Here is a 56,347-nt window from a genome sequence, read left to right as displayed (position 1 = left end):
TCGGGCGTCGGCAAGCTCGGCCCTGTCCGGACGCACTCGGCCGTCTCGTGGCCGCCCGCAGCCGGCCAGCGAGTCCCGCGGGAGGGCGTCCGGCGGCTCCCGGAAACGCTCGCGGCCCCGCACCCCGGCCCTCGCCTCGGTTCGCCCGCGCGGCCCGAGCGCGCTCGGCCGTTTCCGCCGGGGGCGGGCCCACGAGCTCGGAACCGCGGCGGGGACCCCGCGGCGGCGGCGGAGCCACGGGGCGCGCTGGGCTCGGCGTGGCTGGGGCCGCTAGCAGGTGAGTCCCGGCCGCCGCGGCCAGGGGGCTGGGGTCTCGCGCGGGACCCTTGGGGAGGCCGGGGGCTGCTGGGAGCCCCGCGGGGGTGAGGCCTGGGGCCGGCCCGGGGCCGACTGGGGCTGGAGCCTCGGCCCGGGCTGCGGGAGGCCGTGGGCGGGGGCGTCGCCGGGTGCACAAGGGCCGGGGTCGACCCCACTTCCGGGCCCCCCGGCTGTGCGGCCGGGTCCACGCAGGCCGGAGCGCGCGTCTACGTGAGCACGCTGGCCCTGCGTCCACGCCGTGCGCCCCCGGCCCGCCCGAGGGCCCCGCAAACTTGGGCGCGCGAGGTGGCCGGGGTGGGCAGGCCGCTTGTGGGCCTCAGTTTCCCCACCTGATCGGCGGGGGGGTGGCAGTCCAAGGGGGGCCCCAGAATCATGAAGCCTCTGCTGCCTGCTGGACACCGGCTCCCCCAGGCTCCCCTGGCCGGGATCCCCGTTCCCTTCTGCCACCTGAGCCGCCCTGGGTGGCGCCTTGCCCCGGCCCGGTCGGCTGCGGGGCCAGGACTGGGGCCCCTGTCCCCCCCCCCCCCCTCGCCGCCGCCTGCTGCCCCGTCCCGAGAGCCCCTGCTGGGGCAACCTGGGTTGGTGGGGCTGGCTGGCCCTGAGCAGCCTGCGGCCCGTGAGTGCTGTCAGTGTGCCCATTGCACAGATGGGGCCAGTGAGGCCCTGGCCTGGCTTGGAGGCTCTGATTGGGGCGGGAGGGGCTGGCCGAGCTGACCCTGCCGCGCTTTCTCCCCCAGGTCAGCACCGCCGGCCGGGCATGGGCCCCCACGCCTGGCGCAGCCGCACGAGCCGCCCGCCTCCCCGGCTGCCCATGGTCCCTCTCGGGAGGGAGTGATCGGCCCGCGCCTGCCCCGTCGCCCGCTGCGGAATGCGGTAGCCGAGAGCCAGCCGAGGCCAGGGCGCTGGATGGTGGAGCGATCCCCTGCAGCCCCCGGCCGGGCCCCGGCTGCGCCCACCCTTGACTTCCGCCGCGCCTAGACGTCGTCGGAGCGCCGCCCGCACGCCCACCCCGCGGACCCCCGGGCCCCAGCCCCGGCCGATGGGGCCCGCGGGGCCCCGGGCAGCCACGTGAGCGGCCCAGACCGCCCCCCCCTCCACTTGCGCAGGCGGCCATGGCGGGCGCCGAGGGCTTCCAGTACCGGGCGCTGTACCCGTTCCGCCGCGAGCGCCCCGAGGACCTGGAGCTGCTCCCCGGGGACGTGCTGGTGGTGAGCCGGGCGGCCCTGCAGGCGCTGGGCGTGGCCGAGGGCGCCGAGCGCCACCCGCAGAGCGTGGGCTGGATGCCCGGCCTCAACCAGCGCACGCGGCAGCGGGGCGACTTCCCCGGCACCTACGTGGAGTTCCTGGGGCCCGTGGCCCTGGCCCGGCCCGGCCCCCGGCCCCGAGGCCCCCGCCCGCTGCCCGCGCGGCCACGGGATGGACCCCCTGAGCCAGGTGAGTGGCGACTCCCTCCGTCCGTTCTCTCCCGCGGAAAGAGGGGTTCGGCCAGGGAGAGCTGGCCCCTCGCCTGCTTGAGCGCGGGGCTGGGTCAGCAGGAACGAGGTGACCGCTGGGGCTGGAGCCCCTGGTGCGGCTGATCTGGGGACCCACAGTGTTCAGCGGGATTCAGAGGCTCAGCCTGGCGCTACCCCACAGTTTACGGAGCCGCCCTGTGACCCCGGCTCCGCTCCTGCCCCACAGCCACAGAGCCCACGGGCAGGGGGCGTGGGAGGACCCCTCCTCACCCCCAGGGAGGTGGCCCCGCCTGGCTGGCCTGATGCGACAGCCCCAGGAGGGCCCCGCATCCACGCTGGGGGTCGGCCTGGGAGGCATGGGGCCGGCTGTGCACCCTGGGGTCGCCCCCTCCCCCCCAGGGGTCCAGCCGGCGTCTGAGGCAGGGGCCTCCCGGCCAGCGCGGGCCAACAGCGTCCCGCCTCGGCCTGGGGGAGCAGGAGGCGGCCCCAGCCGGGCTCCCGGCCAGGATCTGCCGCTCGGCCTGGTAACAGCCGCCTCCCTCCTCCGTCTGGCCCCTGGCCAGCCCCACACACAGCCCCGCGCGGGTCAGAGCAGCTGCCCGGCCGCCTGCCCCAGTCTGCCAGGGCTGTGAGCTCCGGGCCTCAGGCCCTTTGCACCGTCCAGCCCAGATGGCGGGGAACGCGGGGGGAGGGGGCGCCGGCCTCTCCACCAGGACCCCCCCCACGGGAGACTGCTCCGCCCCAGCCCCCGCTGCACAGCTGTGGACCGGCCACCCCCACTCTGCACACGGGCACCGGAGCTGCGGAGCAGAGGCGTGGAACCGCCGCCCCCTCCCCCGGCCGTCGTGCGTTTTCGTTTATTTTTGGCGTTGCGCACGCAGCCGGGCGTTGCTCCAGCTCCCGGCGGCTCCCGGCGGCGCCACCTGGCCCATCCGTCAGGGAGGCCCCCGCAGGCCCCAGCTCGCCCCTGCCGAGCGGCCGGGCGGCCCCGCAGAGCCCCGTGCACAAAGGACCTGCAGGGCGGGAAACGAGCGGGAGGGGTTGGGGTGTGTGTGTGTGTGCAAACAAATTTTTTTTTTGAAGCAAAAAAAAATAAAGCCGACATGGGAGGATGGGAGGAGGTCCTGGGTGCCGCGGGGGTCATGGCCGCCGTCGCCAGCCCAGAGCGGCCCGAGCACCGGGAGTGTGGAGCCCACCGGAGACCGGCACCCCCACTCCGCGTTTCCCGGGGAGCTCTCTGGGCCCCGCGGGCGCCGCCACCCTGTCTGCTGCTCCCCCCACCCCACCGCCGGGCACTCCGCACTCCAGGACAGGGCCGAGGGCGTGGGCACTGGGGCTCTGAATTGGGCCGCTCCCGAAGTTTTTATTTTTTTGTTACTAAGGCAGAGAGAGAGAGGTCTTCCAGCCGCTGGTCACTCCCCCCAGATGGCCTCAGCAGCCAGGGTTGGGCCTCCCAGGAGCCAGGAGCTCCATCCTGGTCTCCCACGCAGGTGCAGGGGCCGGAGGACTTGGGCCATCGTCCACTGCTTTCCCGGGCCATCAACAGGGAGCCGGACCGGAAGTGGAGCAGCCGGGGCTCGAACCGGCACCCCTGTGCAATGCGGACACTGCAGGTGGCAGCTTTACCCGCTACCCCACAGCGACGGCTCCGAACTCCTGTTTTTTTTAACCCGAAAAATTATTTCCTGTGGACTCAGCCCTCCCAGGCCCTGCAGAGGGGTCTGCTGACCTCTGCCGAGAACCCCCCCCCCCAGCAGAGTGGGGCGGAGACCCCTCCAGGGGCCTTACCCATTGCATGTCTCCTCCGCCAGGCTCGGCACTCCCGGACTTGCCCGAGCAGTTCTCACCGCCGGACGCAGCCCCGCCCCTGCTGGTCAAGCTGGTGGAGGCCCTGGAGCAGACGGGTGAGCCCAGCTCACTTGCTTACCTCTCGCCGCGGGCGACTCGGCCCCTCCGGGTTTGCGGGCTCCGTCTCTGGGGGCCAGGGGGCGGCGCGGACTCGCGGGGGCAGTCGGGAAGGTGACCAGGCGCCGGCCGGGAGCTGCCTCACCTGTCGCTGTCCCCCCTAGGGCTGGAAAGTGAATCGTACCTGAGAACTGAGCCACCAGCCCCGCGCACAGGTGAGGGGCGCCTCTGTGATGGGGTGGGGGAGGAGCCAGGCCCTGGCAGACACGCCCCCTGCACCTGCCCCTGCAGACTGGAGCCTGAGCGACCTGGACCAGTGGGACGCAGCGGCCCTGGCGGACGGTGTCAAGAGCTTCCTCGCGGCGCTGCCCGCGCCACTCGTGACCGCGGAGGCTGCGGCCGAGGCGCACCGGGCCCTGCGGGGTAAGCCCAGCGGGGAGCCCCGGGCAGGGGCTGGGTCCGGCGGCATGGGGCCCCCGGCTCACCCTGGCCCTGACCGTGTGTCCGCAGAGGCCACGGGGCCCGTGGGGCCGGTGCTGGAGCCCCCGACGCTGCCGCTGCACCGCGCGCTCACGCTGCGCTTCCTGCTCCAGCACCTGGGCCAAGCCGCCCGGCGTGCCCCCGCCCCTGGGCCCACGCTCCGCGCCCTGGGCGCCGCCTTCGGGCCGCTGCTGCTGCGCGCGCCACCGCCGCCGCCAGGGGGCGCGCCGGACGGGTGAGCGGCTGCCCCGGAGGGGGCGGCGGTGGGGACCCCAGCTGCGGGGGCTTGGAGCCAGGGCCGCTGCTGTGTTGCGGGCCGCACGCGGGGGCTCCCGTGGAGTGCCTGCTGCCTCCCCGGGACGCCTGCCTGGGTCTCCCCGCGCCGGCCTTGTGCGGGTGTGCGGGGTGGTACAGGGTGGCGCGTGCTCACAGAGCCTTCACTCGGCCCCCGGCCCCGCAGGAGCGAGCCCGGCCCTGACTTCCCCGCGCTGCTGGTGGAGAAGCTGCTTCGGGAACACCTGGAAGAGCAGGAGCTGCTGCCCCCAGGTGCCGCCCCCACACGCCCGGCGCCCGTCCGCGCGCTGCCCTGGCATGCAGGCAGCGCCTAATGTGTGCTTGCTTCTTCCGCTCCCCAGCGCTGCCCCCTAAGCCCTCCAAGGCCAAGGCGGCCGCTGCGGGGCTGGCCAACGGGGGCAGCCCCCCGTCCCTGCAGGATGCCGAGTGGTACTGGGGGGACATCTCCAGGTAGGCCGGGGGCGGGGCCTGGCGGGGGCGGGGCAAGGCCTCCACGTGGGCAGCCCCGCGACCCCCGTGTCCCCGCAGGGAGGAAGTGAACGAGAAACTGCGGGACACGCCCGACGGCACGTTCCTGGTGCGGGACGCGTCCAGCAAGATCCAGGGGGAGTACACGCTGACGCTGAGGTGGGGGCCGCAGGGGCAGGGGTGGCTCTGGCGGAGGGGGCGGGGCCGCGCCTTGGCCCCGCCCGTCACCCCGCTCCCGCCCCGCCCCACAGGAAGGGCGGCAACAACAAGCTCATCAAGGTGTTCCATCGCGACGGCCACTACGGCTTCTCGGAGCCGCTGACCTTCGGGTCGGTCGTGGAGCTCATCACGCACTACCGCCACGAGTCACTGGCGCAGTACAACGCCAAGCTGGACACGCGGCTGCTCTACCCGGTGTCCAGGTACCAGCAGGTGCGTGGGGCCGCGGGCGGGGCGGGGGCGGGGGTGGTGCGCGGCCCCCGGCCCACGCCCTCCCCGCCCGGCCCTGACCCAGCCCGCGGCCGCTCCAGGACCAGGTCGTCAAGGAGGACAGCGTGGAGGCGGTGGGCGCCCAGCTGAAGGTTTACCACCAGCAGTTCCAGGACAAGAGCCGCGAGTACGACCAGCTGTACGAGGAGTACACGCGCACCTCCCAGGTATGGGGCGGGCTGGGAGGGCGGGGCTGGTGCCCCGGGGGCGGGGCCAGGAGGGTGGTGCTGCAGCTGGGAGGTCAGGGGGTGGCACTGGGTATTCGAGAGGGCGGGGACTGGGACAGGGGGCGGGGCCAGTTCACCAGGTTGGGCGGGGCGGGGCCGAGAGGGTGGGGATGGGGGGGCCAGTACCCAGGGGGCGGGGCCAGGTACTGGGGGCAGGGCCAGTGCGGGGAGGTGGGCTAGGGTGGGCTAGGTACCAGGGGGGCGGCGCCAGGGCCGTAGAAATCAGTGGCGGCTCCTTAGCGAGCCGCAGAGCCCGGCGGGGAGGAACCAGAACCGGCCTGGGCCTGACCGTGTCCCACACGGGTCTGTGTGTCCGTGCCTCGGTTTCGCCATCTGCACACTGGAGCCCCTTCCCGCTGCTCTCAGGGGAGCTGAGCGCGGGTGTCGTGAGCCCCGCGCAGGGCCGCAGCGGCTAGGGCAGAGGGAGGCGGAGCTCCGTGCACGCCCGCAACTGCCGGGGCTGGGCCGGCCCAATGCCGGGCGCTCCTCCCGGTCTTCCTCGAGCGTGGCAGGGCAGGGCCCCCAGTCCACGGCCCTTCTCCACGTCGGGAGCCCAGGGTCGCTCAGCTCCCCCCGCCCCGTCGGGAGCCCGCGGTCGCCCAGCGTCGCCCCCCCCCCCCAGGAGCTGCAGATGAAGCGCACGGCTATCGAGGCCTTCAACGAGACCATCAAGATCTTCGAGGAGCAGGGCCAGACGCAGGAGAAGTGCAGCCGGGAGTACCTGGAGCGCTTCCGGCGGGAGGGCAACGAGAAGGAGATGCAGAGGTGGGCGGGGCCTACATGGAGGGGCGGGGCCAGGGTAATGGGCGTGACCCGAGTGAGAGGGTGGGACCAGACCCAGGTGAAGTGCAGCCGGGAGTACCTGGAGCGCTTCCCGTGGGAGGGCAACGAGGAGATGCAGAGGTGGGCGGGGTTGGGGCGGGGCTGGGAGGGAGTGGGCCGGCCGGGCCCAGGCCGGCAGGCGGACCCCCAGGCCTCCCCGCCCCGCAGGATCCTGCTGAACTCCGAGCGTCTCAAGTCCCGCATCGCCGAGATCCACGAGAGCCGCACGAAGCTGGAGCAGGACCTGCGCGCGCAGGCCTCGGACAACCGCGAGATCGACAAGCGCATGAACAGCCTCAAGCCGGACCTGATGCAACTGCGCAAGCTCCGAGACCAGTACCTGGTGTGAGTGGGGCGGGGCGGGGCCTGGGACGGAGGTGTGGCTGGGGCGGGGCAGGGGGCGGAGCCGGCCGAGGCTGCCCCTGGCTGCCCGCCCCCAGAGTTCCCCCTACCCCTGCCCACTGAGCGAATTCCCCTCCCGGGGGCCCTGGGGCAGAGGGTGGGGCTGGCCGAGGCTGCCCCTGGCGGCCCCCGCCCACCGTGCGCTGCCCCCCCAGCTGGCTCACCCAGAAGGGCGCCCGGCAGAAGAAGATCAACGAGTGGCTGGGGATCAAAAACGAGAGTGAGGAGTGAGTGCGGGCGAGGGGCGGGGTGAGGAGTGAGGGCGGGGCGAGGGGCGCGGCGGGCGGGGCTGACGGAGGCCCCGCCCCCGCAGCCAGTACGCGCTGATGGACGAGGACGAGGACCTGCCGCACCACGAGGAGCGCACGTGGTACGTGGGCAAGATCAACCGCACGCAAGCCGAGGAGATGCTGAGCGGCCGGCGGGATGGCACCTTCCTGGTGCGGGAGAGCAGCCAGCGCGGCTGCTACGCCTGCTCTGTGGTGTGAGTGCGGCGGGTGGGGTGGGGCTGCGGAAACCACGCCCCCGGGGCAGGGCAGGGATGGTGAAGCCACACCCCAGGGGCGGAGAGAGAGGTGGGGCTGGTGGAGACCACGCCCATGGGGCGGGAATGGGGCAGGGCAGGGAAGAGGATGGGTGGGTGGGGTGGTTCAGGGAGTGATGGGTGGTGCCATCTGAGGCCACGCCCCTGGGGTGGAGCCGGGTGGGCGGGGAGTGGTGGGTGGAGGCGGTTCAGGGAGTGATGGCCATATGAGGCCACGCCCCTAGGTGGGGAGTGGCGGGTGGAGAGAGGCCAGGGTGGACTTGGTGGGGAGTGGTGGGCGGGGCGGGGTGAGATCCTGGTGGGCAGGGAGTGATGGGGCAGGGACAACTGACACCACGCCCCCGGGGCATGGCAGGGAGAGGCCGGGTGGGGGGGACGGGGCAGGGCCCGGCTAGACACCCGCACAGCCGAGCCCACACGCCTCTCCCGCCCCGCAGCGTGGACGGCGACACCAAGCACTGCGTCATCTACCGCACAGCCACGGGCTTCGGCTTCGCGGAGCCCTACAATCTGTACGGCTCACTCAAGGAGCTGGTGCTGCACTACCAGCACGCGTCGCTCGTGCAGCACAACGACGCGCTCACCGTGACGCTGGCGCACCCGGTGCGCGCGCCCGGGCCCGGGCCGCCCCCGCCCCCGCCCCCGCCGCCGCCCGCCCCGCGCTGAGCCTGGCCAGGACTTCCGGGGCCGGGCGGGACCCCGCCCCGCCGCCCGCGCCCCCACTTCCCCTTCCAGCGCGAGCCGGAGCAGCCGCTCCGGACCCCTGCCCGGGCTCCCGGCGGGCCCCCCGCCCCACCTCCCTGCCCCGCCCTGCCCGGGGACTGAGCCCCGGTTTTGTATGCTGCCCACCCGGCCAGGCTGGGTGGCGGGTTTTGTACGGTACCCTCGATACTGCCGCGATCATAAAGCCTGGAACACGCACGCACGCGGGCCCTGGTCATGCGGGGATGGGGGGGTCCGCGCCGCCTCTCGGAGCCCTGGAACCCGCAGGACCCCCGGCCCCTGCCCACCGGGATGCTGGGGGGCAGAGACCCCCGCCCTGCCCCGCCCTCGCCTGCACCTAGGGTCTGAGTTCCTGGTCCAGTGGCCAGGCATGGCGGGGGTGGGATTTCCCCTGGCAAGCGGGGTCCCGGCCTCCCTGGGCCCCTCTGCTGCCGCCACGTCCACCGTGCAGGGCTGGGGGCCGCTCCCGGCTCCTCTGTTTCCAGCCGGGACCACCCCTCCCCGCCCTGGGGGGATCATGGGGGACAAAGGTCCCAGCCACGGCTCCGAGCCACGGGACCTGCGTCCCTCCACTCAGCCGGCGGCCAGGCTTCCTCGTTATCAAGGGCGCCCCAGCGGGGCCCCCGGCCCCCTGGCTAGGACGAGCGGGGACGCCCTGGGGACCGGGTGGCAGCCGCCCTGGCCTCCTGTGGGAGCCTCGTCCGACCCCTGGGGCTGAGGGGCGCTGCAGGGGCTGGGAGAGTTCCGGCGCGGAGCCAACACGGCGCCCCCAGGACGGCTTGGGGGTCTCAACCCGCTTCCTCCCCACAGCCCCGCGGGGGCCGAGCCCAGGCTCACGAAGCGAACCCGCCCACCCAGCGCCTCCCCCGGCTCCGAACACCCGACCCCGGGATCTAGGGGCAGGCAGGGACCGCGGCCCCACTCGCAGACGACCTGGGCTCCAGTCTCCTCCCCCCACACGCGCACACGGGGACTCCCCGGGGACCCGGCAGCGCACCCCCACCCCTTCCGGTCCCCAGCATTCCGGTCCCGCTGGGGAAGGGAGGCGCAAGGGGCAGGCGGCCAGGGCCGGCTATGCTCATGTCCGCGGGGGACGCGGGTGGCGTCGGCCCCCGCGCCAGGGTGCGTCCCGCGGGCAGTGGGCGGACACTGGCCCCCGACCGAGACCCGTGACCCAGCGGTGTGGAAGGGACGCGCCGCGCGAGGGGGACGCCGGCCCGAGCCGGGGGCGGGGCGGGGGCGGGGGCGGGGCCGGCCGAGGCGGGGTCCCCGCGTGGTTAAAGGCGCCTCCCCCGGCCCCGCGGCCGCTCCCGCCCCGCGCCTCTGCCTGGCCGCGATGGCCCCGTCGGCGCTCGCGCTGCTCCCGCTCGCGCTGCTGCTGCTGCTGCTGCCCGGGGGCCCCGCGGGGGCGGCCGCCTGCAAGGTAGGCGGGGGGCGAAGCGGACCCTTCCCGCGCCCGGCTGAGCATTCATTGAGCGCCTGCTGTGTACTTCTGTGCGGGGAGCCGAGGGCAACCCCGTAAACCGGGGGGATCCCAGGCGGGCGAAGCGGCTCGCAGCCTTCAGTCTTGGCGCCGACTGTATGCGGCCTGGCCGGCGTGGGGCTCGGGGACACGGGCGGCCTGGCGGCTTCCAACCAGGGCAGGAAGTCAGCACATATTAGGCGCCGCCTGTGCTCAATGGGAGGAGGTTCACGTGGGCCCCTGAAGAGCAGGGCGTCACCGTGGGCGCGGGGGCTGCAGGTCGGGACCTGAGCATGCATTAGGCTCCTGTGGTATGCAGCCTGGGGAGGGCGGGGTCGGGGAGGCGATCGAAAAGCAGTGTCCGCGTGGGATGCGGAGAGCGCTGTGCATGTGCTAGGCGCCTACTGTTTGCAAGACATAGTGCGCTTTAGGAAGGTTCCCGGGCCCGGGGTGAGGAGCGCATGGTGCGCCTGCTGTGTGCGGCAGGTGCCGGGGCTGTGCCTGCGGGCGCCCGCGCCGCCGCCCGCGCCGCCCGTGAACGTGAGCCTCTACTACGAGCCGCTGTGCCCCGGCTGCCGCCTGTTCCTGGTGCGCGGCCTCTTCCCGACCTGGCTACTGGTGCTGGAGATCCTGAACGTGTCGCTGGTGCCCTACGGGAACGCGCAGGTGCGGGAACGCGCAGGTGCGGCGGCGGGCGGGGGGCGGGGGGCGGGCGGGGATCCGGGCGCTCACCCCGCACCCGCACCCTGCAGGAACGGAGCGTGAACGGCTCGTGGGAGTTCAGCTGCCAGCACGGCCCGCGCGAGTGCAGGCTCAGCCGCGTGGAGGTGCGGGGCGCAGGGTTTGGGGCGCGGGGCCCGGGAGGGGAGGGGTCCCCTGCGCGGCCCCTTGCCCCCAGCCGTGCCCTCGCCGCCCCAGGCTTGCCTGCTGGACATGCTGCCACCCGGCGCCGCCTTTGTGACCATCGTGTGCCTGGAGGAGATGGACGACATGGAGCAGAACCTGCAGCCGGTGAGGCCCTGGCGCGGGCGGGAGCGCGTCAGGGAGGGCTGCTCGGAGGCGGCGGTCGGGAATGAGGACGGGAGAGGCCCCGCCCACGGCCCCCGGGGACTTCCAGAGGCTGTGGTCGGGTATTCACTCAGCAAACATCTGGGCCAGCCGCGGCCCCTGGGCAAGGGCGGAGGTGGTGGGCGGTGGGGGACGGGTGTTGCCCGCCGCAGGAACAGCACGCGTGGGGCACCTGCTCCTTAGCGAACCGGAACTGGCCGTTGGGGAGATAAGGGGGGGAGGAAGCCAGGCCACAGCCGCCCCCTCGCCTCCCCCCCCGCAGTGCCTGGCGCTCTACGCCCCGGGGGTCACAGCCGAGAGCGTCCTGGGCTGCGCCGACGGGCAGCGGGGCGCGCAGCTCATGCACATGAACGCGCAGCTCACGGACGCGCTGCAGCCACCGCACCAGTTCGTGCCCTGGATCCTGGTCAACGGGGTAGGGGGCGCGGCGGGGCGGGGCCGGGCGGGGGGAGGCGGGCGGGGCCGGGGGCGCGGCGCTGAGCGCCTGGGGTCTCGCCCGCTGCAGAAGCCCCTGGAGGACCCCAGCCAGCTCCTGAGCCTCGTGTGCCAGTTGTACCAGGTGAGCCGGCCGGCAGGGGGCGCCCTCGGGCGAGGCGCGGGGCCCTCTGCGGGCGGGCGCCGCGGCTCACGGTTCCCGCCCCGGGCAGGGCGACAAGCCGGAGGCCTGCCCCTTGAAGTCCACATCCACCCGGGAGGTCTGCTTCAAGTGACCGGAGAAGGTCCCTGCGTGCTGACCCAGGATTCCCCTCCACGGGTTTTCCCCCAGCCGGGAAACTCCTACACGTCCCACAACGCCCAAGCCCCCAAATCCCACAAGACCAAGCATCTTGCCTCCCCGAGAATGGTGCTAAATCGAAACGAGTTTAATAAACTTTGGATGTGCAACTCGTGCCGCGCCAGCATTTCTGCCGCCTGGGGCCCCGCACCAGGCCTGGGGGGCCCAGGGGATGCGGGGAGGGGGCGGCCATGTTGGAGGCCCCTAGGACAGGAGTGGAAGCTGGGACCTGGGGCTGGGGTTTTGAGGGGTGACTAGGAGTCCGCCGGCCAGGAATTCTGTTCCCAGCCAACATCCCGGCTGCTCTGCGCGCGCCCCAGGGTGGCAGCAGGTGTGGCAGGCGTGGGAGACCCGGATGGGGCACCCGCGCCCGGGAAGTGAAACCAGCAGATGTCATCATATTTACGATGAAAAAATAAAAGTTCTAAGAATAAAAATACAGCGAACCAGAAAAACAGGGAAGATGATTGTTCCGGAGAACTGGGGAGCCGGAGAGGGGCGGGGCGGGGCCCTCCCCCTCCCCCCAGGGCCGGGACTCTCCCACTGCCGGGGCAGGGGGGGGCGAGACCCTCCCCTCAGGGCCGGGACCCTCACCCCCACGGCCAGGACAGCGGGACTCTCCCCCCAGGACCGGGACAGGGGCGGCGGGACCCTCACTCCAGGGCCGGGGCGGGGGCGGTGGGACCCTCACCCCAGGGCCGGGGCGGGGCGGGGGCGGCGGGACCCTCACCCCAGGGCCGGGGCGGGGCGGGGGCGGCGGGACCCTCAGCCCAGGGCCGGGGCGGGGCGGGGGCGGCGGGACCCTCACTCCAGGGCCGGGGCGGGGGCGGCGGGACCCTCGCCCCAGGGCCCGGGCGGGGCGGGGGCGGCGGGACCCTCGCCCCAGGGCCGGGGCGGGGCGGGGGCGGCGGGACCCTCACTCCAGGGCCGGGGCGGGGCGGGGGCGGCGGGACCCTCACTCCAGGGCCGGGGCGGGGGCGGCGGGACCCTCACCCCAGGGCCGGGGCGGGGCGGGGGCGGCGGGACCCTCACTCCAGGGCCGGGGCGGGGCGGGGGCGGCGGGACCCTCACTCCAGGGGCGGGGCGGGGGCGGCGGGACCCTCACTCCAGGGCCGGGGCGGGGCGGGGGCGGCGGGACCCTCACCCCAGGGCCGGGGCGGGGGCGGCGGGACCCTCACTCCAGGGCCGGGACCCTCCCACCAGGGCTGCCCCGGCAGCTGCCCGCGTCCCCGCCCCGCAGGGCCGAGCGGGTCCAGGGTCTCGGCGCCGGGTCGGTCACGCCATGATTTTGTGAATTTCCTGACGCATGGCCGAGCGGCCGCGCCGTCTGCGTTGTCTGCAGATTGATTGTTATCTCTGCTCAGGAGGATCGGGAAACTGGAGCCCTCAGACCCGAGAGAGAGATGACCGCCTCGGATTGGCTACGTCACCGCGGGAGGCGGGATGACAGGCAAGGACGCGAGCTGCGATTGGCCAGGACCAGACAAGCGGGAAGAGAGAGGCGGGGTGCGTCCTCACGCACTTCATTGCGATTGGCCCAGGACACTCCGGAAGGCGGTGTCTCGGCTGCCTTTCATTGGCCCGTATGGCTTGGGGCGGGAAATGGGACCCTGAGACTGATCGCGATTGGTCGACTTGACTGGGGGCGGGCCTTCCGGAAGCGGCTGCGGCTCGCGATTGGCCGGCGAGCTGAGGGGCGGGCGGCGGGAGTATGGGTGATGGCGCCGGGCGCGGGCCGGGGGCTGCGGATGCTGTTCCAGGGCCGCGCGCTGCTCGTCACCAATACGCTGAGCTGCGGCGCGCTCATGGCGGCCGGGGACGGCGCGCGCCAAGCCTGGGAGATGCGCGCCCGGCCGGGCCAGGCGTTCGACCCGCGGCGCTCGGGTGAGCAGGCCGGCGCGCTGACCTTTCGCCCCGGGGACCTTTGACCTCGACCCGGTGACCCGAGCGGCGTCCTCGACTCCCAGGGTCTCTGCGGCTCCCCTGCCGCCCCGGATGGTCCTCCTCGCCCTGCGGCTCTGGGGTCCCCGGCACAGCCCTGGGGAGGGGGCGGCCGGGGGGGGGGCGGTGTGGAGGGGGCGGTGCCGGGGGGACTGGGGGCGTGGCTGGGAGGGCGTGGCTGGCTGGGGGCGTGGCCAGGAGGGGCGGGATGCACCTGTCGTCCCTGACACCCTCCCCCGCCCCTCGGCCCCCACGGGCCCGGACGCCTCCCGCCCCGCAGCCTGCATGCTCGCCGTGGGCTGCACCATGGGCCCGGGCCTGCACTTCTGGTACCTGTGGCTGGACCGCCTGCTCCCCGCGGCGGGGCCCCGCGGCCTGCGCCCCGCGCTCGGCAAGGTGCTGGTGGACCAAGTGGTCGCGTCACCCGTGCTGGGCGTCTGGTACTTCCTGGGTAAGCGGGGCGTGGGCCTCGGGATGCGGCAGGTGGAGTGCGGGGCCTCGGGTACAGGGCGCGGGGTGTGGGGCACTGGGCCCCGGGGTACAGGGCACAGGGTGCGGGCAGGTGCGGTGTGGGGCCGGAGGTGTCCTGTGGACTCTCAGCCTCCCCCCGGCCCCGCCCCCTCCCCCGGCTCCCCAACATCCGTTTCTGATTCCTCCCCAGGCCTCGGCTCCCTGGAGGGCCAGACCCTGAGTGAGAGCTGCGCGGAGCTGCGGGCCAAGTTCTGGGAATTCTACAAGGTGGGGGCCCCGCCCCTCGGTCCGGCCCGCCCACTGGCCCCGCCCCCTCGGTCCCAGCTCCACCCATTCAGCCCCTACCCACCTCTCACATGGCCCCGCCCACTCAGCCTGGCCCCGCCCCTCTATCCACTCGACCCCGCCCTCTGTCCCTGCCTTACCCACTTGGCTCTGAACCTCACCGAGCCCCGCCCCTCACCAAGCCCCAGCCCTTACTGTCACAGCCCCGCCCCTCGGCTCCTCGCCCCGCCCCCTCCCAGCCCGGCGCCGCCCCTCACTGCCCGCTCCGCCCCACAGGCAGACTGGTGTGTGTGGCCGGCCGCGCAGCTGGTGAACTTCCTCTTCGTGCCCGCCCAGTTCCGGGTCACCTACATCAACGGGCTGACGCTGGGCTGGGACACCTACCTGTCCTACCTCAAGTACCGGGTGAGTGCAGGGCGGCGCGGGGAGGGGAGGAGGCGTGGGGGCCGGGACCCTCCCCAGCCTGGCCCCGCCGTGGGCCCACAGTGCCAACCCCGCCAGGCCGACTAGGCACTGGCTTGGAGGTGGCCCTGAACGGCTGGTGACCAGACCCTCTTGTGCGACAGACACCGGGCCCCTGATGTCCCCAGGCGGCATGGCCGTGGACTCCCGAGTGGACTGAGCTGGACCAGACACGGGACAGGGCGAGCCAGCAGCGGGGCAGCCCCTCCACCAGAGGGCGCTCCGCCCACCGCACCACCGGGGTCCCGGGCGCCGGCCCTGCCCCAGCCTGGTCCGGTGTCCCCCTGAGAAACCCGACCTGCATGGTGGACAACCGCCCTCCCCACCCAGCGGCCGGCTCGAGGCCCCTCGTCCTGAGAGAGGCAGGGACACGACCCCTCCCCCGGGCGCTCGCGGACGCAGCGTGGTCCATTCGCTTTATTGGGCTGTGTGTAGTGTGGCCTTAACATGTCCTAGGTGACATCAGAACGGGGGCTGGGGGGGGCGAGGCGGGGTCGTCCCAAGGGCGGGGCAGGCGGGGGACCCCCTCCCCCGGTTGTCCAGGAGTGGGGGCAGGGCACTGGCCATCTCCCTTGGCCCCAGAGCCTGCTCCGCCCCGTTACGTGACCCCCTCTGCAACTGACAACTGTCAATGGAGGGTGAACATTAAAAAAAAATAAAGGTGGGGGGGGTCCCAGAGGTGAGCGGGGAGGTCACGGGGCCACGACACGCCGCGCGGAGTGGGGGCAGGGCTGTATGTACAGAGCAAGGGGCACGCGGTCAATAAATAAATAAATAGCTACGGTAATAAATACGGGAGTCGGGGTGGGGTCTCGTCGGGGCGGGGTCTCGGACAGCTGGGCTGGGGCCGGGTGGGCGGGGCGGCGCTCAGCAGGCGCAGTCCTGGTGCGGGGGTGCCTGCTGGTCCGTGAGCTGCGGGCCCTGCTTGGCGCCCGTGACCGCAGGGTCAGCCGTGTCCAGCGACTCGGACATCTTCTCGCAGATGACGTCCACCAGGCGCTCAAACGTCTGCTTCACGTTGATGTTGTCCTTGGCGCTGGCCTCAAAGAACTCAAAGCCTGGGGCGGGGCGGGGCGGGGTCAGGAGCGCCGCCCACTCCTGATGGCCACGCCCACGCCGCGCCCTGAATGCTGCTCTGGGGAGGGAGTCTGTGCAGCCCCTAGTGCCAGGCCGCCAGCTACAGGCCAGGACCAGCTGCGCAGACCGGTCACCCCGCTGGCGTTCCCCACCTTTCCTGACCGTTATACCTTACACCTGTGGCTACCGCGAGGACCCTGGCCAGCCGCCCCGCCTCTCATCCAGCCCAGCTCCAGGCACTGACCCCGCAGGCCCCCAACTCGGCTCCCGCTGTGCCCTCCCCACACAAGTATCCGTGGCTCCCTATTGCTCTCCAGAGAGCCCAGCCCCTCGCGTCCACGCTGTGTCCAGAGCACTCCGGGTCCGCTTACCTCCGCCTTGCCCGCGCTGCTCGCCACCCCCCCTCCAGGAAGCCACAGGGGTCCCAGGCTGAGCCCGGAGCCCCTACACAGATACCGCGGGCTCGGCACTGCCCCGGCGCTCACCGAGGTGGTCGGCCAGCTGCCGGCCGCGCTCCGAGGACACCACCCGCTCGTCCTCCATGTCACACTTGTTCCCAACCAGTAGCACCTGCGCGTTGTCCCACGAGTAGGTTTTAATCTGGGTGGACCTGCAGGAGGCGGTGGTGGGCGGGTTAGGGCTGGGCAGCCCCTCCTGGAAACCCGGAGGCCTGTGCCTTCCGCCCATACTTGTTCCAGAAGGTTCCCTGCCCTTTGAAGCAACCTCTTCGACACCTGAGTCATTTCCCAGGGCTGGCACTGGGGCGCAGCGGGTAAACCCCTGGCCTGCAGTACCGGCATTCCATGTGGGCGCCGGTGCGATTCCCAGCGGCTTCCACTTCCCACCCAGCTGTCTGCTGTGCCCTGGGAAAGCAGTGGAAGATGGCCCAAGCCCTTGGGCCCCTGCACCCGTGTGGTTGACCCGGATGGAGCTCCCGGCTCCTGGCTTCAGCCTGGCCCAGCCCTGGCCATTGCAGACATTTGGGAAGTGAACCAGTGGAGGAAGACCTCCCTCTCTCCCTCTCTCTCTTCCTCTCTGCATAAATCTTAAGCGAGGCGACCCTGCCCCGCGCGCTCACCAGTCCTGCACGGCGTTGAAGGACTCCTCGTTGGTGATGTCGTACATGAGGATGAAGCCCATGGCGCCGCGGTAGTAGGCGGTGGTGATGGTGCGGTACCGCTCCTGGCCCGCCGTGTCCTGGGGAAGGGGCAGGGCTCAGAGCGGGCCACTCTCAAAGCCCCGCCCCAGGGGCCGGACCACTCTCAAAGCCCCGCCCCAGGGCCCGGGGTGGAAGGCGACAAAGGCAGCTCAGGGGCGGCAGGCAGGTGCCTGGCGGCCAAAGTGAAGACGCCTCCGCCACAACTCCCCACGCCCCCTATCCGAGTGCCTGGGTCCCAGTCCCGGCTCTAGAGCTGCATCCGGGTCCCCCACGCGGATGCAGGGGCCCAGGCACTCGGCCCATCGTCCCCGGCTCTCACAGGCCATAGCAGGGAGATGGATGGGAAGTGGAGTGGCCAGGAAGCGAACCGGCGCCCACACAGGATGCGGGCGCTGCAGGTGGGCGCTTTAGGAGCGAGACCACAGCGCCAGCCCGGGATTAACGGTTCTGCTTTGGGGTCACGCGTGGACACAGCGCACCTGCCCCACAGGACCAAGGACCAGCTGAAATATACACAGCCCACATGGAAGCCCTTGTAGATGGGGAAACCGAGGCAGCACCGTGGAGCAGCAGTCGCACCGCCGCGTGGGGCCCCGCATGTGTGGGTTCCCGCCCAGCTCCCTGCGCATGCGCGCCCTGGGAGGCAGCAGGTGCTGGCCCAGGGGCCGGGGTCCCCGCCATCCCCGTGGGAGACCGGGATGGAGCCCCTCCCCGGCTCTGGCTGGCATTTGGAGGCCGAGCGTGTGGGGCTGGCACACAGTGGGCGCCTACTGCATGCAGCGCACCCAGATCTGCAGCTTGATCCTCTTGTCGTTGCGATAGATGGTCTTGACCTTGAAGTCGATGCCCACGGTGCTGACGAAGGCGGGCGTGAAGGAGTCGTCGGCGTAGCGGAACAGGAAGGAGGTCTTGCCCACGCTGCTGTTGCCGATGATGAGAATCTTGAACATGTAGTCAAAGTTCTGGTCCGAGGGCTCCTTCTGCCCGTAGCGCGAGTCCGTGGCCGACGCCATCTGCGCGGGGGACGAGAGCAGGAGCTGGCGGCGGCCGGGGCTGCCCAGGACCCAGGCCTGGGCTGCACTGGGCTGCCGGGCGCGTGAGCGGGGAGGGAGCCCCGGGCTCGGGCTGGGGGAGGAGAGGGGAGGGCGCAACGGCCTCGGCTGCCCCTGACTGCAGGGGGCTCCAGCAGGGGGCGGGCCGTGACCTTGATCGGTGCAGACCGCAGAGGACCACCCCCAGCAGCCCAGGTCCCGCCGTAACCCTAAACCTAGTAACCCTAAACCTACGGCTGCATCCTGAGTGGGGGTGACTGCGGCCGCCCCCCCCAATCTTGCCTGGTCCCCAGCACGCAGGCGCACGTGCACCTGCCAGCACCGCCCCACCCCCACCACGCGGGGACGCACGTCTGCAACCCCAAACCCCCAGGCCAGGGCAGAGAAGGGACGTGCACGCGCTCACGTCACGCAGACCCACAGGAACGCGGACCCTCGGGTGTGCACGCGGCTCTCTGCACACGCGTGCGGCCCGTACGCCGGCAACCCGGGCTCCTGCGCCAGGGTAGGCGGGCGCGCACACGCAGGTGCACACCTCGCGCACGCGCACGCAAGAGCCTCCCGCGCGCAGCGTCCCGCAAGGCGCTCGCCGCCCCTCCCCCCTCGCCGCAGCGCCCGGGGGTGGGGGAGCAAGGCTCGGGCGGCGGCGGGGGACCCCCGGGCCCGCGGCCCCGCGCCCTCCCCGCGGCCCCGCGCCCTCCCCCGCCCCCTCCCCACCGCCACCCGCCTGTCAGTCACGTGAGGGTTCAGCGGGCGCGGAGCGCCGAGGCTCAGGGCCGCCAGGGGCTCACCTCGCCCTGCACCGGCGCGGCGGAGACCCCTAGGCGGAGCGCGGGGCGGCAGCTGCGGGACCGGGGCACGGGGAGCGTGCGGGGCTGCCCGGCGGCGGCGGCGGCGGCGGCGGCTGAGGCCCCTGCAGTCCTCCGTGACGTCCTGCAAAGAGCGGGGCGGGGCCTCGCATGCAGATGCAGCCGTGACGCCACCGGGGGCGGGGCCGGGCCGGCGGCTGCGGCTCCCGGACGCAGGGAGGGGCGGGGCTGCCGCGCAGATGGACGCGAGAGGTGGGCGTGGCCCGGCGCGCGCTTCCAATCAGGGGAGCCGGTCCCGCCTCTCGCCTCCCCAGGAAGGCGGGGCTGCTTGGGGTGATCTCATTGCACTGACGGGCCAGGAAGCCAATCAGCTTCGCAGACGCCGTCCTCCTGGCCAATGGCGGGATCCCAGGCGGTTGAAGGGGTCTCTGGGGGGGCGGCTCCCTTCCCGGCCGCGCCCACCCCAGGTGGGGGGGGGGGCGCCGGGGCTGCCCCTGCTGGGTCCGCGGTGCGGCGACTTCTCGTTAGAATCCCCGTCTCCTGAATTTCAGGAAAGTGGAACCGGGGCCCGGGAGACCCCCGTGCCCCGCCCCTGAGTCTGAGGGTTCCTGAGAAGCTAAAAGGGGAAGGGGCCCGTCGGACAGCCCCTCGCGCGGTCTCCGACCTGAAGACTCCCGGGGAGGGGGGGGCCGCCGGCGGCCCTGCCCAGCCCCCTCGTCCTAGGGCTGGAATCAAACCTGGGGTCGCGCGGGCCTATCCCCGGGAAAACGGGGGCCGCCGGCGACCCCTCCCCCGCCGCGCCCCGTCGCGGGCAGGAAACAGAAGGGGCGGGGGCTCAGTGCCCGGGACCCCCAGGGCCGCGGTGGAGATCCCCCAGCCCGCGTGTGTCGGGGGCCAGGTGACTCCTCCCTGCTACCGAGAACCCAGGGCCGAGCGGGGGGCTGGGGGCGCCCTCGGCTCTGCTCTCGCTGCGGCAGGACCCCAATCCGTTCCGAGCCCGCTGGTGCCACCCTCTGACCCCCGCCCCGTCCTGGGTCCCCAGGACCCCCGGCCCCTCCCTTGCCCGGAGCTGGAGCGGAGATGGGCAGGGGCTGGGGGGCACTCGCCCTGTTCCAGACACAGCGCGGGCGCCCCCGCCCCGCGACTTGGCCTGGAAAGTCCTGGGCCTCCCCACCCCCCGCGCCCCCCGTGTGCGCGCCGGGAAATTCACTTCTCTGAGTCACGTGCGGATGCCCCCACGGGCTCTGAGCGTCACGACCCCGGCCACTCCCCGTCTGGGGCCCTGGGCTCCGCCCCCACCGGGGGCTCTGGGCGGGTGCGCGGGTGCCAGCGCGGGTGGGGGCTCTGGGCAGGGTGCGCGGGGCTCTGAGTCCCCCCGGGGGGAGCAGTCACGAGACCACAGCACCCCGTGCGCGGATGTAAAAATAGAAGCGGTGGCTGGCAAGGCCGGCAGACGGGGAGGGGGGCCCCGAGTTTGTCTCCTGCCTGGCGAGAGTGGGGGGGACAGCAGGTGGGGGAGGGGCGGTTTCCCAGGTCCAAAGCAGCCCGGCTCCCCCCCCCCCCGCCCCAGGGCTCCGGGTGCCGCAGGACCTTTGCGCCTGCCGCGCCCGCTGCTGGGGGCGCTCTGCCCGTCGCTGGTGTCTCACCCTCTTCTCTGGGGACCCGAGGTGGCCGTGACCCCGAAAACACACGGTTCTCCCCGCACAGGATGGCGCTGACTCCAGGCCAGTGGTTAGCGTGTGGCGCGGGCAGAATGAATGAATGAATGAATAACGCGGTGAATGAATGAATGAACCCTTGAAGGGAGGCTGCTTTACCCGGGGAGCTCAGGAAAGCAGGAGCCGCCTTGGGGGCGGGGGGCGGCAGGTGCAAAGGGCCTGGGGTAGGACAGCTCAGGCTAAGGGGGCAGTGGGCAGGCAGGTGCAGGGGGACACAGAACTCTGCCCTGTAATAGACGTTGGGGGCTGCCGGCGCGTCGCCCCATAGGTGAAGCCGCCGCTTGTGACCTTGGCATCCCACAGGGGCGCCAGTTCGAGTCCGGGCCCCTCCACTTCCAGGCCCGCTCCCTGCTGGTCATCTGGGAGAGCAGTGGAGGATGGGCCAGGTGCAGGGGAGACCCGGATGGAGCTCCCGGCTTCGGCCTGGCCCCGCCCTTGTCGTGGCCATTTGAGGGTGGACCAGTGGAGGTTCTCTGTCTCCCTCTCTCTCTGGGTAACTTGGTCTTTCAAATAAATAAAATAAATCTTTTTAAAAAAAAAAAAAAGTCTGCAAGAAGAGATTTGAAGTTCACGGCCCCTGATGACTTCCGGGTCCAGGGAGGGGTCTCTGATGGTTCCTGGCTACCGTGACGTCATATCGCCCAGTGCTGATGTCAGGGCGGGAGTCGTGGGCACGTGATCTGGTAGGGGGCGTGGCCGCTGAGGTTCCCAGGGACCTGACGGGGAGGCCGCGCTTCCCGCTCTCGCCGCCAGGGGGCGCAGCCTGCCCGCATTCAGTTCCCCTGGCGCTGGTGTCAGATAGCAGGGGATGTTAAGACGGTTAATTCTTTAAAATCTTGTTTTTCATTTCTTTAAAAGCCAGAGTCAGAGACACGGAGAGATCTCCCATCAGCCGGCTCAACCCCTAAATGCCCACGACAGCCAGGGCTGGGCCAGGTCAGAGCTACCAGCCCAGAACGCCATGGGGGTCTCCCAGGTGGGCGGCAGGGGCCTGAGCCGCCTCCCAGGGTGCGCACGAGCAGGGGGCCGGACTCGAACCCAGGCCCCAGCCTCAGTCACTGCCGGCCAGCGGGGAGCTGCCCAAGTGCCCGGGGCGGGCGGCCGTGACGAGCCAGGGAAGGGGCGCTGCCCAGAGAGCCAGCATACAGCAGGCCCTCAATAAATACTCGACCAGGAATGAAGGGGCCCCCGAGGGGGTGAGCCCGAGGCCTGTCAGGCAGCCCTGCTCCCACGTCGGGCTGGAAGTCGAGGGCGGGGTCTCCAGGGGCGCGGCCGCCTCCCCCCCTCGCCCCCCGCCTTGAACTCACCCAGCTCGGCCTGCGGGACCCCCGGCCAGGAGGGCAGAGCCGGGGGCTTCTCCCGGGTAGGTCAGGAGCGTTCCGCAGAGGGCAGCAGGCCCCGCCCAGGCCCCGCCTCCGTCCAGCAACCCCGCCTCCGTCCTGGCAGCCCCGCCTCTTTCCCAGAAGGCCCCGCCTCCGCCTGGCAGCCCCGCCCCGGCCTCGCCTCCATCCCATCAGGCCCGCCAGCACCGCCCCACCCGCTGATGAGCCCCCCTCCGGGGAAACTGAGGCCCGGAGCCAGCTGGGCTTCCAATCCTTGTAGGTAGCAGGTGGCCTGGGGCTTCGGTCTGACGCCACCTCCGCTCCCCCGGCCGGGCTGCTAACCGCGGTGCACACACTGAGGCTCGGAGCTCCGCTCCCACAGCCCCCACATGGCCCCCAGGTGCTCGGACGCCCCCAGGCCCCGTCCCCGGACGCCTGCCCCTTCTCCGGCCGCCTGCACTGCACAAACATCCGATCTCCACAGGGCCAAGCCTTCCACCCCTCATAGGCCTCGGCTCCGCCCCCGGGAGACTCAGCTCCGCCCCCTCGAGGCCTCATCGCCGCCGCCGGGAAGCCTCAGCCCCACCCCCAGGAGCCCCAGTTCCTCCCTGAGAAGCCTCAGCTCCGCCCCCAGGATGCTCAGCTCCGCCCCCTCGAGGCCTCATCTCCGCCGCCGGGAAGCCTCAGCCCCACCCCCAGGAGCCCCAGTTCCTCCCCGAGAAGCCTCAGCTCCGCCCCCAGGATCCTCAGCTCCACCCCCTCGAGGCCTCAGCTCCGCCCCCGGGAAGCCTCAGCCCCACCCCCAGGAGCCCCAGTTCCTCCCTGAGAAGCCTCAGCTCCGCCCCCAGGATCCTCAGCTCCACCCCCTCGAGGCCTCAGCTCCACCCCCTGGGTCTCAGCTCTGCTCCCCAGAGGCCCTAGCTCCGCCCCCAGATGCCTCAGCCCCGCCCCCGGTAGGACCCAGGGCTCGGGAAGGGTCCTGTGGCCTCTGCTGGGTTCTCAGCGCTCAGCAGGCCCCGCCCCTTCTACAGAGGTGGGGGTCCCACGAGGGGGGTCCTGGCACACCTGGGACCCAGCCAGGCCCCGCGGGGAGCTCTGGGTCCAATCGGGCCCCTTGCCCTGGGCTGACGCCCGTCCCCGCAGCTGCCCCCTGCCCCCAAGCTCACCGAGACAGAATTCCCTGGAGCCCGCGTCCGTGGGACAGCCGGAGGCAGCCACCCCAGACTGGGGACATTGTCTCCATTGCTCAGATGAGCAGATAGAGGCCCGGGAGGACCAGCCCCCTCCAACTCCGCAGCCCAACACCCGGCCTGAGACAGGGCAGCCTCGGGGGCCAGAGCTCATTAGAGTGACTCCCAGGGGACGGAGGCCCCCGCGTGGCCCTGGGGGACATCACCCAGCCCTGTGGGAGAGGCCCCATGGACCCAGGGGGCTCGGAAGGTAGACACACACATGAAGCGGAAGGGGCCCGGGCTTCCGGCCCCAAATGCCCGCGTCACACACCCGGCCCCTCAACACACCATTTGGGGGCCCTGGCCTGGGTGCGTACTTTGCCCCCTGCCACCAGGTGGCACCAGAGAGCAAAGGGCGCTCAGTTCACAGACAAGCTGAGGTCCCTCAGTCCCCTTGGAGGGAGGGGCCGGGTCACACGGGTCAGCCCAGGGCTCCTCATCGATCTGGGGTCGGATTCTGACCTCCCCAGGGGCCCCACGGGGACTATCGGCCCTCTTCCAAGAACTCACTCCCTCCGGCCTCACCTCCGCCCTTGCTGCCCCTTGAACCAGCGAGGCTCAGCCCCACCCGGTCACTGTTGCCCAGTTGTTCGCTCCCCCTCCCCAGACACCTGGAGCGCCACCCCCTCCAGGAAGTCCTCCCAGCCTGCTAAATGCTCGGGTACCACTTCACCACACCTGGGTCAGAACCGCCGGGCCCACGGAGGCTCCGACGCCCCTCCCCACGCCGCAGCACAGGGCTCTGCCGTCCCCGCCCCCCGCTCCCACCCCCGACTTCCCGGCCCCGCTCGCCGCAGCCCGCGGAGTGGTGCGGGTCCGAGTGGAAGCGCGGGGCGGCCGCCACAAGGGCTCCGGGGGGGACGTGGCTGCGCCTGGGCGGCCGCGGGGGAAGCTCCACCCGCTGGACGCCCCCTCTGCCCCGGTGCCCGCCCCCGGGGTCTCCTTGCGCGGCCGGCGGGGGGCGGGTGGTGGTGCCGGAGACAGCGAGGAGCTGTCCGTGCCCAAGGTGCTGAAGGCAGAGCATGGGGTTGGGTGCTGGGAGCGCCCCCAGACCACGGCGCCGTCCGCCCGAGGGGAGCTGGTAAGCGGCGGGGTCCCAGCCTCCGCACCCCCAGAGCCGGCGCCACGCGGGATCCTGGAAGCAGTGGGGGGATTCAGCTCATCTGGGGTCAGCCCCAGCAGGGGTCTTGTTGGATCTGGGGGAGCGGGCGGTGGAAGCGGCCTCTGTGCCTGGCGTCCATCTTCGGACGCTGCCTCTGGGGTGGGGGGCGGGAGGGGACGTGCGGACCCTCCAGTGAACGCGCCCCTAGAACCGCCCGGCCCCAAGGCTGCGGTGCGGCCGCTCTGGGCGGGGGGGGGGGGCACAGGAGAGAAACGGGAGGGGCAGCCAGGAGCATATCTGAGGGTCCGGCCCCTCGGGGCACACGGCAGGGCCCCCTCCGTTCTGGAAACCGGAGTCCCCGCCCTCCAGGCGTCCTGGTTGGACAGAGGTCCCACGCCTGCAAGGTCACTCCCCAAAGCCCTGGAGCAGCCCCGGGTGGAACAGTGGAGCCAGGGGCCGGGAGCTCCATCCGGGGCTCCCATGAGGGTGCAGGGCCCCCCCGCACTGGAGCCGTCCCTGCCGCCTCCCGGGGTGCCCGAGAGCGGGGGGCTGGGGTCCAGAGTGGGGCTGGGACTGGAACCCAGGGGCTCCAGTGGGGGAGGCGGGTGTCTCCAGGCGGCTGGGTCCCCGCGGAGCATCTCCGGGTGACACCGCCTCCGGGGGGGCTCCCGGGGGCCAAGCCGGGGCCTGCGGACTCCCGGGCCCGCTGGGGAGACAGCAGGACAACTGAGCGAGGGCCCGGCCCGCGGGGCTGCAGCCTGCTGCTCTCCGCGCTGAATGGGTCTCTCTGCGCCTCAGTTTCTCATCCATGAAATGGGGCTGTGCGCTCAGCCCGGTCCACACGAGCGGCGGCAAAGCTGTTGACTGATTAATGCCGGTTCACTCCCCAGACGGCTGCAGAGGCCGGGGCCGGGGCCGGGAACTCGGGGTCTCCCACGTGCGTGGCCGCGGCCTAAGCGCTGGCCTCCACGGACGCGCATGCGCAGGAGCTGGGGTCGGGACCGCGGCCGGGACCTGGGCGCCGGCGCTCGGGGAAGGACCGTGTGTGTCCCCGGCGGCCCCCCCCCGTAAGCTGATGTCTCACGCCGTGGCCGTCTCTGGACCTGGGGACGGGGCTGTGGGACCCCGGCCACGCCCCCGCGGGACACCCCCAGGCCGGGAGCTAACGCCCGCACCCCGCTGTCACCTGCTGGATGTGAGCAGGGGTCCCCGCTGAGACACCCCTCATGCCCACCGTGCCCCCCGAGCCCAGCCCCCTCCTGAACCCACGCAGCAGCCTGGGGGGACCTCGGGGGGCCTGGAAACTACTTCCTGGCCTCCAGGCAACCTGCCCTGCCCGAGTGGTCTTGGGGGTGTTACCGGCACCCCAGCCCCCCCGCCTGGGACCCCCACACCGCTTCCAGCTCCGGCGCGCTCTGGGAGGCCGCAGGAGGCTGGCGCTTGCTCACTGCCAAGGCCGAGTTCAGTCTGAGTCCTGTGACCGCCCAGGGAGCGGGGGGGGGGGGGGAGGCCCAGGGTCACCCCTGTCCATGCTCCCACCTCCAACCCCCAGCAGAGCCCTTCGCTGAGCCGACCCCAGGCGCCGACACCACGTGGGTATGTGCCTCGCTCGGCAGGGCAGCTGACCCGAGCGCTGGACAGAGGCTGGGCCCCAGCAGGTGCAAGGGCGGGGGAGGGGCCGCCCCTGAATCTGCAGGGGCTCCCGGGGGGGGGGCAGCGGAGGCCCTATAGGGGGGAGGGGCTCAAGGTTTGCCGAGGCCCCTCCCCCATGCCCACTCCTGCCTGGAAGTCAATGTTTCACCGGCAAACTCATCAAAGCATGGTGTAATGAGATGTGTGACCTTGACCCCTTGACCTCTGGGCATGTCCATTTCCAGGGGACGGGGTGGGGGGCAGCTCCAAGGAGACCTGTGGGCAGGGCCAAGGCACACAGCCCCGCGGGGGAAGAAGCCAGAGCTGTCCTGCAGGGGGCGCGCTAGGCCTCAGTTTTCCGTTCAGTACAATGGGAGGGGAGGGAGAAAGAGTGCTCCGCCTCAGGCCACGAGCGGCAGGGGGGAGGCGGGTTGGGGTCTCGGTCCCTGGAACTTCCCCACCCCCTCCCACTCCAAGCCTTGATCCTGACTCCTGGGAACCCAGCTCCCGAAGACCTGGAGAAACATGGGCACGTGCGGCCCCTGCTGGCGGGGAGCCCGTGCTCTCCGGGAGAAAACCCACCCCCACCCTCCCTGCGTGCCCCAGGGTGGGGACCGGCACACAGCAGGTGCACACAGCGCTGGTCCCAGGAGGCTCTGGGAGGCCTTTATTCCGCCGGCTCCGCCCCTGCCCGGGAGCCCCAGGCGGGACCGGCACACAGCAGGTGCACACAGCCGGGAGCCCCTCACTCAGGCGGGAGACGGGCAAAGGACACTGAGTCGCTGAGGTTTCCCTGGAAGAGAGACAGGGCGCGAGGTCAGGCGCCCGCGGGGACCCCGCGGCCCGGCCCCCGCCCCACCCAGGCCCCCTGCTCACCAGGGTCATCTCCTCCATCTTGTGGAATGCGGACTGCGGGCGCCGGCGCCAGTGCACGGCCGCCATCGCGGCGCCGACGACCAGAGCGGACAGCAGCACACACGCGGCCACCACGGCGCCCGGGTCCCGGTGCGGCCGCGGGGCCCCGGGGTCTCCTGCAGCGGGGAGAGGCGGCCCCGGGTGAGCCCAGCGGGGCCCACCCGGGGGAAGCCGCCTGGACTCCGCCGACACGACCTCGGTGACCTGGGGCCGCGCACAAAGGCAGAGCCCTGGGGCCAGCACCGGGAGAAGCGGGTGAAGCCGCCGCCGGTTCGAGTCCCGGCTGCTCCACTTCCCGTCCGGCCCCCGCGACGGCCTGGGAGGCAGCAGTGAGAGCCCGAGCGCGGGGAGACCGGAACGCAGCTCCTGGCCCAGCCAACCGGGGAGTGACCCAGAGGATGCAAGGTCTCCCTCTCTCCTTCTATAACCCTGACTTTCAGATAAATAAATTTTAAAAAACCCTACGCATGGAGTTCAAATTTTTCTACTTTTTAGAAGCATCTTCAGTTGTAATTTTCAACCCGTCTCCCCTCCGAAGCAGGAATCCTTGCGTAACTGTGGATTCCAGGACCTGACATACGCTAGGTACTTAATCCGCTAGGTACTCAATCTGCTAGGTGCTTAATCCGCTAGGTGCTTACCCCCCCTCCCCCGCCGTGGCGCAGCCGCCGCCGGAGAGGCTGCGCGTTCCCACGGCTCTGCCGCCCCCTGGTGGCCAGGCCTCGAACTGCACCCTGGAGGCCCCCGCGCCCGCTGCCCCCAGACCTAAGGCTCACCTGGGCCAGGGGTGGGCGGCTCTGAACTGGAGGGGGCGGAGCTGGCCGGTGACGTTGTGGAGGCGAGGCTTGTCGGCGTTAAGGGGGCGGAGCTTGTCTGTGTAGATGAGGGGGCGGGGCTTGTCTGTGTCGTTGAGGTGGGGGTTGTAGAAGTTGAGGGGGCGGAGCTTGTCTGTGGGATAGAGGTGTCAGGGCTTGTCGGTGGGGACGAGGGGGCGGAGCCAATCGGTGCCGTCGAGAGGGCGGAGCTTGTCTGTGCTGTTGAGGGGGCGGAGCTTGCCTGTGGTGTTGAGGGGGCGGAGCCTGTCTGTGTCGATGAGGGGGTGGAGTCTGTCTGTGTCGATGAGGGGGCGGAGCTTGTCTGTGATATTGAGGCGGGGGTTGTAGAGGTTGAGGGGGCGGAGCTTGTCTGTGGGATAGAGGTGTCAGGGCTTGTCGGTGGGGACGAGGGGGCGGAGCTTGTCTGTGATATTGAGGCGGGGGTTGTAGAGGTTGAGGGGGCGGAGCTTGTCTGTGGGGTAGAGGGGGCGGAGCTTGCCTGTGGTGTTGAGGGGGCGGAGTCTGCCTGTGTAGATGAGGGGGCGGGGCTTGTCTGTGATATTGAGGCGGGGGTTGTAGAGGTTGAGGGGGCGGAGCTTGTCTGTGGTGTTGAGGTGGGGGTTGTAGAGGTTGAGGGGGCGGAGCTTGTCTGGGGGGTAGAGGTGTCAGGGCTTGTCGGTGGGGACGAGGGGGCGGAGCTTGCCTGTGGTGTTGAGGCGGGGGTTGTAGAGGTTGAGGGGGCGGAGCTTGTCTGGGGGGTAGAGGTGTCAGGGCTTGTCGGTGGGGACGAGGGGGCGGAGTCGGAGGGGGGGGCGCTCAGAGTGGAGCTGGTTGTTTCCGCCGCTGTAAAGAAAACCAGGTCAGGGGTCGGGGCGCGGAGGGCGGAGACCCGGGCCCCTCCCCCACCCCCACCCCGCGATCTTCCAAACGTTCCCGACAGAGGCGCCGAGCCCAGCGGGAACATCCGGGCCTCCCACAGGGGCGCGGGTTCGAATCCCGAATCCCCGGCTGCTCCACTTCCACTCCAGCTCTCTGCTGTGGCCTGGGAAAGCAGTGGGAGATGGCCCAAGCCCTTGGGCCCCTGCACCCACGTGGGAGACCCGGATGGAGCCCCTGGCTCCTGGCTTGGGCCTGGTCCAGCCTCATTGCGGCTGGGGAGTGAACCAGCGGATGGAAGACCTCTCTCTCTCTCTCTCTCTCTCTCTCTGTCTCTAACTCTGCCTTTCAAATGAATAAATCCTAACGAACAAAGCCGGCACCGGGGCGGCCAGGGCCGAGGTCCCCGAGCCCCCCCACCCCGCGGCCCCGCCCACTCCGCGCGGTGGGGGCGGCGGGGGTCCCAGGGAGCCGCCCCCACCGTCCGCGCCCATGCAGCCTGGCGGGGGCCCCCAGGCTGACCTTGGGTCTGAGGACCCCGCCCGCCCCGCTCCTGCTGGGGTAGGGGGCCGGGGTCTGCGGGGGGCGGGACCTGGGCGGGGGGCTGGGGGCCGCCCCCCCCAGCCACGACATCCTGCCCGGCCCCAGGCGCGCCCGCCCCGCCAGCCCGCCCGCCCGCCCGGGTCGGTTTCGGCTTCCTCCTCGCACCCGCCCAGGCCGCGGAGAGGCGGAAGTAACGCCCAGGGCGGGCGGGAGGGAGGGGCGCCCCGCTGCGGCCCCCCCCTCCCCACTGCGCTCCCCGCCCTCGCCCCCCGCCCCGCCTGCTCCGTCCGGGCGCCAGGCCTGGGGGGGGGGGGGACCCTGGCCAGGGAGTGGGACCCGGGCCGACCTCATTCCTGTTTTATGGGTGCAAGCTGGGGGGCGCCCGGGACGCCCCCAGCCACCTCCCACGGCTCCGTGGACAGGGAGAGGATTCAGGGGCCGGGATGGGGCCCAGGGAGACTCAGCTCTCTGAGTATTGAAAGGGAATTGAGCAAACCCAGGTGGCCTTCAAGGAGGCGGCGGCGCTGACGCGAGGCCCCCACTGGTGCCTGGGGGCGGAGGTGGGGAGCCCAGGGCGTCCAGGCTGGGCTGAGCCTGAACTGGGGACGCACACGGGGTGCTGAGTTCAGGCTGGGGCGGGCGGCTGGACTCCCTGCACCCCGAGGTCCGTCTCCCACCCAGGACAGCAGGACGGAGTGAGGGCAGACTCCAAGAAGGACCTGGCTCCCCCGCCCCGTGGCCTGGGGGCCTCCCCTGGCTCCCCCGCCCCGTGGCCTGGGGGCCTCCCCTGGCTCCCCCGCCCCGTGGCCTGGGGGCCTCCCCCGTCTCCCTCGGGGGCGGCGCGGGGCGCGGGGCTTGGAGCCCAAGGTCGCTTTCAGTTTCCGGAACCCAGGTCTCCCTCCCACCTGCCCTTACCTAAGGTGGTGCCGTTGTCAGCCTTTAGCAGCGGTAGCAGCAGCACCAGCAGCAGCAGCAGCGGCGGCGGCGGCCGCCGGGAGCCCCCCATGCCTGCGCCGGGGCGGACCCACCTCCCGGGCTGCCCAGGTGACCGGCCAGGTGCCCGCTCCCAATGCGCTCCCGCAGACACGCGCTCGCCCCCTGCTGGCGGTGCGTGGAACTGCGAGGGGGCGTCCAGGATACGAGGCCACTAGGGGGCGCTCCCGTCCGCCGCCGGCGCCAGCCCAGCCTCCGCTCAGCAGCAGGCTTGGGCCGTGTCCGGCCGGGCCAGGTCAGCATCCTCCAAGGAGGCTGCCCCCAGCGCCCTCGGCCCCTCCCTGACCCCCGGGGTGGGGGGGCTAGGAGCGCCTGTGTCCAGCTCCGTGTCATCCAGACATGGACCCCCCCGGGCTGTGGGCCCAGCATCGAACCCCCATAAGGGTGTGACTAGAATCTTCCGGCATTCCCGTGACAAGGGACGCACTCAGCAGTGACAGCCGAAGTCCTTGGGCCCCTGCACCCACGAGAGACCCGGATGGAGCTCCTGGCTCCCAGCTTCAGCCTGGCCCAGCCCTGGCCGTCGTGCTATCTGGGGAGGAAGCCAGCAGATGGAAGACCTCTCTCTCTCTCCCTCATTCCAGGTCTCCAAGAGACGACTGAGGGGCCCCGGCATGGGCCCAGACCCCCCAGGGATGGAAGGTGGGGCCCCAAGACCGCTCTGGACCGGTCCCCCTCCCCTCCCCCCCGCCCCCCCACCGCGGACCCTGGACACACAGACCAAGATTCAGGGTGTGGAAGATTTATTGTGACACCCAGAGAGCCGCGTGGCCCTTCCCGGGAGGGGGGTCCGCCCCTGCCACAGCCAGAGTCCTAGACCCCGGGCCAGTGGGCATTCCTGGAGCCGCGGCGGGCGGTGGCGCGCGGCCGGTCCCAGGGGCCGCCGGAGCCCAGGAGCGCGTCGGTGGTGAGGCAGCTCCGCGTGTAGTGGCCCCGCCAGGTGGCCTGCAGCGTCTTGGCCGCCATCTGCTGCTGCCGGAGCTGGCGCCGGATCCGGAAGCCTCGCCAGGCGGCCTGGATGGCGATGGCCGCCTTGTTGGGGCCGCAGGGCTGCCGGGCCCTCTGGGGAGCCAGCGGGGCGCTATAGGCCCAGGGCCCCGCGCCCAGGCCCGAAACGCTGCGGCCCACGCCGTGCACCACGCGCGTGGGCAGGGTGTGGCCGCACATGTGGCAGGTGCGGGGACTGGAGCCCACGAGCATGACCACGCTGGGCGGGCTGCCCAGCCCGGCACTCAGTGACTGGCAGAAGCTGCAGACTTGCGGCTGGCAGGACTGGAAGCAGCGGTGGTCGGAGCCCATCCGGGGCCCGGCGCCCTGGAAGCAGCCTTGGTCCGTGGCGCTCCAGGCCCTGCCGTCCATCTCCGCCCACATGGCCGGCAGCAGCACCTGCTGGGCGCGGTCCCGGCGCGTGCAGTAGCCTCTCCAGGCGGCCTGGATGACCGTGGTGGCGCGGTAGAGCCGGGCCAGGTTCCGGCGCACGCAGTAGCCACGCCACGTGGCCTGGATGATGGTGGCCCACTGGTGCCACAGCCGGATGGTGCGACGCACCAGGTAGCCACGCGCGCACGCCTGGATGGTGATCACGGCGTGGGTGATGATCTTTTCCACGGTTTGCACCGACACCATCAGCTCCCCCGACTGCCTGGGGCCGGCGGCCCCCTCGCGGCCCACGGTGTCCCACGGCACGGGCGCAGTGCCACTGCTGGCATGGGCAGCCAGGGCGCTGTCCAGAGGTCTCACTGCCACGCTGGGGATGGCAGAGTTCCACGACTGGCCACCGGCCACGCCAGCGTCCACAGGACCCTGAAGGACACCGGGGGTCAGGGGGGTCTTGTTGCGGCGGAAGATGGCCGAGTTGGTGAGGTTACGCGAGGCCTGGCCGCGGCCGGCGCCGGGGGCCAGGGAGGGCTGGCGGCGGGGGGCGGCGGGGGGGCCGTAAAGGGAGGCCTGGGCCTGCAGGAGGGTGGGGATGATGGACGGCCTGCGGCGGCCGGAGGCTGTGCCCCCGGTGCCCTGGGACGCCGGGCCCTGCGCGCCCTGGGCGTTTGCCGGTGGCCTGATGGCCCTCCCGGCCGAGCCGGCGGAGCTGCGGCGACGTTGCAATATGGCGGAGACCAGGGACGACTTGGGGTATTTGGGGGTGGAACTCACGGCCTCACTCGAGTCCTGGTCCAGGATCGGCCTCCGGGAGCCGCTCGGGGAAGACTCGTAGCCCAGAGAGACCCTGCGGACCCGCGGGGACAGCCTGGGGATGGGGGCGCCGGGCGTGGCCGTGGTGCTCGTGTGGATGATGGGCACGATGCCGGCCGAGGGGGCGCCGCCCGCCGGGGCCCGGGACGCCTGCTTCTGCAGGGAGGGCAGGGCCGCGGCCGTGGCCTGGTCCATGAGCTCCGGCACGATGCTGCCGTGCACGGACCGGTAGGACTTGCGGGGGCTCAGCGGGCTGGGGTTGCCCTGCGCCGGGCTCCCAGGCACGGGTTTCGGAGCCGAGTCCAAGGGGAAGGAGCTGAGCTTCTGAGCTGGGACCCCGTATGGCGGCCCCTGGGAGACCGTGCTGGGGGCCCTGGGCCTCTGAGGAGCAAGTTGTGGGCTCCCCATCTGGGCCATGGACCCCGGCGGCAAACTGGCGGCTATGGCACTGCCGGAGCCCAGCTGGGGGGACCTGGGGACCACAGGAGAAGCCACCGTCCCCTGTGAGAGGCTCTGGGGTCCACTTGGAGCCATGGGCTCCTGTTGGAAGACGGATGGGACCTCGGTGACCCCGGGCGCTGGGGCCTGGCTCCAGGACCTGCCCATGGCTGCCGACCGTGCATGCATGCTGCGGCCACCAGGGGGCGCCCTACTGACGGCTGACTTGGACTGCAGAGTTGGGGCGATGCTGCTGGCCATGGGGTGCATGGGCAAACTGGGGGACTGGTAAGAGACTGGGGCCCCCACAGACGGGCCGGGAGCAGCCCCCCCGAACGGCACCTGGCTTTTCACGGCCTCATTCTCCAACAGGGGCCCACGGTTGTTGTCGGCGCCAGCGGCTGGGGTCCCGGGGTACATCCAGGGGGTGGCCTCAAGCACCTCGGACTTCAGGGAGTCTCCGCTGGAGCCCGAGGCCTGGGACAGGCCGTCATCGTATTCTCGGGGCCTCGCGGGGGGCTGGTCATCCAGTGTCCCGAATGAGGTCAGCCCGGGGTCCTGGCCGAACTGCGTGGCCAGTGACAGGACTGTGGGCATCCTACGGGACAAGCTCCTGCCCGCAGAGGCCCGTGCGGGAGGCGGAGGTGGAGCCTGAGCCAGGCCAGTGGCCTGCGATGCCTGGAAGGGCACTGCGGTGCCCTCGCTGGCCACGGAGCTGTGGTAAGGGCGGGGACTAAGCCCGATGAGCATGGACCCTTGGGGGAGGCTGTGGCCCCCAGAGCTGGGGGACCCGCTCACCATGGAACCTGGGGGCAGGTCTGGAGCAGCCACACTGGCCACGGGACCTGCAGACAAACTCTGCCTCCTCTTGCCAGCGCCTGATGTTGCCACTCCACTAGGGGGCGCCCTACTGGCCACGGAGCCCGGAGGTAAGCTGTAGGCCATGCTGCTGGCTGTGGGGTCCGGAGAGAAGCTACCATGGACCGAGCTGCCCATCACAGACTCCGGAGGGAGGCTCTGCCCCACGCCCCTGATCACAGAACCCCGGGGAAGACTGAGGGCCACACCACTGGCCATGGTGCCCGGGGCCACGGACGTGGTCACCCTACTGCCCACAGGACCTGACACAAGGTCACTGCCAGTCATGGCCATCATGGCGTCCTGCGGGACCACGCCGGAGTACTGGTACCTGGAGGGGACGACCGTGGCCACCGACGGGTGCTGGCGTTCCAGGGTGACGGGGATGGCCATGCTGACCTGGGAGACGCTAGGGCCAACACTGCTCAAGGACATGCTAGACCGGTTTGTGTCCAGTCTCTCAGCCATCGGGGACGGTAAGAGGCTGGGGGCCAAGGGGGGGCCTTCTCCCATCACAGGGGCCCCTGCCTCCGAGAACTGGGGCGCCACGGGGGCGCTGCCGTCGGCCACTGCGGGCTGACTCTGACTCATAGAAGTGGCCACGTTTCTCCGGGATACGCCCCCTGCCACGCTGGGCACGGCCAGGAACACGCCAGGGGCGGCGACAGGTGCCTGGGCTGGCCCGGGGACCATGCCCCTGAACGCGGCCGGGTGGGATTTCACGGCTCCCTCGGCCAGACAGCATCCGTCCTCACTGGTTATGGACACGTGGTAGAGATTGGGCGTGGACACCGTGACCATACTGGACTGTCTGCCGCAGATCACGGGGGGCTGGAAGCCGAGGGACACCTGGTCGAACTCTGCCTCCTGCAGGTGGGACAGCATCCCCCCCATTGGCAGAGGCTCCCGGCTCTCCGCTAGTTCAAATCCCAGAGGTGGCTGGCTCAGACCCTGGCCCGCGCTCCCGGGCACACATGGGTACTGCCTGCCCGGACCGACTGAGATCATGATGGACGGGTGGCCCAGGCCCGGGGCCAGCTTCGCCCTGGAGGGCTGCAGGCAGGGATCCACCCTGGAGACCCAGTTTGGGTCGCAGAGGCCACGCCCCATGCCACTGAGCACGGACGGCTGGGACAAGCTGGAAGCTAACCTCGCAGCCATGGGTGGATGGACCAGGCTGAGGGGCTCCAAGTGGGCCATGGACGGTTGGGACAAGCTGGGCACTCCGCGACTGGCCAGCGATGGGTGGACTGGCCTCGAGATGACCCGACTGGATGAGTGGGTCTGGAACAGGCCGGTCACAGACGGCTCGGCCAAGCTGGGGGTCACCCCCACGGCCATGTGTGGTTGCGCTAGGCTGGGGGGAATCCCAAGAACCAGAGACGAATGGGTTAGGCTTGGGACCACCCAACTGGACAGCGATGGCTGACCCAGGCTCGGGCCCACCCCACTGACCATGGACCGACGAGACATTCCGGGGGAGACCCCACCGGCCATAGAGGGGTGGGGGAGGCTCGGGCCCACCCCACTGACCATAGAACGGCGTGACAGGCCGGGAGACATCCCACTGGCCATGGAGGGTTGACCTAAGCTTGGGGCCACCCCACTGGCCATAGATGGATGGGCGAGGCTTGGGGCCACCCCACTGGCCATAGATGGATGGGCGAGGCTTGGGGCCACCCCACTGGCCATAGATGGATGGGCGAGGCTTGGGGCCACCCCACTGGCCATAGATGGATGGGCGAGGCTTGGGGCCACCCCACTGGCCATAGATGGATGGGCGAGGCTTGGGGCCACCCCACTGGCCATAGATGGATGGGCGAGGCTTGGGGCCACCCCACTGGCCATAGATGGATGGGCGAGGCTTGGGGCCACCCCACTGGCCATTGATGGATGGGCGAGGCTTGGGGCCACCCCACTGGCCATAGATGGATGGGCGAGACTTGGGGCCACCCCAGTGGCCAGAGATGGCTGGCCTAGGCTTGGGGCCATCCCACTGGCCATAGAGGGATGACCTAGGCTTGGGACCATACCACTGGCCATAGATCGGCGAGGTAGGTTGGGGGATACCCCACTGACCATAGAAGGCTGACCTAGGCTTGGGGCCACCCCACTGACCACAGATGGATGGGCGAGGCTTGTGGTCACCCCACTGGCCATAGACGGTTGGGCTTGGCTTGGGGCCACCCCACTGACCATAGATGGATGGGCAAGCCTTGTGGTCACCCCAATGGCCATAGATGGCTGCCCTAGGCTTGGAGCCACTCCACTGGCCATAGATCGACGAGGTACATTGGGGGATACTCTACTGACTGCAGATGGCTGCCGTGACCTTGAGGCCACCCCACTGACCATAGATGGCTGGGCTAGGCTTGGGGCCACCCCACTGGCCATAGATGGGTGGGCTAGGCTTGGGGCCACCCCACTGGCCACAGATGGCTGGCCTAGGCTTGGGGCCACCCCACTGGCCATAGATGGCGGGGCTAAGCCTTGGGATATTCTACCAGCCATTGATGGCTGGCGTGACCGTGGGGCTAACCCACTGGCCATAGAAGGTTGGGCTAGGCTTGGGGCCACTCCACTGGCCATAGATGGATGGGTGAGGCTTGGGGCCATCCCACTGGCTATAGATGGCTGGGCTAAGCCTTGGGATATTCTACCAGCCATTGATGGCTGGCGTGACCGTGGGGCTAACCCACTGGCCATAGATGGTTGGGCGAGGCTTGGGGCCACCCCACTGGCCATAGACGGCTGGGCTAGGCTTGGGGCCACCCCACTGGCCATAGATGGTTGGGCTAGGTTTGGGGCCATGCCACTGGCCATAGACGGCTGCCCTAGGCTTGGGGCCACCCCACTGGCCATAGATGGTTGGGCGAGGCTTGGGGCCACCCCACTGGCCATAGATGGCTGGGCTAGGCTTGGGGCCACCCCACTGGCCATAGATGTATGGGCGAGGCTTGGGGCTACCCCAGTGGCCATAGATGGATGGGCGAGGCTTGGGGCCACTCCACTGGCCACAGATGGCTGGGCTAGGCTTGGGGTCACCCCACTGGCCATAGATGGCTGCCCTAGGCTTGGGGCCACCCCACTGGCCATAGATGGCTGGCCTAGGCTTGGAGCCACCCCAATGGCCATAGAAGGTTGGGCTAGGCTTGGGGCCATACCACTGGCCATAGACGGCTGGCCTAGGCTTGGAGCCATACCACTGGCCATAGAAGGTTGGGCTAGGCTTGGGGCCATACCACTGGCCAAAGAGGGATGGCGTGACCTTGGGGTTGCCCCAGTAGCCATAGATACTTGAGCTAAGCCTGGGGCCACCCCACTGGCCATAGACGGCTGGGCTAGGCTTGGGGCCACACCACTGGCCATAGACGGCTGGGCTAGGCTTGGGGCCACCCCACTGGCCATAGACGGCTGGGCTAGGCTTGGGGCCACCCCACTGGCCATAGACGGCTGGGCTAGGCTTGGGGCCACCCCACTGGCCATAGACGGCTGGGTTAGGCTTGGGGCCACGCCACTGGCCATAGACGGCTGGGCTAGGCTTGGGGCCACGCCACTGGCCATAGAAGGTTGGGCTAGGCTTGGGGCCACCCCACTGGCCATAGACGGCTGGGCGAGGCTTGGGGCCACCCCACTGGCCATAGACGGCTGGGCTAGGCTTGGGGCCACCCCACTGGCCATAGACGGCTGGGCTAGGCTTGGGGCCACCCCACTGGCCATAGACGGCTGGGCTAGGCTTGGGGCCATGCCGCTGGCCATAGAAGGTTGGGCTAAGCTTGGGGCCACCCCACTGGCCATAGAAGGTTGGGCTAGGCTTGGGGCCATACCACTGGCCATAGATGGCTGGGCTAGGCTTGGGGCCACCCCACTGGCCATAGATGGTTGGGCTAGGTTTGGGGCCATGCCACTGGCCATAGAATGTTGGGCTAGGCTTGGGGCCATACCACTGGCCATAGACGGCTGGGCTAGGCTTGGGGCCACACCACTAGCCATAGACGGCTGGGCTAGGCTTGGGGCCACCCCACTGGCCATAGACGGCTGGGCTAGGCTTGGGGCCACCCCACTGGCCATAGATGGTTGGGCTAGGTTTGGGGCCATGCCACTGGCCATAGACGGCTGCCCTAGGCTTGGGGCCACCCCACCAGCCATAGAAGGGTGGGCTAGGCTTGGGGCCACCCCACCTGTCATAGATGACTGGCCTAGGCTTGGGGCCACCCCACTGGCCATAGATGGCTGGCCTAGGCTGGGGGATGCTCCAATGGCCATGGATGGGTGAGCTTGGCTGGACGCTACCCTACTGGTGGCAGATGGCTGGGTGAGGTTAGGGGCCACCCCACTGGCCATGGAGAGCTGGACTAAGCCTGGGGCCACCCCGCTGGCCAAGGTGGGTTGGGCTGGACTCGGGGCCACGCTGCTGCCCAGGAATGGTGCCTGGTACGTGGGGGGGACCACGGAGCCCAGGCTCCGGCTCCTCCTCATTGCCACCCTGTACTGCTCCTGGGGGCCCCTCCCCAGCAGGTCCAGGGAGCTGTGGCAGGAGGAGAACCGGCCCCTCTCGCTGTCGGAACCCCAGTGGACGCTCAGGGTCAGGCGGCTGCAGGCTGAATTGTGGCGCAGGATGGGCAGGAGCCCAGGGGCTGGGGGTGGCTGTGAGGACAGGTCGGCGACCACGAGCCGGTGCCCGCCCCCCTCCACGCCCTCCCTGTCCCCCAGCCTCTGGGCGTTCTGAGCGGCCTCCTTGGAAAGGAGGGCGTCCAGCGGGAGCGCCTCCTCCAGGGTGCCCTCCCAGGATGCCTCCACCAGGTCGACCGGGGTCAGGCTGGCCACGGACACGGTGGAGAGGCTGAGGGAGCTGTAGCTTTGCATGGAGCTCTGGGAATTGCTCTCCACGGGGCTGTAGGCCGCGGAGGCCTGGCGGAAGCTCTTACCCAGGCTGCGCTCCGGCCGCTGCTGCCGGCCAGCCACCAGCTCGGTGAGAATGGAGATGGGGTGGCCGGCGGCCAGCTCCCGGGGGGGGCCCTGGGTGGGAGCCCTGCCCTGTCTGGGCGCGGGAGCCTGGGGGAGGCCCGGGGCCAGCCTGCTGCCCGAGGCGGCCTGGAACAGGTCGCAGCCCAGCGGGGCCCTCTGCACCTGCACTTTGCCCGCCACGGCCGCCTTCAGCGGGCCCGGGGCCATCTTGGTGATCATGTCCCGAACGCTCAGCGGCGCCTGCTTGGGGTTTGGGAGCCTGGCCAGGGTCTCCTCCGAGGCCCGGGCTGGCTTACTGACGCCCGAGGGGTGGGGGTACAGGTTGGGGGGGATCCTGCTGGCCCCCGGGGACTGACACCAGCAGGCGGCGCCGCGACAGGCGGGGGACGACAGGAAGGCGTGGGGGGCCCTCCCCCGCCCCTCACTGCTCACGAGCTTCCCCGAGGCCACCCTGCCCTCCCCCGTCACCGTCCACGGCCGGGCGGCTCCCCTGCTGACCACGTTCGGCTTGTGGGAGCTCGGGGCGTTGCCGTAGGCCACCGATGGCTGGTTGGTGCTGGGGCCCACGCCATTGGCAATGAGGGGCTGCCAGAGACTGGGGGGCGGCTGCAGGTGCGGCGGGCTGGGCAGGTGAGGGCCCTCACCGCTCGCCAGGGGGTTAAAATCGGACATCAGACGTGCAGCCGTCTGCTTCAGGGACTGGGGGCTCCCGCGCAGGCCGGCAGAGAAGCCCCTGCCTGGCCCGGGCCCCCAGTCCAGGCCCACAGCCACGGGGCAATGGTGACGGCTGGTGACGCCCACAGAGGCCAGCGGGGAGCAGAGGAGCCCCCCAACCGCGGGCCCGTCCCCCATGGCCTCCCAGAGCCCGGCGCGCTGGCCCACGGGGACGCCCCCCCAGGCGGCGACCCGGGAGCCCCTGACCTTGCTGGGCTGCGGCCTCACGAGACCCAGGGTGGGCCCCCAGGAGGCCGTCGGGCCGCCCCGGAAGTCCGCCTCCACCGCAGCCGGCGCCCCGCTTCCCGCTGCTCTAGGGACGGCCTTGGGGAAGATGGCGCCGGTCCTCAGGGCCGCCTGGGACAGGGCCTGGCTGAGGACGGCACCCAGCTCGCCCTGGCACAGGGCCTGGCTCAGGGCCGCCCGCTCCTCGTCACTCAGGGTCTTGCCCAGGACTTCGGCCAGTTTGCCCCGCATGGCCTTGGTGTGCTCCGGCCGCAGCTCGCCCCGGGACAGTGCGCGGCTCAGCGCGATGCCCAGCTCGCCCCACGACAGCGCCTTCATCAGGGCCAGTCCCAGCATGCCCTGCGGAAGGGCCTTGGCCACCGTGGCGCCCAGCACCTCCTTGGACAGCGCCTGGCTCAAGGCGGCCCGTACTTCACCCTGGGACAGGGCTTTGGCCAGCAGGGCCCGGAGGTCCTCCTGGGAGCCCAGCACGGCGGCCAGCTCGGCGCACAGGGATGCGATCTGCGAAGCGGCCGCGTCGTCCTGGCTGGGCGCGGGCGGCTGCCCCCGGGCCGGCCCGCTGTCGCCCCAGGACTCCATGTTGCACGGGGTGTGTCCGGCGGGGGCCAGCAGAGGCACGAGCACGCCGGGAGGCTCGGGGGCTGCCTTGCCCTGCAGCAGGGTCAGTCTGTCATTGGGCCTGGCTCGGGGCAAAGCGCCCAGGGCGCTGGGGTGGTGGCAGGGCTGGGCGGACGCCTTGGACCGGGCCAGGACCGGCTGCGACTGGGTCTTGGTGCTGAGGTCGGCGGGCGGCCGGGCCACGAACATGCACTTGGACGCCTCAGTGACCAGCTGTGCCTGCGACTGTGTCTTGGTGAGGCCGACGGGCAGGTGCGCCTGGGACTGCGCCTTGGACAGGCACGATATGAGCTGGGCCAGCGAAGGAGTCTTGGCCAGCTTGGCGGGCGGGGGCGCCTGGGGAGCGGCCTTGGCCGGACACGCGGCCGGGAGCTCCTGGGAGACGGGGGTCGGCGGACGGGACGTCAGGTGTGCCTGGGGCAGGACCACGGTCAGCTCCGGAGGCGGGTGCGTCCGCGTGGAGGACTTGGCGAGGCAGGCGGCCAGCTGGGACGCGGCCTGGAGGTGTTCGGCGGACACGCGTCCCTGGGACGAGACCTTCGCCGGGCAGGCGCTGGGCGGACACGTGGCCAGGCGGGCTTGCGACGAGGCCTTGGCCAGCTTGGTGGGTGCGTATATCGGGGGGGACGGCCTGCTCAGGCAGGTGGGCAGGCGTCCCTGGGACAAGGCCTTGGTCTGCTCGGCCAGCGGGTGGGTGCGGGGGGCCGAGGCCTTGCTGGGGCAGGTGCACGGCGGCGGCACGGTGGCGGGGCAGGCGGCCAGCGGGGCCTCGGGCAGGACCTCGGACAGCTCCTGTGTCTGCGATGCCACCTGACTCAGGCAGGCGGCCAGCTGGGCCTGCGAGGACGCCTGGGTCAGGGAGGTGGCCACGTGGACTTGGGACACAGCCTTGGGCTGCCGGCAGGGCAGGTGGGCCTGGGACAGGGCCTTGGTCAGGGGCACGGCCAGCTGGGGCTGCGGCAGGGCCTCGGCCGTCTCCACGGGCATGTACATTTGGGACTGGATCTTGATGACCTCCGTGGCCGGGTGTGGCTGGGCCGGGGGCTTGCTCTGGCTCTCGGCGACTTTGGTCCATGACAGGGGCCTGGCCACATCCACGGCCACGTTGGTCTTGGACGTCGCTTCCGCCTTCACCGCCGGCTGCCTCTGCAGGGCGCACACCTTGCCCTTCTCGGCTTCCAGGAGACACCCGGCTGGCGTCTTGGCGGCGGCGGCCTCCAGGGCCAGCGGCCGGGGGACCCTGGCTTTCCCGTCAGCCAGGCAGGAGTGCGACGACAGCTTGACCACGCCCGCCGTCTGCTTCACGTTCACCGTGACCTTGGTCTTGGGGATGCTCAGGTGTATGTGGGACGAGGTGCTGGGGAGCCCGGTGGCCGCCACACCTGGGGGCGGAGCTCTGAGGTTGCCGGCCGCCGGGGGCGGGGCGAGGCACAGCGTCTTCAGCACGGCGGCCACCGAGCGGATCTGGGCCGGTGTCTTGTTGATCATGGCGGCCAGGCGTGTCTGGGGCGGCGGCTTGGCCACCACGGCCACGGGGCACGTCTGGGACGGCGTCTTGGGCACGGGAGCCACGGCGCATGACTGCAGTGGGCTTCTGGTGGCCGCCAGGCGTATGTGGGGCGAGGTCTTGGTCACCACGGGCACTGGGCACGGCTGGGGCGGGGTCTTGGCCGCGGGGGCCGCCGGGCGGGCCTGGGGCGGGGGCTTGAGCATGGACGCCAGCAGGCACACTTGGGGCGGGATCTTGGCCATGATGCCAGCAGGCCGCGCGGGCGGAGAGGCGCTGGTCAGCGAGGCTATGGGCCGGACCTGAGGCTGGGCCTTGGGGAGCGTGGCCGCCGGGCAGGTGTGCGGGAGCGACTTCACCACCGTCATGGTGGGCACGGGACAGGTCTTGGGCGGGGCCCTGGTGGCCGCGCAGGTCCCGCAGGTCCTGGCCGGGGCCTTGGCGGCTGTGGGCGTGGGGCACGGCGTGGTGGGGGGGACCTTGAAGATCTCTGTGTCTGCGTGGGCTTGGGTGCACTTGGAGCCCGGCGCCGGCTCCGGGGCCCCCGTCTTGCCGCCCCTGGCCGTCACGTGCCTGGTCTTCACCGTGTCGCCCTCAATGTGCCGGATGAGACAGGCGCTTCTGATGGTCTCGGTCAGCAGGCACGGCTGGCCTTTGGGACCCAGGCTCACCGGGCACGGGAGCCGGATGGTGACGGTCTGGTGCGGCAGGAAAGCCACGCCGGCGGCTCCGGGGGCGCGCGGGGCCGGCGCGCCCAGCGAGGAGGGCGTGGTGCGGAGGGCGGTGGCGTGCGGGGCGCAGGTGGCCAGGCTGTCTGAGGACGGGAACTGGGTCTCCTTGCTGACCATGACGGGCAGCCGCGGGCAGGGGCAGCGGTCCAGGGGCTGGAAGCGCACCTGCTGCGGCGGGTGGTAGGGGATGTCCCCGTCCTCGGCCGCCACCCTCCTCACGGCGGCCTTGCTGGAGCGCAGGATGCGCTTGGTGTTGAAGCGCCGCCAGGCCTCCTGGATGGCCTTGGCCGCCGTCATCTGCGAGATCAGCTTCTGCCGCAGCCGGTAGCCCCTCCAGTTGGCCTGGATGAGCGTGGCCGCCCGGGACAGCATCATGTCCATCTCGTCCACCAGGATGTTCTTGAAGGCCTGGCTCTCCACCACGGCCCGCAGGCGCGGGATCCGGCGCGGCGGCGCCGCCGGGTCCGGGGTCGGCCGCGGCGGGAGGCTCTCCTTGGACTTGGGGGGCTCACGCTGGAGACTCGGGGCGGGCGAGGGCGCGGGGACGCGCTGCCCATTGGGTGACAGCTGGTTCGTGAACTGGAGCTGTGTTGCTTGCTGCATTGTCTTGGTTCCTGAGCAGGTCAGCTCTGCCTGTGGGCAGACGGGTGGGTGACGGGTGGGTCGGTGGGCGGGCAGATGAAGGGCGGGGTAGGCGGAGGCAGAAGCCTGGCGGGTGGGCGGATGCACGCACAGGTGCGTGGGCAGAAGCCCGGGGGGCCTGACGGGGCAGCAGGGCGATGGGCCGGGCCGGGCCGGCAGTGGGCGCCGTGTGGGTCAGAGGCCTCCGGGCTGGAGCGGACCCTTCCCGGAAGCCCGGGTCTTGCTCCTGGAGGCCCCTCCTGCCCGTGCCCGGCGGCGCCCCCCCCCCTCGCAGCCTGCCTCGCTGGCTCCGCCCCTCGCTTTCCCTCGCTGACTCCGCCCCTCGCTGGCTCCGCCCCTCCGAGCTCGGTGCTGGCGCGCGGTGGGCGTCCAGGCCCGGATGCGACACCTGCACCTCCTACCTTCTCTGCGCGTGCCCCGGGGACCGCTGGTCATGCAGGCCGGGGACCGCGCGCGCGCGCGTGTGTGTGTGTGTCTGTGTCTGTCTGTCTGTGTGTCTCTGGATAAACGCATGGGCCCCACAGCCTGTGGGGGGGCGCCCTCCTCGGGGCCGGCCCTGCGGGACCCCCGGCACAGCCGTCGTCTTACCTTGTTAGGTCATCAGAGGTGGAGGAGCGGGAGAAGAAGGTGCAGTCTTGGAAGCCAGCCTGTAGGAGGAGGCCGGCTCCAGTCTTCATCCCACACGGCGGCAGCAACACTGCTCTGGGCTGGCTCTGCGCCCGGGGGGGCCAGGAAAGCAGGGGCATTAGATGAGCAAGGGACATTCCTCCCGCGCGCCTCGGGCACCAGAGACCGGGCCCCACGGCTCGAAACCGCTGGAGCGGGACGGAGCGGGGCTCGGCCACAGGTGAGCAGTGCCTGCCAATCACCGGGACCACGGTCGCCAGACCACAGCAGAGGACACAGCAGCCTGGGCCGCCTGGGACTCCGGGGAGCCTGGGGGCGTAGCCAGGGGGCGTGGCAGGCTGCTGTCCCTAGGAGGGTGGCCGGCAGTGCCAGGAGGGGTCTTAGAAAAGCCCCCGGGGTGGGCGGCGGCGTTGTGGTGCAGCCGGCTAAGCCTCTGCCTGCAGTGCCGGCATCCCTAGGGACGCCGGTTCGAGTCCCGGCTGCTCCACTTCCGCTCCAGCTCTCGCTGGACAGAGTCCTTACAGCAGGCAGATGTGGGCAGGACTCAGGTCTCTTTGGAGACAGAGGCTGGGGCGGCCAGGCTGGGCCGAGGGGTCCCCCCGGGGCTCGGTCCGGCTGTCGGGAGATCTGCAAAGTTTGCACCAGGTGGGCGGCGCGCACTTGCAGGGGGGCCACAGCCCTACCTGGAGCCTGGGGCGGGCGGCCCGCGGCTCGCCAGCGCCCTCTGCTGGGCACTCTCAGCATCGCGCCCACTTTACATTAAAAAATAATTCCTTTCGGGCATTTTACATTGTTTTAATTAACTGGATCTGAAAGACAGAGGGACAGAGACCTGCCGTCCACCGGCAAACTCCTCCAGTGGCCGCAACAGCCAGGGCTGGGCCAGGCCAAAGTCCAGAGCCAGGCGCCCCACCCGGGTCTCCCGTGTGGGGGGTGGGGCTCCACCAGGGTGTGGGCCAGCAGGGAGCCCGGGCTCGAGGGCCCGGGCCCCAGCAGCCACGCGGGAGACCCGGGTGGGGCGCCTGCCTCTGGACTTTGGCCTGGCCCAGCCCTGGCCGTTGCAGTCCCTTGGGGAGTGACCCAGAGGAGGGAAGGTCTCTCTCAAAGCCAAGACACGAACGGCCTGAAACCCGGACTCGTATTCCTGGCGTGTGGGGTGGGGGCGGGGGGGTTACCTGCCCGGGTCCCAGGGGACCGCAGCGGGGCCGCAATCCGGTCGCTCAGTCAGCACAGCCGGCCCCGGGTCCGAAACCCCAACTCGGGAAGGGAGGCCCTGGAAAGGGACCCCGCCCCCCAGGCCCATGTGACACCCCTGGCTTCAACACCGGGGGTCAGAAGCGGAGCCCCCTGTCTGTGTCCTCGGGGACTGCCATCCCTGAGTCTGGGGGTCTCCTGGGTCAGCGGGGAGTGGCCGGGAGACCCGCCCCTTGCGGGTGGGCGGGGCCTCGAGCAGTCACAATCACTCATTGTCATCGCCAATGAGGGTCCTGGGGGCTGGGGCGCACACCAGCCGCGGAGGGGGCGGGGTCTTCCCGCCTGGCCCAGGCCCAGATATGGGAAAAGGAATGAGACCCCGCCCCCCTGTGGAGCTCTATACAGCCCGGAAAAGGAGGCAGCGGAGCCGCCCCCGTGGACAAGATGCTGGGGGGGAAGGAAAAAAAGACAGCAAAGGCCGGACCTCGCCCGCCGCCTTCCCAGGGTGCACAGTGACTCGGTCAGCGCTGGGGCCTAGGCTCAGGTGCTGACCCGCCCCGGGCCCTCCCTGGCGGGGGCCGCACCTCTGTGCCCAGGGCCGCCTCTTGCTCACGCCCTCCTCGGCCCCCGGGGGCTGTGGGCCCTCCTCCCCACCTGGGGGAGACCCCAGCGAGCCGGGCAGAGGCAGCGGCCCCGACAGGCACAGGCCCCGGGTTCAAGTCCTCGGCCAGTCTCCCACCGGGGGTCACTGTGCAGGGCCTTTGCACATGCAAGCTCCAAGCTGAGACTGTCACCTCTCGGGGTGACAGAGAGAGGGAGGGAGGGAGGCCGTCCATCCGCTGGGTCACTCCCCAGATGGCCACAAAGCCGGGGTCCAGCCCAGGCTGCGTGTTAGGGCTATCTGGGGGTGACCCAGTGGACAGGGGCTCACTCAGATCCCCCAGCCCTGCTTTGAGGGGCGAACCCCGGCCCCTGAGCCCCTCCCACTGTCCCACGAAGGCTTTGAGTGCAAGGGACAGGGGAGGAGCCAGAGCGGGCGGACACGGCCCCCTTGCGGCCTGTCTCCCTGGGGGTCACACGGGCCAGGACTGCCAACCCCTGGCTCTCCAGGGGGCTCAGAGCCACATGGCAGCCCGACCAGGAGCAGAGCGGCCCCTGGGCTCGGCGCCGAAGCCCCCCCAGCCCCACTCACCTGCCCCTGAAGCTGAACCCACCGGCCCGACCGGCGGCCTCGGGACCTGGTGCCACGGCGCCTTTGTGACCGGTCACCGAGTTCCGGCCAATCCCAGTGGCCCTCGGGGGCAGGGGTTCTAGAGGGGGGGGTCCAGGGACGGGGTGAAAGGTCATGGCGGCTGCTTATTCCTCTGTGTCCACCCCACCCCCACGTTACATACCCAGAGGCTGCCTTTTGGACAATTTCTGAGCACCTACTGTATACCCTATGCCGGATCTGTTCTGGGTAGGGGGTGGGCGGTGCTAAGTAGGAAAAAACTGATCAGAGAGCTGAGCCAGAAGGGAGAAGGGGGGGCATGCACCCTGGAGGGCAGGACACAGCAGGAGCCAAGCCAGTAGGGCTTCAGAGGGTAGTGTAGGAGTTTGGGTTTTACCCAGGGGGCACCGGGGAGCCAGGGCAGGGTTCACAGCAAGGGAGGCCGCGCCGGCAGCCTGGGTCTCGCTTCGGGTCTGGGGGCTCCCGAGGGAGGGGCTGGCGGGCCTGGAGGCCACACAGCCAAAGCGGGCGTGGACCGTAGCCTCGGCCCTGGAGGAGGGGACGCGAGGCCAAGTCCTGGGCCACCTCCCCGGGCTGGGCCGGGGCCCAGGGTGAGTCACCGCTGGCCGGGCTGGGGCTGACACATATCTTGGCCGCGGCACAGCAGGCTCCAGCCCAAGCCACACGGCCGGGCCCGGCCTCCCCGGGGAGCCACTGAGAGGCCAGCGGGGGCCTCACTGGGGGGACCCCCAGCCTCCTCCAGGTGGTGGGTGTGGTTTCGGGAACACTCCTGGGGGAGGCTCTCAGTGGGGCCTTCAAGGAAGTGGCGGCCCCTGAGGATGGGGGGAGGACCAGGCAGGCTCTGTGCAAAGGCCCTGAGGCCACGCGAGGGGACTGACCCCAGCAAGTTTGGTCAGATCTGTGAGCCGAGAAAACCTGCGTGCTCACGCTGTCCACCCCCGCCCAGGTGGCTGTGGCCGGCTGGGCGGTGGGCAGGGGTCCTGGCGCGGGCAAGGAGCCGGGGCCTCCATCCTGGACCCTGTGTTTCCCGGAGGCCTCGTCCAGCCTCCTAGCCACAGCAGCCGGGTGTGGGCGAGGGGCCGGGGGCCGGACCCACCCCCAACCCTGCCCTCCAAGCCTCCGGCACAGGGCCCAGAGGCACTCTGGGCGGCGAGAACTTGGCTGGGGCCACAGGGCCGGAAGCCGTCCCACACCCCTGGGTGTGCTTCCTGCACGGTCTCTGGCGACACCCGGGGGCGCACGGGGCGGGGGGAGACCCCACGCTTCCCGGGGCCGAGGACTGGGGGCAGCTCGGGGAGGCCTCCCTTACTGCACCTGCCGGCCAGGCGGGGCGGGACCGGCACACCAAGACCGGGGGCGTCTCCCGGCCCCCGAGTGAGTCACAAGCCCGAGGCCCCACCCACGAAGGCTCGGTGGGCCCTCCAGCCGGCTGCGTGGCCACGCCTCCAGGCCCGGAGGCAGGCCCCCCACCCAGCCGCCTCCCCGCACCCCTTGCCCCGCGGAACCCCCAAGCCCAGCCATCAGACTCCCTACCCTCTGGGCACCGGCTCTTAACCCCGGGGCTTCCCAGGCCAGGCCAGGGTGGTCCCCCCTTCGCACAGAGAGGGAAGCAGAAGCCCACGGCGCAAAGTTTCCAAAAAATAAAACAAAATTGGTCTGTGCAGCTTCCCGGCCTCGGCCCGGGGCTGCCCCAGTCCACGGCGCCTCCCACCAGCCACCCCAACCCCGAGCCCCGCCGGCGGCCCGCCCACTCCCCCCTCCGCGGCGGGGGCGGAGCCGGAGGGGGCGGCCAGGCCCCGCCCCGCGGCGGGGGCGGGGGCAAGGAGGAGGCGCGGAGCCGAGCTGGCGAACGGAGACTTTTACTGCAAACAGAACACGGGGCGGACCCAGGGAGAGCGCAGGAATGTGGGCTCGGAGCGGAACAACACAACAAAACCAGGAAAAAAAAAAGGGCGGCGGAGGGGAGGGGAGGGGAGGAGGAGGGGAGGGGGCGGGGTCTTTTTTTTTTCTTCTTCCCATTTCTTTAAAAAAACCAACAAGGAAAACGCACGCACGCAACCGACGCTTGTTCCCGAGTAGAAACATAAATAGGGCGGAACCGCACACTCCGATCTCCTCGCTTCCAAAGGCAAAAAACTAAAAGTACAAGGAGCCGCGGGGCCGGAGCTGCGCCCCCCGCCCGCGGCGCCGCGCACAGAGCGGCGGGGGGCAGGGGGCGGCCCGAGGCGGCGCGGGCAGCGGGGGGTCTTGCGCTCGGCCCCCGGGGGCAGGGGGTCCAGCTTGTCGAGTCCGGGGTGGGGGAGGCGGGCGGGGGGCGCCCCCTCCGTGGTCTGAGTCCGGGGCGCCCCCCGGGCCTCCGCGCGCCCCCGCGCATGCGCCCGCCGCCGGCTCAGTACGCGGGCACCTGGTGCTGGGGCAGCAGCTGGCAGCCGCTGTTGACGTGGCTCAGCACCTTCTGCTTGAGCTGCGCCACCTGCTCGCGCAGCAGGCTGGCCGTGGACGCCAGCTCCGTGTTCTGGCTCTTGAGCGTCTTCACCTTCTCCTCCAGCCGCGAGATGCGCTCCAGCTTGCGCTTGCGGCACTTGGAGGCGGCGATGCGGTTGCGCAGCCGCTTGCGCTCCGCCTTGATGCGCTCCTGCGTGTCCATGTCGATGGGCGACAGCGGCGGGCTCTCGCCGAAGCTCGGCACGTCGGGCACCGTCTGCGGCTCGTCCTTGAGCGCGGCCAGGCGCGGCGGCCCCAGCGCGCCCGGGGGCGGCGGGAACGGCTCGGCGGCGAAGGCGGCCCCGGCGCCCGCCGCGCCCCCGCCGCTGCCGCTGCCGCCGCCGCCGCCCGCGTAGCTGCTCAGGTTCGCGTAGACGGGCGCCTCGGGCGCGGCGGGCGGCGGGGCCAGCTCGCCGGGGGGCGCGGCGGCCGCGGCAGTCCCCGAGGGCCCCCCGGCAGCGGCGGCGGCGGCGGCGGCCACCGCGGCGGCCGCGCCCGCGCCCAGCTGGCTCCGCTTGTGCAAGTCCTCCAGGGCCTTGACGAAGCCCTCGGCGAACTCCTGCTCCTCGCTGGCCGCCACCTTGGGGTAGAGGAACTGCGCGCTGGTCGGCGTGGTGGTCACCAGCCCGTTGGACTGGATGAGCAGGCGCTCGAGTTCCGGCGAGGCCAGCTTGAGCAGCCCCAGGTCCGGCGAGGCCAGCAGCCCGTCGGGGGGCGCCGCGCCGGGCGCCGGCGGGGCCGCGGGCGCGGGCTTCAGCGCCGCCGCCACCTGCTCGCCCAGGCTGAGCGTCAGCGCGTCCTTCTTGAGCATGCCGCCGGCCGGCGGGGGCGCGCCGGGGAACGGGCGGCCCGGGGCCGCGAAGCCGCCGCCGCCGCCGCCCAGGCCGCTCAGCGCCTCGTCGCCGTAGAAGGGCGTTTCCATGCTCCGCCGCCCCGGGGAGGGGCAGTGGCCGCGGCCTCCCGGGGGGCCCGCGCGCTCGGCCCCCCGCGTGCGCTCGGCCCCGGCCGCGGCCGCTGCGCCCGGCCTTGCGCTGGCGGCGGCTCCTGCGCCGCGCCGCCCGGGCGCCCTCTTATAGCCTCGGCCCGGCGCGATGAGCTCACCGCCCCCGCTCGCCATTGGGCGAGGGCGACGTCCTCATTTGCATGCAGGGGCGGGGCCGCGCCCCGGCCGCCGTTGCCCCGGCGACGCGCGGTACAGCGCACAACAGCGCGCAGCCTTGTGGGTTGACGTCATGGGGGCGGGGCCGCGCGCCCGGGCTGGTTCCCCTCCCCCCGCCTCCGCCCGCCTGGCCGTCCGGGGAGGGGGGGGCGAGCTGGACAGACGGCCGCTGCCCCCGGCGCCGCCTCCCTGGTGGCGTGATGGGCCAGCCCCAGGTCCCCGGCCCCGGCCCCCGGCCCCAGGCCCCGCCCCGCGGACGCGCGTGGGCCCGGGCCGGACGGGGGCGGCGCCGGCCTCCAGGGACCGCAGGGGGAGGGGGTCCGGCGCGGATAAATAAGTCCCTGGCGTCTCCCGCCCCGCTGCTCCGGCTGTGCCGCCCGCCGCTGCTGTGCTTCTGGGACCTGGTGGCCCGGGGGAGGGGGTGGCGTCGCCACCAGGGCCTGGGGGGAGCCGAGGTGGGGTCCCTCCACCCCGGCGCCGCCCACTCGTTTAACCCTGGGTCTGCCCGGGCCTGAAGCGGCTCCCAGGGCGAAGCTGATGAGCAGGAGTCCCAGCTACTAATTATTGCCTGCCTGCAGGGCCCCCGTGGTGGCCAGGGCTTCATTAAGGCCGGCTGGGTGGGCGTGGGAGGGAGGGAGGGCAGAGGACCCCAGGGACGCTCCCCACCCGCCCTGGGCCGCGCTGGCCCCGGGATGGAGCTCACTCCTCAGCCGGACCCAGGAAGCTGCCCCCGACCTCTCACCCTCGCTGAACTTTGGCCACCCCAGGGCCTTTGCACGTACTGTGTGTACTGCCCAGTGGCCCTCCGCCCCAGAGTGTGTGGGGCGTGGGGGGACTTCGGGCGAGCTGCAGGTGGGTGGAGCCAGCCCCAGCCCTGTGCGCTGGACCTTGGCCGGGGCGGGCACCCTCAGGGGCCTGTGTTTTCTCTGTGATCCTCAGTCTCCCTCTGCTGAAAGTGGACCGAGGACGGACGACCTAGCAGGGGCTCACTCGGAGCTTTCTGGGGTCAGCACGGTGCAGCCCGTGCAGGAAAGGGCTGGACACAGTGATGGGCTGGGGGAGGCCAGGTGAGGCTCGTCCCCAGGGGCTTGGGCGAGAGGGCAGGTGCCTCTCTCCACCCAGCAGCCTCATCAGCCCCCCAGGGGGGCGATGGGGACACAGGGGCCAGGCAGGAGCTACCCTGGCGGCCGGGCCCGGGACTGGCATCTCTGGTTTGGGGGCAGGCTGCTGCTGGCACAGCCGGACACCCACGCTGTCCGCTGCACGGCCCCCCCCCCCAAGAGTTTACCAGGCAGTGGGGGGGCAGGCGGAGGGGCCTGGGGGGGCGGGGCGGGCGGGCACGGACAGCCCCACCCCCACCCGCCTGGGCCCAGGTGGGGGCCCTGCTGGCCTCCGCATTCCTGCGGATCAGGTTACAGGGGCCTCAGCCCCTCCCCCTCCCCTCCTCTGGGCCCTGCTCCGCCCCGGCCCCCTGGGGGTGGGGGCTGCCACCCCAGGTGTCTTCCCAGCCTCGCCTGGCCTCATTTGGCAAATAGGGAAACTGAGGCACACGTGGACCCTCACCTCCCCCCCCCAGATTGGACCTGGCGGGCGGCATCTTAGAGACAGAGCCCCCCTCCCCCCAGCCCGGGCCGCTGTCTCCAGCTCCAGGTCGTGGGGTCCCTGGTTCAGTCCGGTGTTTGTTGACGGACTGGCAGATAGACGGCGCGGCGCGGGGATGAGAGACACTGTTCTTGTTCCTATGACTCCATCCCCCCAGGCTCAGCTGGGCACCTGCTGCGTGTTGGGCCACCCCAGGCCTCTCCCAGCCCAGCAGTACCCGGTCTGAGTGTCCGAGTCCCCAAGTCCCGGCTTTATGAGCCGGCTCCCTGCGCATGCGCGCCCTGGGAGGCAGCCGTGACCATGACCTTGACCGCTCAGGTTCCCCCTGGACCCTGCTACCCACGTGGGGGACCCGGATGGAGCCACAGGAAGGCGACGGGGCAAGGGGAGGGGGTCCCAGGGCCAGACGCGGCCATCGGCGGAGTACTACTCAGCCAGGAAAAGGGCTGAGGCCCCGACACCTGCTACGGCGCGGATGGATCCAGAGAACCTGACGCCGAGTGAGAGACCGCGTACAGGGGCCGCCAGTTCGAGTCCTGGCCGCTCCACTTCCGGTCCCGCTCCCTACTATGGCCTGGGAAAGCAGCAGCGATGGCAGAGTCCTGGGGCCCCTGCACCTGCGTGGGAGACCCGGATGGAGCTCCTGGCCGCTGCGGCCATTTGGGGAGTCACCCAGAGGATGGAGGACCTCTCCCTCCCTCCCTCCCTCTCTCAAAATAAAACTTTTTAACAAAAGGCAAGAGGGCCACCGCTGCCCCTGGCTACCCCGGGAGGGGGGGGTCTTTCACAGCAGCTGAACCCCAGCGCTGGGGGCTAATCTGCCAGGGGCGGGGCAGGAGGAGAGGAACCCCCCCTTCTTCTCTGGGGTGATTCCGGGTCCCTCCCCTGCTCCAGGCCTGGGGCTGCCGCCACCCACAGTCTCCAGGGCCCCTGCGTGGGCTGTCTAAGCCAGGGTCTCCGGACATCATTCCTGTGCCCGTTTCACAGGCGGGTACACTGAGCGCGCCAGCAGCTCGGGCCTTCAGACGGACGCGGCGGGCTGCGCGGGGGACGCGAACCCGGAGCCAGGGGGCTGGGGACTTCTCGGAGTGTGCGCCTGCGCGCGGGCGCTGGGGCCCCGCGGGACTGGGTGGGCCCGGAGCGAGGCTGGCGGCCGTCCCGGGGCGCGGGGCAGCGGGTGGGGCGGCCAGGGTCCCCGTCGGTGACGCAACGGGGGGCCGCAGGGCGGGGCAGGCGTGGCGCCCCCGCGGCGGGACCCGGGCCGAGCCCCCGGCCGGGGCCCCAGAGCGGGTCCCCCGACTCCCACGCCGGCCGCCCCTCCCCGACGCGGGCGCGAGAGGAAGTGGCAGGAATGCGGGGGAGGGGCCGCTCTCACTTCCCCCGGCGCAGGGCGGGGCGCGGGGTCTTCGCCCCTCGGCGACCCGCGGGGGCGGGGCGGGCCGGGCGGGGCGCTGGGGCGGCGAGGAGGGGGCTCCCACCCCCGCGAGCGCGCCCAGCCCCACGGGGGTCGCGGCCAGGCCGGAGGGGCCCGAGCTCGCCGCGGGGCGGGAAGCGCTGCCCACGCGCGGGCCCCACCCCCACCCCGGCCCTGGAGGCGGTGGGGGCGGCGAGGGTCCCGGGGAGCGGAGCGCAGCCCCGCGGCCGCGAAGGGGTTAACCCGCGCGCGCCGGGCCAGACCCGGGGCCTGGGTGGCGTCAGCGCCGACGTCAGGGCCAGGCGGGGCTGCGTAGACGCGGATGGCCTCGCCGTGGGGGCGGGGGGTGTCCCCTCCTCCGGGGCAGCTTCCCGGGCGCCCCGGAGGGCGTCGTGTGGGTTCGCTCGCTTGGCCCCTGGGGACGGGGTGGGGGGGGCGGGGACTCCAAGCCCCCCAGGCCGGGGCCGCATCGGGGGCCGCAGGGGCGCAGGGCGCGAACCCCAGGCTGGCTCCCCTCCCCCGCCGCGGGCCCCCCGTCCCCCGCCCCCACCCACCGGGCCCTTAATTAAATGCAGGACTGGGGGGAGGGGACGGGGCTCGGGTTAACCCCTTCCCCACCAGGGCCCGGGGAGGAGGCATCCGTTCCCGCCCCGCCCCCACCCCAGGCCAGGCCCGGCTCCCGCTGACCCCAGGTTCTGTGCCGGGCTGGGCTAAAGAAAACCCCTGGGGAGTTAGTGACCTGGCGGGAACTAGGAGGAAGGCGTGGGAGAGGGCCCAGGTGGCCTGGGGCTGGAGCAAGCTGGTGGGCAGGAACAAGGGGTCCCCAGGGAGCCGCCGCGTCGGTTCCCACGCTGGGTCCTGCGAGGTCAGACCACGCAGGATTGGGCGATCACAGCGTGGGGGGCTGCGGGGGACCATGGGAGTTCAGAGAGCACAGGAAAGGCCCGCAGCAAACTCGAGAATGGCAGTGCAAAGGCCCTGGGGCAGGAAAGGAGCTGTGCTACAGGAGCCTGGGGGAGGAGGCCTGGAGTGGGGTGAGAAGGGAGGGGTTCCCGGGGCAGCTGGGCCAGTACACGGTGCCTGGGGGCTGCCCAGGGGCCCAGGACCCCTGTCCTGCTCTGAGTGCCCCCTCCCCTTGGGCTCCCTCGCACCCTGCCTGGCTCTGCCCTGCGCCTGCCGCTCCACCGCGTTCCACCCCCTCCCATCCTAGGACGCGGAGTGGGCACTGTGGTCCCTGAGGGTGGCCCCCCCACACCACCTGGCTAAAAATAGCTGTGCCCCTGCCCCCTGCGAGGAGGCAGCGGTGACGCGGGGGCTGTGCCCGGAGCGCATCCGGAGGCCCAGGTTGCCATGGCGACGCTGACTCAGCCTCAGAGGCCGCATCTGGTACCCGGCTGGCCCCCCTGCGGGTGGGTGCTCGCCCACCTGCAGCCTCCACTCCCCCCCGGGGGGGGGGAGCGCCAGGCCGTCCCCACCCCCCACCCCTACCTGTCCATCATCCGCCCAGCATTTAGGTGGCGCCGGCTGCCATGGTTCCCGGCACAGGGGTGCACGCAGCGGGCTGGGATGTGCTGGGGGCGCAGGCTTGGAGATGGAGGGGCCCCATCTCTCTCCCTCCCACTTCGGGGTCCCTCAGTCTCTCTCTGGCTTTGTCTCTCAGTCGTTGTCAGCTGCCCCAGCTTTCTCTCCAATGCCCCGACGGTGCCCACCCCAGGGCCTTTGCACATCCCGTCGCGTTGTCTCTAAGCGGCATCTGTTGAGATGGCCTTTGCCTCCTGCCTGCCGGCTGTGCCCTCACGTCTCCCAACTGGGAAATGGGTGCACGGGCACAGCGCCGGGGCCTCCCGGCGGGGCCTGGCCTGGGCTGGGGCCCAAGCGTTTAACACAGGAAGCGCTCGCGATCACATCTTTTCTTGCAGACAGCCCCAGGGCTCCTTGGCAGATGAGTGGGTCTGGGGTCCGTCACACGGTGGAGGTGACCCCTGCTACCGCGTGGCCAAACCCCTAAACCCTGACGCTGGCCGAGAGAAGCTGGACACAGAGGCCACGCAGTGTGGACTCCATGGATAGCACATGCCCGGGCAGGGGTGCGGGAGGCCGTGGGCTTAGCAGTGGACGCCCACAGCCCACATCGGACGGCCGGGGTTCAAGTGTCAGCTCCCGGCTAATGCAGACCCCAGGAGCAGTAGAAGATGGCCCGAGTCCTTGGGCCCCTGCACCTGTGGGGGGGACCCGGATGGAGCTCCTGGCTCCTGGCCTCGGATCAGCACAGCTCCGGCCATAGTGGCCACCCGGGGAGTGAACCAGCGGATGGAAGACCTCTCTCTGTCTCTCTCTCTCTTCGCCCCATGCCAGCCCATGCCTAGTGCCCTCTCCCTCACTTTGCTCAGTGGCCAGCCTGCTGCGTTTCTAGCACACCCATGCCTGCCCCAGGGCCTTTGCGCCTGCTCTCCCCACAGCTGCCTCCCACCCCGTGGGTTGAATCCCAGCCCCAATCTGTTCTCTCCCCTCCCCTCCCCCAGCCTCCAGGAAGGTTAGGGAGCCCCAGGGGCGTCCAGGAGGCCGAGGGAAGACATTTGGGTGCCTGGGGACATTTGGGTGGTGCCTCGGAGCTGGGGACATTCCACGGCCCGCCCCAGGGAAAGAGGAGACTCTAAGCTCCAAGTTCAAGGGCCCTCAGCAAGGCGGGTGTCTGTCCCAGGGGCCTGCCCCAGCCACCGCTGAGCCCAGACGATGCAGGGAGCCCCGGCTGCCAAGGCTTTCAGGGGTGTGGGGGGCAGCCGACCGCACCCCGCACCATTGGACTCTGGGAACTGGAAGGGGGGGTCCGGCCCCCGGGTGCGGGTGGGGGCGGGGAGGGGGAGGAGGACGCGGAGGAGTATTTTTAGGGACTGAGGGCAGCCCTGAAATATTTCCACGGCCACTCCCGGGCCCGCGCTGGGTCAGTACTCGGTGCCTGGTTCCAGCCGAGGCGGGCCGGGCTGAGTCACCGCTGGGCGGCCGCAGAGGGAGGGGCGGGCTCCAGGGCCCCCGAGGTCAGTGTGCGGTGGCCCCGGGCCAGCGGCCTGGCTGCTGTCCATGCCGGGGTGGGGGCCGGGGGTCCTGCCGGTCACGTGAACCCCCCACAGCTGGGAAAGACGCAAAGCGCCCTCGGTGAGGCTCTGGACACGCCGTGGGTGCGCAGATGAGGCCCCATGTCCTCCTGCAATGGGTGGGCGCCTGAGGCTGGCCCTGAGGGGTTCCTGGCACCCTCCCAAAGGGGCTGCCGCTGCTCCCGCTGAGCAGCGGGGGAAACTGAGGCACACCCAGGCTTTCCTCCTCCGGCACCTCCAAGCAGCAGCGGATCCCGCCTGGCCCCGGGGCGCAGCCAGTTCTGGGCAGGGCAGGGCTGAGTGAGGAGGTGCCGACATCAGGACGTCAGGTGCACGGGGCGGCAGGCGCAGGTCCTTTGCTGTGTGACCTGGGGCTGCTGGCTCAGCCTCTCTGTGCAGGGGCTGTGAGAGGGTTTGGGAGCACGCTCGGTGATGAGCGTTTTTCCCGTCTGGGAGACCCCTGAGAGGCACCAGGTTCGGGGAGCAGCTTCGGGGCGGGGTGTCCCAGCCCTGGCCCTTGGTCTCCTGTGAGACTCAGGACGCCAACAGCCTAGGCAGACGCTGGTCCTCCCCCAGGGGGCGGCCACAGCAGCTCGGGGCCCGGGGACAGCCTCTGTGCCCCCCGACAGTTCCAGAACCCGCTGGGGCTCCCATTTTACCCAGGGATGCGCCTCCCAGTCCCTTTGCTCTGGTGTGTGCTGGGCACAGGGCCTTTGCACAAGCCGCTCCTCCCCAGAGAGCTGCCTCCCCTCCCCGGCGCGTTTCGGATGGCACCCTCTGTCTCCAGCCATCGCCGC

At 71.4% G+C, this 56,347-nt stretch overlaps 6 protein-coding genes across 7 annotated transcripts; 3 read left to right on the top strand and 3 right to left on the bottom strand.

Moving 5' to 3' along the window:
- The first annotated feature begins 1,342 nt into the window (after positions 1-1,342).
- Positions 1,343-8,069, top strand: PIK3R2 (phosphoinositide-3-kinase regulatory subunit 2). The gene is made up of 15 exons (XM_062179440.1): positions 1,343-1,752; positions 3,584-3,676; positions 3,842-3,892; positions 3,969-4,100; positions 4,188-4,392; positions 4,618-4,703; positions 4,793-4,901; positions 4,980-5,078; positions 5,171-5,351; positions 5,450-5,575; positions 6,258-6,400; positions 6,626-6,802; positions 7,015-7,086; positions 7,173-7,343; positions 7,841-8,069. Exons 1-15 carry the CDS (start codon positions 1,431-1,433, stop codon positions 8,067-8,069), a joined length of 2,196 nt encoding a protein of 731 aa, XP_062035424.1. The 5' UTR covers positions 1,343-1,430.
- A 1,388-nt stretch (positions 8,070-9,457) lies between these two features.
- On the top strand, positions 9,458-11,562 carry IFI30 (IFI30 lysosomal thiol reductase). The gene is made up of 7 exons (XM_062178580.1): positions 9,458-9,549; positions 10,075-10,254; positions 10,341-10,415; positions 10,507-10,599; positions 10,919-11,071; positions 11,162-11,215; positions 11,304-11,562. Exons 1-7 carry the CDS (start codon positions 9,463-9,465, stop codon positions 11,364-11,366), a joined length of 705 nt encoding a protein of 234 aa, XP_062034564.1. The 5' UTR covers positions 9,458-9,462; the 3' UTR covers positions 11,367-11,562.
- A 1,560-nt stretch (positions 11,563-13,122) lies between these two features.
- MPV17L2 (MPV17 mitochondrial inner membrane protein like 2) lies at positions 13,123-15,073 on the top strand. Its single transcript, XM_062179080.1, has 5 exons — positions 13,123-13,315; positions 13,653-13,823; positions 14,034-14,110; positions 14,405-14,533; positions 14,695-15,073. The coding sequence occupies exons 1-5, from the start codon at positions 13,150-13,152 to the stop codon at positions 14,707-14,709; spliced, it is 558 nt and encodes a 185-aa protein (XP_062035064.1). The 5' UTR covers positions 13,123-13,149; the 3' UTR covers positions 14,710-15,073.
- A 293-nt stretch (positions 15,074-15,366) lies between these two features.
- On the bottom strand, positions 15,367-21,730 carry RAB3A (RAB3A, member RAS oncogene family). 2 transcript variants are annotated; one of them, XM_062179079.1, is made up of 5 exons: positions 21,713-21,730; positions 17,612-17,839; positions 16,746-16,864; positions 16,153-16,277; positions 15,367-15,648 (listed from the first exon to the last, which is right to left on the bottom strand). In XM_062179079.1, the coding sequence occupies exons 2-5, from the start codon at positions 17,837-17,839 to the stop codon at positions 15,458-15,460; spliced, it is 663 nt and encodes a 220-aa protein (XP_062035063.1). In that variant the 5' UTR covers positions 21,713-21,730; the 3' UTR covers positions 15,367-15,457. The 2 variants fall into 2 exon arrangements, with proteins under 2 accessions (XP_062035063.1, XP_062035062.1); XM_062179078.1 differs by lacking the exon at positions 21,713-21,730 and adding an exon at positions 18,670-18,763.
- Positions 21,731-30,577: 8,847 nt separating this feature from the next.
- IQCN (IQ motif containing N) lies at positions 30,578-43,985 on the bottom strand. The gene is made up of 3 exons (XM_062179439.1): positions 43,336-43,985; positions 39,211-42,738; positions 30,578-31,638 (listed from the first exon to the last, which is right to left on the bottom strand). Exons 2-3 carry the CDS (start codon positions 42,706-42,708, stop codon positions 30,649-30,651), a joined length of 4,488 nt encoding a protein of 1,495 aa, XP_062035423.1. The 5' UTR covers positions 42,709-42,738; positions 43,336-43,985; the 3' UTR covers positions 30,578-30,648.
- A 3,657-nt stretch (positions 43,986-47,642) lies between these two features.
- JUND (JunD proto-oncogene, AP-1 transcription factor subunit) lies at positions 47,643-49,287 on the bottom strand. The gene has a single exon (XM_062178325.1). The coding sequence runs from the start codon at positions 49,203-49,205 to the stop codon at positions 48,189-48,191; it is 1,017 nt and encodes a 338-aa protein (XP_062034309.1). The 5' UTR covers positions 49,206-49,287; the 3' UTR covers positions 47,643-48,188.
- Between the last annotated feature and the right edge of the window lie 7,060 nt (positions 49,288-56,347).

Source organism: Lepus europaeus, chromosome 20 (genome assembly GCF_033115175.1).
Source record: "Lepus europaeus isolate LE1 chromosome 20, mLepTim1.pri, whole genome shotgun sequence".
Classification (NCBI taxonomy): domain Eukaryota; kingdom Metazoa; phylum Chordata; class Mammalia; order Lagomorpha; family Leporidae; genus Lepus; species Lepus europaeus.
Note: the sequence above shows the minus strand (reverse complement) of the source record. Positions and strands in the feature narration are given on the sequence as shown.

Bases quoted from the DNA above. Each gene is read 5' to 3' on its own strand.
- IFI30 (XM_062178580.1), top strand. From the start codon at position 9,463: ATGGCCCCGTCGGCGCTCGCGCTGCTCCCGCTCGCGCTGCTGCTGCTG. The intron at 10,416-10,506 runs GTGCGGGGCGCA...TCGCCGCCCCAG, and splicing joins GCAGGCTCAGCCGCGTGGAG to GCTTGCCTGCTGGACATGCT. The intron at 10,600-10,918 runs GTGAGGCCCTGG...CCCCCCCCGCAG, and splicing joins TGGAGCAGAACCTGCAGCCG to TGCCTGGCGCTCTACGCCCC.
- PIK3R2 (XM_062179440.1), top strand. From the start codon at position 1,431: ATGGCGGGCGCCGAGGGCTTCCAGTACCGGGCGCTGTACCCGTTCCGC. The intron at 4,393-4,617 runs GTGAGCGGCTGC...CCGGCCCCGCAG, and splicing joins CCAGGGGGCGCGCCGGACGG to GAGCGAGCCCGGCCCTGACT. The intron at 4,704-4,792 runs GTGCCGCCCCCA...TCCGCTCCCCAG, and splicing joins GCAGGAGCTGCTGCCCCCAG to CGCTGCCCCCTAAGCCCTCC.
- IQCN (XM_062179439.1), bottom strand. From the start codon at position 42,708: ATGCAGCAAGCAACACAGCTCCAGTTCACGAACCAGCTGTCACCCAAT. The intron at 31,639-39,210 runs GTCAGGGGCTCC...GGTGTCCTTCAG, and splicing joins TGAGGCCGCAGCCCAGCAAG to GGTCCTGTGGACGCTGGCGT.
- MPV17L2 (XM_062179080.1), top strand. From the start codon at position 13,150: ATGGCGCCGGGCGCGGGCCGGGGGCTGCGGATGCTGTTCCAGGGCCGC. The intron at 13,316-13,652 runs GTGAGCAGGCCG...CCCGCCCCGCAG, and splicing joins GTTCGACCCGCGGCGCTCGG to CCTGCATGCTCGCCGTGGGC. The intron at 14,111-14,404 runs GTGGGGGCCCCG...TCCGCCCCACAG, and splicing joins AGTTCTGGGAATTCTACAAG to GCAGACTGGTGTGTGTGGCC.
- JUND (XM_062178325.1), bottom strand. From the start codon at position 49,205: ATGGAAACGCCCTTCTACGGCGACGAGGCGCTGAGCGGCCTGGGCGGC.
- RAB3A (XM_062179079.1), bottom strand. From the start codon at position 17,839: ATGGCGTCGGCCACGGACTCGCGCTACGGGCAGAAGGAGCCCTCGGAC. The intron at 16,865-17,611 runs GTGCGCTGCATG...CCCCTTCCCCAG, and splicing joins GGATCAAGCTGCAGATCTGG to GACACGGCGGGCCAGGAGCG. The intron at 15,649-16,152 runs GTGAGCGCCGGG...GCCCCGCCCCAG, and splicing joins GCAGCTGGCCGACCACCTCG to GCTTTGAGTTCTTTGAGGCC.